We start from the raw sequence: 71,700 nt of genomic DNA, 5'->3' as shown, positions 1-71,700 counted from the left end.
AAAGGTACTGTGCTTGTGGTATAAATGGTAAAGCTGCCAGGTATAACCTCAACATCCATATGAGCATCATTTCATATCCTGGCTGCTCCCCTTCTGATCCTGATCCCTGCTAGTAACTTGGGGAAAGCAGTGGAAGATGTCACAATTGTAAACAATTCTCCTACAGGGAAGACCTGGAAGACACTCCCGGTTCGTGCCTTTGGCCTGGCCAAGCCATGGCTCTTACAGCCATCAGGAGAGTCAATCAGCAGACAGAAGAGCTGTCTCTCTCTCTCTCTCTCTCTCTCCCTCTCTATAACTCTTTCAAATAAATAAATATATATATTTTGGGGGGCCCGGAGAAGCAGCCTAGTGGCTGAAGTCCTTGCCTTATATGCCCTGGGATCCCATAAGGGTGCCTGTCCATATACTGGATCATGCTGCTCCCCTTTCAATCCAGCTCTTTGCTTACAGCATGGAAAAGCAGCAGAGGACAGCCTGAGTCCTTGGGTAACTACCCACATGGGAGACCTGAAGAAACTCCTGGTTTCTGACTTAGGATTGGCTTAGCTTGGCCATTGCAGCCATTTGGGGAGTGAACCAGCAGACAGAAGACTTCTTTCTTTCTCTCTACCCTTTCTCCTCTCTCTGTAAAATCTGACTTTCAAATAAAAATAATTTTTTTTAAACTATTGATGCCGGCATTGTGCTCTGTTAGCACAAGTTCAAGTTCTGGCTGCTCCTCTTCCAAAGCAGCTCCCTGCTAATACGCCTGGGAAAGCAATAAAAGATGGTCCAAGTGCTTAGCTATGCCCCTGATACCTTGTGGGAAATCAGTTAGAGGTGTAGGTTTTGGCTTCAGTCTGGCGCAGTCCCAGCTACAGCAGTCATCTATGGAGGGAACCAACCCATGGAAGAGCGCTCTCTCCGTAGTTCTGCCTCTCAGACAAATAGATACATGTTTAAACTTTTACATAACAGAACCCAGCATGATAGCATGGTGGTTGAAGTTCTCACCTCACACAGCCTGGGATCCCATTTGAGCGCCGGTTCTAATTCTGGCATTCCCATTTCTCATCCAGCTCCCTGCCTGTGGCCTGGGAAAGCAATCAAGGATTGCCCAAAGCTTTGGGACCATGCACCCACATGGGAGACCCAGAAGAAGCTCCTGGCTTCTGGCTTCGGATTGGCTCTAGCTGTTGTGGCTGCTTGGGAAGTGAATCATCAGACAGAAGATCCTCCTCTCTGCCTCTCCTCCTCTCTGTATATCTGCCTTTCCAATACAAATAAATAAATCTTTAAAAAAAATCTTTTACATAACAACTGGATTAAAGTATAAAGATTTCAAGTACAGTAACATGTAACCTAATGCTCATCTTGGAAAGTCAGTTAATTAGGGGGCTGGCACTGTGGTGCAGTGGGTGGTACATCCCATCTGACTGCCAATTCAAGTTCAAGCTGCTCCACTTCCCTGTGGATGAAAGATTTCTTCCTTTCTCTCTCTGTATAATGCTGATTGCAAATAAATAAATCTTATAATAGTTAATAAAGTAAATAAAAGTATATAAATATTGGCATGGTTAATCTAAATAAAATATTTAGTTATGAATTAAATGTTTATAATCAACTATTATTAAACTATTTATAAATGAAATTATATCTCAGCCCTGTTCTTTCTTTTTTTTTTTTTCAAAGGTCTGGCCCTTTGCTTTCATATTTTATCTCTTACCTAAGTTTTTTTGCTTTAGGTTTGTTTATTTTTACTTGAAAGGCAGATTTCACAGAGGAGAGACAGAGAAGGGCTTCCTCTGCTAGTTCACTTCCCACATGGCTGCAAAGCCAGGGCTGACCTGATATAATGCCAGGAGCCAGGAGCTTCTTCCTTGTCTCTCACACCAGTGCAGGGGTCTAAGGACCTGAGCCATCCTCTGCTGCTTTCCCAGGTCAGAGCAGGGAGTTGGATCAGAATGGGAGTAGCTGGGGCATGAACCAGCACCCATGTGGGATGCTGGCGCCACAAAGTGGAAGATTAACTTGCTGCACCCCGGCCGCTGTGTCCCAGGACTGCTGTAGTATCTTAAAGCATTTTTCTGGATCTAGGTACAAGAATATAACAATCTCTGGATCGGTTCCCCACAGTGAGGCTCCTGCCCTCAGGACCCTCCTGCGTCTTGTTTATCTGCTTTATCACTGCACTTGGTATACTGTCTGACACACAGCTGTTTTCAGCAAACAGTAATTGAAAAATCGATTATAAACATACCACAGTAAGACAGAAAAGTCAGTTATAAACATACTACCTGAGGTTCCTTTGCTGGACAGCTACTCCCACTGGAGAGCGTGAGCTGGGATGGGGGCAGACCAGAATAGGCAGGGCTACAACACCTGTGCGCCTCAAGTGGACTAGATCAGGGAAAAGCCAGGCTAGGCTGATTATTCCTACTGGTGCAAACAAAATTAGAGTGGGTGAGGGTTGTTTGGCCTTAGCCACAGCATCAGCTGGCAGAAGCTGGCACTGGGGGCTAGTTCTGTCAAGTCAAACCACAGAACTACCTGGAGAAAGCATAATCCGGGAGTGGGAGAGGCCTGGGAGGGAAATAGTGGGCTCCTCCCTCTTAAGTTACCACTTCCCTGGGAGGGGATGAAAACCAGGACAGTGGCTGGGGTGGAATGGGGTGTGGGACAGACTGGATTACTGCTACACATACTAGCAAACCAGGGTAGGGGGCAGGTCTGGTGGGGGTTATTGTGGGTCGCTCCAACTAGGCTGCAGCTCCCACTTGTTTATGTGAGGGCCAAGTATGTGCTGGGCAGAACCAGGCTGGACTGCAACACCCATTGGCTCCAGTGGAAGTCGGGGCTGAAAACAGAACCAACCCAGCCATCGCAACCACCAGCTGATCAGGGTGATGGACTGAGTCGGGCCCTGTACTTGCTAGTACATACAAGAATCTGGTCTGAGAACACCTCAGACAAAGTTTCTTTGGAGATCTCCCCAATCAAAATGCTGGACTCAGAACCCTAACCAAGAAAAAACAGAGAAGATGGAACAGGTCAATCAGCCATCTCAGCTATATCTTGGCAGCGAAATATGGGGCAAACAGAGACTCTATGATGAACTATGTCTATCAGTGGATTCTGCAAAGACTTCATCATGCTTGGAGTGGCAAGATTGGCAGCGATTCATAACTGTTGAACTATCAAAACCACGTGAGCAAGAACCTCAGAACATACCCTACATCCGGAACCTGGGGAGGGTGGGGAATTGGGTGGGCCTTCTCCCTTAATACCCCCCTTTAAGCATGAAGGAAACACATGGAAATAATAGTCTTACCCAGTTTCCTATAGCCCTTGAACCTTTTTACCCTAATTAACTATGTAAAGATTGTAAAAATATAAAAATAAATAAATAAACATACCACCTGAGATTTATTAGGAGGTGTGCTATTTCCTTTGAAGTTAAAGCAGTCTATATCTTAGAGTTTCTAAATTGTGGAACCACCTGAGTGTTACCATAGAGAAGCAACGAGACACATACTTGCCGAAGCTTCCTGAGCATCCTGTTCTTTGAAATGGGAGGATATCCCTTTAAATCAGGAGACGCTTAGCTCAGGCCATCCTTGCAAACAGGTCCACAGGATCCTACCGAAAAAAGGTGGAAAATGGCTTATTATCCTACATATGATTTATCCATAACAATTTTTACAGTTTATGTCTTACTTTTTGAAAATAAACATAATTGTGGGCCCAGTGCGCCATGGCCTAGCAGCTAAAGTCCTCACATTGCACACACCAGGATTCTATATGGGCAACAGTTTTAATCCCAGCTCCACTTCCCATCCAGTTCTCTGCTTGTAGCCTAGGCAAGTGGTTGAGGACGGCCCAAAGCCTTAGGACCCTGCACTCTATGGGAGACCCAGAAAAGGCTCCTGGCTTCTGGTTTCAGATCGGCTTGGATCCAACTGTTGCTGCCACTTGGGGAGCGAATCAGTGCACAGATCTTGCTCTCTGTCTCTCCTGCTCTCTGTATATCTGACTTTGCAAATATAATAAATAAATCTTTTAAAAATAGATTTTAAAACTGCTAAAAAAGAAAGGAAACAATTTTAAGAGTACTTATTTTCATTTATTTGAAAGAGACAGAAAGACTGATAAAGATCGCACATCTGTGTCTCACTCCTCCAACCCGCACAGCAGCCAGGGCTGAGCCAGGCTGAGCCAGGAGTCCAGGGTTCCACCAAGGTCTCCTGTGTGGGGGACAGCAACCCAACTCCTCCAGACAACACCCATTGCTCCCCGGGGAGACATCAGCAGGGAGTGGACAGGACTTCAGTGCGGGAGGTGGGCAGCCCAAGGAGCAACTTAAGTAAATATATTTATATATTTAATACACTTTTTAAATCATTTTTTTAAAGGCAGTTAGAGAAAGAGCGGGAGCAGGGAGCACGAGAGGTCTTCCATCTGCTGGTTCACTCCCCTTCCCCAAATGGCCATGATAGCAAGCACTGGCTGGCTAGAGCTGGAGCTGGGAGTTTCTTTGAGTCTACCATGTGGGTGCAGGAACCCAAGCATGGGGGCCTTCTTCTACTGCTTTCCCAGGAACATTAACAGGGAGCTGGGTCAGAAGTAGAGCAGCCATATGGAATGCCAGCACAGCCGATGGCAACTATAACTGCTAAGCCACAGTTCTGTCCTCCAAGGACCATTGTAAAGGTTGTACCAGAGCCCTGGTGTGATGGTCCAGTAGCTAAAGCCTTGCCTTTCACGCACCGGGATACTATATGGTGCCAGTTCATATCCCGGTTACTCTACTTCTCTTCCTGCTCCCTGTTTGTACCTAAGGAAGTAGCAGAAGATGGCCCAAACCACCACACTCCTGGACCTGCATAGGAGATCTGCAAAAATCTGTAAGCTCCCGGATTCTGATCAGCTCAGCTCCGGCTGCTATGGCCATCTAGAGAAGTGAACCAGCAGACAGAAGACCCTTCTCTCTGTAAATCTGACTTTTCAATAAAAATAGGATAAATCATAAAACAAAAACAAAAAGCTTAGAATCTGGGGCCAACACAATGGTTCAACTAGTTAATCCTTCACGTCTAAGCGACAGGGTCCCATATGAGTGCCAGTTCATGTACCAGCTGCTCAATCCAGCTCCCTGCTCATGGCCTAGGAAATCAGTGGAAGATAGCCCCAAAGCCTTGGAACCCTGCACCTGCATGGGAGACCTGGAAGAAGCTCCTGGCTCATGGCTTTGGATTGGCTTTTCCAATGAAAATAAATAAATCTTTATTTTATTATTATTTTTAAAGATTTACTTATTTTCATTGGAAAAGTAGACTTACAGAGAGGAGAGACAGAGAGAACTCTTTACCACAGTATTTAATGCATTATAGTGCTCCGGCCGGTGTGACCATTTGGGGAGTGAACCAGCAGCTAGAAGATCTTTCTCTCAACTTTTTTTTTTAAAGATTTATTTTTATTATTTTTGTATTGGAAAGGCGGATATACAGAGAGGAGAGACAGAGAGGAAGATCTTCTGTCTGATGATTCACTCCCCAAGTGAGCGCAACGGCCGATGCTATGCCAATCCGAAGCCAGGAGCTTCTTGCGGGTCTCCCACGCGGGTGCAGGGTCCCAAGGCTTTGTGCAGTCCTCGACTGCTTTCCCAGGCCACAAGCAGGGAACTGGATGGGAAGCGGGCCGCTAGGATTAGAACCGGCGCCCATATGGGATCCCGGGCGTGCAAGGTGAGGACTTAAGAACCACCTGCGCCACCGCGCCGGGCCCTCTCTCAACTTTTAATTGAAGTTTTCATAACATTTATGTACTAATTTTAAATGTTGGAAGAAGGTATGTTCATTTGTATTTGCACACAAACCTATTAGTATTTGTATCCTAATTTATAATGCATTAAATATGGTGGTAAAGATTATTAATGCTGGCAATTCAAGCCAATAATAATTAAAATAACCCAGTGGTACTCTAAGCCTAAACATTAGGTTATGCAACAAGATATCAGTGCTTAATTATTCGGTTTTACTACAATAGTACCTGAAACTACAAAACTACATGAAACATCAATAGTTTGTAATCAAACAATTGAAAACTGTTCTTTGAAAAGTACAGGGCAGCTGTTGTCATGTGGCACATTAAACCAGCGCTTACACACATCCATTTGGGTGCTGTTTCAGCTCCCAGTGGGTCTGCTTTTTGATTCAGCTCCCTGCTAATACTTCTGGAAATGTAGTAGAAGATGGCTAGAGGGCTTGGGCCTCTCTGCACCCCAGGCCGGAGATGGGCCTGAACTCTGGGTTCCTGCTCTGGCCTGGCTCAGCCCAGACACTGAGTGACTCTGCCATTGCAAATACTCTCTCTGTAATTCTCACTTCCAAACAAACAAAATTTTCAAAAAAGAATCATTAGCATCCAAAAATCTTACATTACCCAGTGCAGTTTAACCAGATAATTTAATAAAGTTATAACTGATCCTCTTACTAGAGTAACAGAAAATAGTGCTTTTAAGGAGATACAGTCTATTTGGTGCTTTTCTTGAATCACTGACACTCTGCAAACTATAACGAAGGGATAGCTAGAAAAGCAACTTTCCCAAAATACCACATCTTTTTATTTCTGTCACTGTTCAATACTACTTGATGAAGAGCCCTCTTATGTGAGAAATACCATAAATCTATGAAAATCCATCCATGCTAAGTCGAAGCTGACTGGATACGTTTTCATGAGATGCCAAGGAGCATGTTTTGGGGTCCCCGGGGGAGGAGGTTGTTGTCTCCTCAGCCTGCGCAGGTACAATTTCATTTCCTGCCATCTCCCGTTCAGCTCCTCCTTAGCCATCCATCTACAGGATACGGGCTAGGAGAGAAGACGAGAAACAGCTGCCAAAGAGGAGAGGTTATTTTCCAAAATGAATTATTAATATCTTAGGAAATTGGTAACTTATTCAATCCATTCTGAGATCATCCAGCAAATGCAAGATGTTTCGCAGAGCGAGCGTCTCCCGGGAAGAGCTGCCAAGAGGCAGCAGGCAAATGGGCTCCCAACTTCTGAATGAAAATTCTAGCCACCTGACATTGGTTTAGTTCCTGATGCAGGGATTACTGCATAACATTTCCAATTCAAGGTTTTTTTTTTTTTTTTTAATTCAGAATGAGCGGGCTTTCAAAAAGTAAAGAGTTCATCTCTACAATGTACATTATGTAATAAAACATAAAAGATATTCTTGATGTAGACAGATTTTAAAGACCAAGAGGCTTGGACCAGACTGAGTTCAAATTCCAACACCATCTCTTCACACCTGAGTGGCTCTGAATGAATGATTTAACCTCTCTGTGCCTCACCTACAAATGAGACTAATAATCACATCTCCCTAGTGTGCTTGCTGCGAGGACTGTAACAGATACAAAAACTTTCTGAGTATCTCCTACACCTTGGGAGGAACATAAATGTTAGATATTTCTTATTTTACTAAAGATGCTGACTTCAAGTTACATAACAAAGGAAAGCTGTGTGCTTTAAAGATTAGCTGAGTGTTGACAAACCTGATAACATTCAAGCAATCAACTACATTTTTTAAAAAAATTTTATTTTTACTGGAAAGGCAGATATACAGAGAGGAGGAGAGACAGAGAGGAAGATCTTCTGTCCAATGATTCACTCCCCAAGTGAGCACAACAGCCGATGCTATGCCGATCTGAAGCCAGGATCCAGAAACTTCCTCTAGGTCTCCCACGTGGGTGCAGGGTCTCAAAGTTTTGGGCCGTCCTCCACTGCTTTCCCAAGCCATAAGCAGGGAGCTGGATGGGAAGTGGAGCTGCTGAGATTAGAACCTGCATCTGTATGGGATCCCGGGGTGTTCAAGGTGAGGACTTTAGCCTCATAGGTCGCCGCAACAGACCCAATTTTTTTTCCCCCAAATTTCTTTATTGGAAAGGCATATATATAGAGAGAAGGAGAGACAAAAAAAATCTTCCATCTATTGGTTCATTCCCAAGTGGCTGCAATGCCAGAGCTGAACCCTTCCGAAGCCAGGAGCCAGGAGTTTCTTCTAGGTCTTCCATGTGGGTGCAGGGTCCCAAGGCTTTGGGCCATCCTTGAGTGCTTTCCCAGGCTTTAAGCAGAGTGCTGAATGGAAAGTGGAGCAGCTGAGATATGAACAGGCATCCATATGGAAGCCTGGTGCTTGAAGGAAGATTACTGAGTTGAGCCGTTGCCCTGAGCACATTAACTTCATTTTTTAATTCATATCTTTGAGTATTTTAAATCACATTGGTACAAGTTGACTTTAACAGGAAGACACTAATGAATCATGATTTAATCCCCTCTCCACACCCTTTTCTTTCACCTTAGTTTCAAAATGAATCACTCCCGGATGGTATATTTTAAGAGGTATTTCATAGAACAAATTGCTCTTACAAATAACCTTGTAGCCCTCTTCTCACTCTCCTCCCTCCCAAGCACAGCCTGTGCCCAGTGAGCCGAGACGGCGACAGAGACGACACTGGCAGGAGAGGGGAAACGTCATGAAATACCAGAACTTCCCATGTCCTTCTATTTCTACAAGCACTAGGGAAGACCTTCAGCAACAGAAAACCCGGAGTTGAAATCATATGGGAAACAGGAAAATGACCACAATTTCAGGAGTTTTAATTTTATTGAAAACAAAAAATGCTTATGATACAGTTGCCACCTTAATATTTTTGATGCACAAGCTCTGATGATGAGTTCTTAAAATCTAAATCTAAAAAGTGAAATAAAAATCCTGCATTAAAAAGTATTTATTCGGGCCTGGCATGGTAGCCTAGCAACTAAAGTCCTCACCTTGCACGCACCGGGATCCCACATGGCACTGGTTCATGTCCCAGCAGTCCCGCTTCCCATCCAGCTCCCTGGCTGTGGCCTGGGAAAGCAGTTAAGATGACCCAAAGCCTTGGGACCCTGCACCCATGTGGGAGACTGGGAGGAAGCTCCTGGCTTTGGATTGGTGCAGTTCTGGCCGTTGTGGCCGCTTGGGGAATCAATCAATGGCGGAAGATCTTCCCCTCTGTCTTTCCTCCTCTCTGTATATCTGCCTTTCCAATAAAAATAACTATATTTTTTAAAGTATTTATTCAACTGGTTCCCTGAGTAAATGTCATTCCTAACCTATATAAACTGGTGTTTCACAGATCATTACAATTGTTTAGGCCAAAGATATGCATCTGTCATAGAGCCATATATACATAAACACACATGCATTTTACAACTGGTGATAAATCATTGAATAATGATCACAAAAAATGCCAAGATTAATCTTCTAAAACCCAAACCTGGCAATTATATAAAAGTTTACACATTTAAGAATAAATGTATACAATATTGATTTCTAAAATGTAAACCTAAACATACATCCTGAAAAGCAATCTAAATGCGCAACTTCAGTCATGTAAATTTGTTTACTTATTATTACAAACATTTCAAAGCCACAAAGACACAATAAAATTCATCAGTAGCACTATAGAAACACTAGATCTTGTTCAAGCGCTAAAATCATATTTTTAAAAATATATACAATTACTTTAGAACAGAAAAACTCCAAATCCCTCCCTAAGAATTTCACTATGATATCAGACTAAAAACTAGATTAGGGCCCAGCACGATAGCATAGCAGCTGAAGTCCTGGCCTTGAAAGCATCGAGATCCCCTGTGGGTGTCGGTTCTTATCCCAGCAGCCCCACTTCTCATGCAGCTCCCTGTTAATGGCCTGGGAAAACAGGGGAGGATGGCCCAAAACTTTGGGACCCTACACCCACGTGGGAGACCTGGAATAAGCTTCTGGCTCCTGGCTTTGGATTGGCTCAGCTCCAGTCATCGTGGCCACTTGGGGAGTGAACCATCGGACGGAAGATCTTCCTCTCTGTGTCTCCTCCTCTCTGTATATCTGTCCTTCCAATACAAATAAATAAATCCTTAAGAACAAAGACTCGATTAAATACTGAACGCTCAGCATGGGTAATACTCAAGTAAAGTCTTTTGAGCCCAAATGGACAATGCTACTGCACAGATACAGGTGTCGCTTCCTCAACTGCATCTGTAATGATTTAAATCATCTTAAGAGCACTTAGATATTAAGTCCTAAGTCACAGGCAACTGAGTCTTAAATACCACTTCTGTGCTCAATTCAAAGAAAACATGTAATACATCTCAACATAACCCTTCTACCTTAAAGCAAAAAATAAAAGGAAAAGAGGTTCAGAATGAGCCACCTCCCCCATGCCATTTTAATTAGCAAATTAATTGTAAAACTTTATTCACAGCTATCCAAAAGAAAGAACTGATAAGTCTCCTGAGAGGCTAAGGCACTGCCACAGCCCTGATGAGCCACCCTCCCAATCGGCCAAGTCAGCGCTGAGGCCTGGCCCAGTGGGGGCTGCCGGCCGCAGCCCATCGCCAACCAGCGCCAACCAGCGGGCTGCGCGCCCCTGGGCCTCGCCCAGCCCAATCTGTGACACTGGAGCTATGCGCACTTGGAGGAGACCAAAGAACAGCACACACAGTTCCCGGGGTGCTCTAAGCTGGTGCAAGCTTCAGCTGTATCTGTAAGGCATTGCCAATAACCTCAAGCCCTTTTGAAAACACAACAATGGCCTGGAAAGTCTGAAACGAAATATCACAGCTATTTTCAGTTATCCATCTTATTTTAATTCTTGCTTTCTCATTTTAGTCCCTAGCAAATAACAATCCTAGTAAATAAAACCCATGAAGAGATACTTCTACAAAAAAAGAATCAATGGGTAAATAAAATGTTACCATTTTCACATTAAAGAGACTGAACCCAGACGCATCTTACTTTGTCTAAAATTCGTGTGTGCAGTTCTACAATGCTCACTAAAGGAACGAAAACCTGAAACGCAGCCGTAAGAGCTGCTTCCTCCTCATTCTTGCCTCATTATTCCATCGGCAGCTCCTGGGTTCTCTTGCTTAGACTCAGGAGTCAGAACTGGTACTCTAGCAATTCAAACTCTAAGCCTAGAGCGGTGGCTAGACTCCCGTTGAAACCAGGACTTTGTTTCAGTGCCTCAGCACCAGCATAAAGTCGGGATGACTTACTTGGAAACAAAGGTAATTCCTGCAGCACCACGGAACACAAGTTAAAGCTTTTAGACAAAGACTGGGAACAATGACCCACAGCAACTACCCCAGAGGTGCGTGACAGATGCGTGCACACACACACACACACACACACACACACACACACACACACACAGACGCCACAGTCCCCAGTCCCGCTGCATCCTCTCTAGCCACGAACCGCTGTCTATTTCCCAAGTCTTGGCGTCTTCTCTATCAGTCTTAACTTCAAGGGAACTAGTTGCTTCTTTCTGTGAAGTTACATGGGAAACATAATCACACCACAAATAATCGACTAGCCTTTCTGGACATTTTTCTCTCAAAGATGAGCTCTTTTCATCTTAAAATAATAATAATAAGAAGAAGAATTGAAGTTAATGACAGAAAACAGCTGTGCACGTCTTGTTCTGCCAGGTCTCCCATCTTATCCCATCTCCATCCTCTTCTAACTCCCCTGGCCCCCAAGCCTCCGCAGGGGTTGGACCCGTCCCTAACCCAAAGTGCAGGCACCCCTAGAAAGCTCGGCCCCCTGGGTAGCAGTGGGGAGAGGGGTGTGTGGGGGGGGACACGTTGCTCTTTTCTCACTGCGCCCACTGAGGGAAGGGGTGGCCTATTGGAACAAAGAATTTCAAGTCCCTTTTCTTGGAACTTTGGGGCGAATGCACAGGGACAAGGCTCTTCTTGCCTCCCGTTGGAGGCTCTTCGCACCTCGCAGCCCGAACCCCCTCTTCCTCGCCTTTCATCCCCAAGATTTCCTAGGACCGCCAGCACCCCACCCCAGCGTAGCCCCACCCCGTTCTATTGAAAAGGGTGGGCGCTCTTTCCATTCTCATTAACTTCTTCCCTAAATCCCAGCGCTGCCTGCACATCGTAATACTGTCGTTAAGATCTCAGCCGAATCTTTCTCCCAAGTGGAGGCGCAGCCCATCCCCGAACCGGGTGGGGGGCTGAAGGGCTTGCACCTTCCCCCGGAAGGGTTTCCGGGGTTCCAACCCCAAAGCAACAACTAGAAAAGCTCTTCTACTCTCCGAGAAGCCTAGCCTCGCCGGGTTGCCACACATCCCCAGAGGGCAGCGCCCCTGCGAGGGCCCTCAACCTTGGTGGGGTCCTCCATCCCCGCGTCGCCCCTCGGGGAAAACCTAGCCTTCCCTGCCCGCTCAGCAGCCCCCCAAGGTGCTCACTGCTCGCTCACGCGGGGGGTTCTGATGTCTCCCTCACGACCCCCGCCCGGGGAGCGCGAGGCAGGCGGAGGGTCCCTCGCAGGCCCCGGCCCTCCCCACGGACGCCCCGCGCCGGGTGCGCCCCGCCGCAGCGAGCCGGCTGGGCCCCGGGGTCCCTGCCCTGGGGCCGCCCCGCACCCCCGGCGTCCGCCCCCCACGCGCAGCCCGGGGCGTCCGGGCCCTCCGGTCGCGTCGCTACCTGCAGGCGCCGCCGCGCCTCTCAGCGCCCCGCCGCCGCCGCCATCTTGCATTTCAAACCGAATGCACTTTTCAGGGAGTCAACTCTGACCTGTGAACCCTAAACCCGGAACCATTTGGCAGTGCCCGCACGCACGACCTCAGCAGCTTCGGCTAGCCAGCCGAGCGTGGGGACCCGGGGTTAAGGGGGTGCGAGGAGAGGCGCGCGCCTCGCGGCCGTCCGGGGGCGGAGCGGGGAGGAGAGAGCCAGCCGAGGCGGGGCCCTCCCGCGCGCGCCCTCCGCGCGTCCCCACGCCGCGCCAAGCCACGCCGAGCCACGCCGAGCTCTCCACACCCGGACCCCGCCGCTCCCCCGGGGCTCGACACCCCGCAAGCCACCCCGGGATGGGCGCGCCGCGGGCGCCGGGGAGCCTCCCCGCCTCCTGTCAGCTGAAGCCCCGCCCCGCCGGCGCTGGCCCCGCCCCTTGCCGGCGGCGACTCCACACGCTGGGGCCAGAAGCCTGGTCGTTTCTTAGATCAATCCAGAAGGCAGCCCCGCCTTCTGTCATCTGAAGCCCCGCCCTCGCCGACGATGGCCCCGCCCAGGCTGACGAGGTCCCCGCCCCTTGCCGGCGGTGACTCTGCACGCGGTGGCCAGAAGCCTGGTCGTTTCTCAGATCCAGAAGACAGCCCCGCCTCCTGTCAGAAGTCCCGACCCCGCCTCCCGCCCCGTCCCTCGCCGGTGATGGCTCCGCCCAGTGCGACCAGAAGCTTCGCAGTCTGTCAGGTCAGTCCAGAAGACTGCGCCTCCCGCCTTCTGGGCGCACGTTCGGTCTTCCCGCCGACACCGCCGGAACGGGAGAGGCGCCCCCTTGTCACCGTCAGTTCCATCTCCGGCCCGCTGCCCCTGGCCCCGCCTCCAGGACTCCCCGCCCAGTCCTGGAAGCCCCGCCCCGGGAAGCCAGGCTCCGCCTCCGTCCTGGAAGCCCCGCCCCGGGAAGCCAGGCTCCGCCTCCGTCCTGGAAGCCCCGCCCCGGGAGGCCAGGCTCCGCCCCCCGCCCGCAGTGGTCGCGCCGCTGGTCCCTGCAGCTCCACCTCTCGTGGCCTCCGACTCCAGAAGTTCGGTGCGCCCTGGCTTCGGAGCCGCCGGCTGCGCCTCCCGTCACCTTCCCTCGCGAAGGCCTTTCGAGTCCTCCCCTTCCAAAAATGCAGACAGCTTCCACGGGATGTAGTCCTGCGGCTGCTCAGGGTGGAAAGCTGACGCAGGAAAGCGGCGTAGGCCTGCTTATTATTCGCTGTGTCATCTTGGGGTGCTAGAGCTGGCGAGCGCTCCGGCTCATCGAGTGAGGGACCCTCCATGAGTGGAGGGACCCGAGCCCTGCTCTGCGCGGCGACCCCGGATTTACCACAGAAAATATCAACGCCGTCGCGCTCACCTGAAAGTAAGCCGCCAGTGCAAACTGCCGGTCCGAATTCTAGAAACCGTGTGGTGAGGGACGAAAGGGGAAGAAGGATCGTTGATCACGAGCTACCATACCGTGATCAACACGATGTCGGAAACGATAGGTCTCCCCACAGGGTCCGGTCTCTGTACAAGGACGCTCCCTAGGGGTCACCCCGCGCCCACCGAGAGCCCCTGGGACTTGGTCCCCAGGGAAAACAAATGGTGCAGATGCAGCCGTTCGTTCTTTCTTCCGTACGTCTAAGGGCTACTGTCGGACACTGTGGCAGAGGGAAGCCTGAGGTGGGCAGCAGGCTTGTTTCCCAGGCGTATCCTCCAGTCTAGTGGCCATCAGAGCCCTGACGGCCGCAATGTGTCGAGTGAGGGGGGAGTGGCGACAGATGCAGGAGGGACAGACCCTTCTAGGGATGCTAGTCGTGCACAGAGACTTTCTTCTCTCTTCCTTTCTTTTGGAGAAAAGCAGATAAAGAGTTCTCCCAGGTGCTGACTCACGCTCCCCACGCCCCGGCAGGGTCCCGGCCGAGGTGACGCAAGCACCTGCCGCGCAGCCGTGGGAGCCCAGGCTCCCTTTTCCTCCTGCTCGTGCTCTGCGTCCTCCCCAGCTACGGTGTATGTCCTCTGCTTGTCTCTGAGCTGTCTCGGTGGCTCGGCGCCCCGTTGCCCGCACGGTCACGCGCACGGGGCAGTCCTGCCCGTGGCACGGTGCTGCCAACGGGGTCCCGAGTGTCATCCCCACCACCTGGGGTGGGGGGGAAGGAGAGGGCGGAAAGAAAAAAAAAACAACTGCTGGCTGCCGGCTTAAGTAACGCGAATGTATGTTCGGTACAGCAGATGGTGCCAACCCACATGAATCTGTTTCAAGATCAAGCTCACAGAGTTCCTTGTTTTTATTAAAACAAACTCATTTATTAAAATCGTAAATAGGACTGATCCAACAGCCGTGAGGCTCCAGCAGTGAAGTTTCCACCCAGGGAAGTTTGGAAGAGTCTGGAGATTGTACGCCTAGGTTTTGTGGCTGGTTCCATGCAGGCGGGTACAGCCACCCTGCATGCCTGTCAGGATGAGGGTCCTGCCGCAGGTTTAAAAAAAAAAATGCAGCCCTTTTGTGGTTCAGAGCCTCTCTTCCACCCTTGGAAAATTGGAGGAAAAAGATATTTGCGGGAAGGAAAGAGCTTTCAACAAAAAAGTTTGATAAAAAGCTCAATAAAGTTCCATGAAAAGCTCTTATCTCCGGGGGACAGGCTTCCAATAGCACGTTTCGCAGTTGCTCCCCTCTGTTACTATTCTTCTCTTCCATGTTGTGTGTGTGGGGGGGGGGATTCAAATTCATAATACCATGAAGCAGGCCTGCCAAAAAGCCTTCACAATCCGACACTTTGAACTTTTATCCCTATTTAGGTGAGCTGGCAGCTAGCCGGAGTGAAGGGTTCCCGGGGTTTCCTCAAGTGGCTACTTCAGAGGCGAGCCAAAAAGCTTTCCGCCAAAGCTCCTGCAGCATGAACAGCTTCAAAATACACCGGGCCCTTTTCTCTGTACAATGACAATAGTATGGACAGGGTCCAGCACAGATAGCCTAGTGGCTAAATCCTCACCTTGCAGCGAGCTGGATGGGGAAACTGAGCAGTCGCGACATGAACCAGCATCCTGGCACATGCAAGGTGAGGATTTAGCCACTATGCGATTGCACTGGGCCCAGGGAGGTTGCTGGTTTAAAAAGGTCTGTTTTTGCTTGAAAGTCAGTTACAGAGGAACGGGGGAGACAGGGAGTGCAAGAGGTCTTCCATTCCCTGGCTCATTCCTCAAATGATGCCATGTCCAGAGGTGGGCCAGTCCAAGGCTGGGAGCCAGGAGCTTATTCCAGATTTTCTGTGTGGGTGTAGGTTCCAAAGTTTTGAACCATCCTCCACTGTTTTCCCAAATCACAATTAGGGAGCTGGATGGAAAGTAGAACATCTGGGACATGGGCCAGAACCTATATAAGAAGATGCTGACGCCACAGGAGGAGGATTAGTGTGCTATACCACAGTACTGGCCTGGCCATTTTACAAGTATTAAGAATATCAACTGGTTTTTACTCTTGCTACTTCCATCTTATTGTTATTTAAAGATTTATTTAGGGCCCAGCACAGTAGCCTGGTGGCTAAAGTCCTCACCTTGCACGCACCAGGATTCCCATATGGGCACCAGTTCAAACCCCAGTGACCCTGCTTCCCATCCAGCTCCCTATTTGTGGCCTGGGAAAGCAGTGGAAGATGGCCCAAACCCTTGGGACCCTGCACCCATGTGAGAGACCCAGAAGTAGTTCCTGGCTCCTGGTTTTGGATCAGCTCAGTTCTGGCCATTGTGGTCATCCGGGGAGTGACTCGGCGGACGAAACATCTTCCTCTCTGTCTCTCTTCCTCTCTGTATACCTGACTTTCCAATAAAAATAACTAAATCTTAAAAAAAAAAATTTATTGGAGAAACAGATCTTCAGAGAGAAGGAGAGAGAGCAATATCTTCCGGCCCCTGGTTCACTCCCCAGGCGGCCACAACTGCCACAGCTGAATTGATTCAAAGCCAGGAGACAGGAGTCTCTTCCGTGTCTACCACAGAAGAATCCTGCCTTTAATCACAGCGTGGTAAATCTGAGGCAGTCACACTTCGGAGCTGGCACTCTGGTGCACCAGTTAACCTGCAATGCTGGCATCCTACTGAGTGCCAGCTCAAGTCCTATTTGCTCCATTTCCAATCTAGCTCTCTAACACGCCTGGGACCACAGGCGTTGGCCTAGGACTCGGGCCCCTGCCATCCACATGGTTTCCCTGGAAATTCCTGGCTTCAACCTGGCCCAGCTGGCCATGACAGCCATCCATGTAGGAAGTGAACCAGTAGATGGAAAATCTCTTTCTGTTGTTCCCTGCCTTTTAAAAATTCTGCCTTTAAAATAAATCTTTCAAAAAAAGAATATTATCCTAATCTGAACATATTAATCTTATGATAAATATTCCCTTAGAAATGTGCGGGCAGAGTTAGGCACGAGTGCTTGCCTTTCCTGTAACCTCATCCTCGCTTCAATATGGGAGTTGGCTGCAGGTGCACTTCAAGAGATGGAGCTTGGCTGGTCCTGTGGCCAGCTTTGGCCACTAAAATATGACAGAAATGGTGCATCAGCTCCGAGCCCGAGCTTTAAAGACTTATTCTATTTTGGGTCTGGCACGATGGCTCAGTGGCTAAATCTTTACAGTGTATGCACTGGGGATCCCATATGGGTGCCAGTTTGTGTCTTGGCAGCTCTACTTCTCTTCCAGCTCCCTGCTTGTGACCTGGGAAGACAGTGGAGCAAGGCCCAAAGCCTTGTGATCCTGCACCAACGCTGAAGACCCAGAAGAAACTCTTGGCTTTGAGTCAGCTCAGCTCCAGCTGTTGCAGTCACTTGGGGAGTGAACCAGCGGGTAGAAGGGCTTTCTGTCTATCCTTCTGTTCAAAAATCTGATCTGCTTTTACAATATAGATAAATATTTTCCTTACTTATTTTTATTACAAAGTCAGATATACAGAAAGGAGGAGAGACAGAGAGGAAGATCTTCCGTCTGATGATTCACTCCCTAAGTGAGCGCAGTGGCCGGTGCTGCACCAATCCAAAGCCAGGAGCCAGGAACTTTCTCCAGGTCTCCCACGTGGGTGCAGGGTCCCAAGGCTTTGGGCTGTCCAGGCCACAAGCAGGGAGCTGCATGGGAAGTGTAATAAAAATGAATAAATCTTTAAGAAAAAAATCATTATTGCATGGTTGATCAGGGTGGGTAGGATTGAGGTTTAGGGAAAATTTGGTGTACTCATTGCTTCCAAATTTGCTATTTCTTCTTGTTGTTCTTGGGGGAAGGGAAGAGTTACAAAGGGAGAACCGCCTCACGACTATTCACACGTCCCAGTCCCCAGGGATGAGGAACTGCCATCTCATCAACCCAGAGTCTCAATGTGCACATAGTCCAAGGGTTCTGTCCAAGTGGTTTGGATAGTTCTGAAATGCTGCATTTCCACTGATCCAAGGATGATGTCACCCTCCCAATGTCCATTGGCTTCATTCACCAAGAATTTTGCTGTCATCGTTTGTTAGGGTAGCTGTCCAGCTTGTTCTGTTCTCCTTCTTCTGCTAAAGCACCAAATATGCTGCCATATTCTCCTTTTACAACATGGCCTGTGTCCACTGCTCCACCTTTTTCATTAAGTAGGACATGTACCCAGGTCAGGTGTCCCAAGAATCACTGGATCCCCTCCTGTGGCTCAAGAACCTGGCACTTACCTAGTAGGTGGGCCCTGGGACCCTGGCCAGGCGACCCAGGCCCCGCTGTATCCTCCACCCCTGGGGTTCAGGAAACCGAGACCTACCGAGAAGGCGGGCCCCAGGATCTGGGCCAAGCGACTCAAACCCCACCAGTTCCCCCATCCCCGGGGCTCAGGAACTCAGCCCCTACCACACAGGTGGGCCCCAGGACCTGAGCCATACTTCCTGAGCCCTGTCAGATCCCCAATCCCTGGGACTCACATACCTGGCACCCTCTGGACCCAAGCTGGCATGACTCACCTCATCTCAGCATGTGCAATCTTATTATGCAGCCTGGCCCAGTCTAATCTGTCCCCTGTTCCAGCTCCTGCTGGTGAGTGCTGCAGCCTGTCCCAGCCCAGTCTGATAGCTGTCCCCGTCCTAATGTGAACTGGCTGGTGTTGCAGCCCAATCTGGCTCTTCTTGTCCCCTGCCTTGGTTCTCAGACCTGCCAGTGGGTATTATGTGCTGGCCCAGATTGGTCTGTCCCCAGAACTGACCCACATCTATGCCGGCGGGTACTGTAACCTGGCATGGTCTGGGCTGCTCCTTGCCTTGAGTCTTGTGCTCACCTGCAAGGACATTCCTGTTTTTAAAGAGATTTAAAAAAAAGTTTCTATTGGGGCCAGCATGGTGGTGCAGCAGGCTACTTCTCCACCCTGTGGCCCTGGCATCCCATAATGGTGCTGGTTCCTGTCTTGACTGTTGTACTTTTCTTTCAGCTTCCTTTTATAAACTTGGAGGTCTGGCGGCATGGCCTAGCAGCTAAAGTCCTCGCCTTGGGCATGCCAGGATCCCATATGGGGCTCCGGTTCTAATCCCGGCAGCTCCATTTCCCATCCAGCTCCCTGCTTGTGGCCTGGGAAAGCAGTCGAGGACAGCCCAAGGCCTTGGGACCCTGGATCCTGTGTGGGATACCCGGAGGGAGTTCCTGGCTCCTGGCTTCAGATCAGCATAGCATCGGCCATTGTGCTCACTTGGGGAGTGAATCATTGGATGAAAGATCTTCCTCTCTGTCTCTCCTCCTCTCTGTATATCTGACTTTCCAACAAATGGATAAATATTTAAAAAAATAAATAAACTTGGGAAGCAATGGAGGATGATCCAAGTCATTGGGCCCCTGCACCCATGTGGAAGACCCAGAGAAAACTCCTGGCTTTGTATCAGCTCAGCTTTGGCCATTGCAGCCATTTTGGGAGTGATCTTGTGAGTGAAAAGCCTCTCGACCGAGCATGATAGCCTAGTGACTGAAGTCCTCATCTTGAATGTTCCAGAATCCCATAGGGGTGTGGATTCATGTTCCAGCTGCTCCACTTCCCATCCAGCTCCCTGCTTGAGGCCTGGGAAAGCAGCAGAGGATGGTTCCAAGCCTTGGGACCCTGCACCCAAATGGGAAACTGGAAGCAGCTCTGGGCTTTCGGCTTCAAACTGGCTCAGCTCTCGCCATTGTGGCCACACGGGGAGTAACCTAGCAGGTAGATCTGTCTTTCCTGTTTGTAAATCTGATAAAAAATAAACCTTAAAAAAAAAAGGAAAATTTTCTCTACACTTCCTCTTTGTGAAATTTGCCATTCAAATAAAAATAAAATTTAAAAACGTTTTTAGTACTAAAGGAGTGTATGGTCACCACAAAACTTAACAAAATACAGAATCCATCCTTTTTTTTTTCCCCTTCCTGTCTCAACATTTTAGTGTAGTTCCAGGTTGGCTATTTTTAGTTGAAAGAAAATGTGTAGTTATATGCATTCTTTCTCCTGAAAAGCTATTTGGCCTCAGAATATTTGAAAACCGCCTTGTTAGATGTAGACATGTTCATTTAGTTAGCATTTTTGTGATTACATTTTGTGCAACAGCTGTGAGGTGAAGGCTCCAAAGACAGCAAGGAATTTGAGTGGTGGTGGAAATTTCCGTTTTCTCTGCAGTCGGATGGAGAAAGAGACTTAGGAGAAATCTAAGGAAGAGCAGCAAAGAGGCACAGGCCGTGGTCGCAGACCCAAGATCTGTAAACTGCATGGGAAAAAATGTACAGAAGTTAAGATTGCGGATAGTTTAGTCTTCATAAGTAAAACGAAGCTTGTTTTTTTAAATCCTAATTTTCCTAAAATATTCACTACAGTAAATTGCTACCATTAGGATTCATCACACGTAATCAGTTTCCAAATGATTTCATGAATACATTACCTATTGAAATGAGCACTCCCCCACCCCCACCCCCCCGCCACTCCCCCGAGTCAATCTTCAAGCCAATTGAAGTTTCACAATGGTTCTTTACGCTGAGACTAGTAAATGTGTCCGCATGCCTGGGGTCCCCACGGCCAGCTCTCGGTCTTGGTCCCATATCTTTCAGCCATTCAGATCGTTTTGGTTTGGCATGTGTTCTGAAGGTAGCAGTATTCCAGGAGCCTCTTGCTGCATGCTACGTGCTGTAGCTCTGACTCCTCGCCAGAGCTAGGATGCTGGCAGCAGCGCTGATGCCTCACATGTAGTCATTTCATTTCCAACTCTTGCACATAAAATTACACAGCCAAAACACAAAGCTTCCAGATTTTCTTTTTCAAAAACAGGATAAAAACAGAGCATTGCTCCGAAACAAAACAATCTTTAAAACAGGAAACAGTTGAGAAATAAAATTGCTATGCTGTCAAATTGTTGGACCATCTCATAATTTTCATGGATCTTACAAAGGCAGAGTGTCTTAGGTTAGGCTTCCCTTAAAGCAGACCCCGAGCACAGGATACGTGAGTGGCTGGTTTGTAAGTAGTGTGTGGGAGGCAAAGGGGAAGGAAGCTCAATGCATAGTTGCAAGCAGGTTACTACTCTGGGATCGAGGCAACCTTGGTCCCAAGGCTTTGGGCCATCCTCTACTGCTTTCCCAGGCCATAAGCAAGGAGCTGGATGGGAAGTGAGCAACTGGGACACAAACTGGTACCACACGGTATCCCTGTTATTTGCAGGAATTTTGTCCACTCTAGCGCCAGTAAGTTGTCCAAGTTGCTCCAGGAACATAAAGCATAACTAGGTACCTGTGACAAGGCTGGGCATGAGTCGCTGCAGCTGTGCTAAGAGCTGCGATTTACTGACTGTCATTTATTACTCAGACTGCCCCCTGGAAGTTGCAAGCCTTCCATACATCCCAGAATTTCAACAGTACTGACAAGAGAATCACCAACACGTTTTTCCTCTAGGTGGATAAATTCCTGGTGCTTTCTATTCCATCATCTTCCCAGAGACCTTGCTATCTATGAGGACTCTTGAGAAGATTCTTGGGAAAACGGAATGCAGTTTGCATCTCCTTTTTTTAAAAAGGGGACAAAAAAAAATCCTCATAAATCTAAAACATCATGTCATTTTTCCTACAATTTCTCAAGAGCTTTCTGAGGACCTGTATACATGTTAAAATTTTGCATCACTTAATTCTATTTTCCACACTTTTGGAAATATCTTCATTATGTCTTGGCCATCTCTTCGCGCACCCCAAATGCAATCAGAGTGGTATGCAATTATGTACTTTCTCCCCACTCTATTTACTGACTCCTGGGTTGAACTTTGCCACTCCTGAGACCTTGAGGTAGAAACATTAGAATTCAAGCGCTACAGCTTTTCTCGAGAACATGGTCATGGCTCCAATCATTTGGTCTGTTAAGTACTCCTTTCCGGTAGAGTTGTTCACTGGAAAATTGCAGTGATCATTAGGAATTCAGAACTGTACATCTGGGTTATTCCCCTTGCAAGGGAGATGGTAAAGTGGGCTGCTCTGATTACCAGCCTTATGACTAGACAGAAATACACCAGCTTCTTTAATTTTTAATTATTTATTTTCGATAAGACAGGGACAGGGGCAGGGAGAGGTAAAAAGAGTAAGCTAGCTCCCATTTACTTCCCAATGAATCAACTGGAGCTGTGAGCCCAATCCACGTCTCCCTGATGACGGCAGATACTGAGCCACCTTGTGCTATCACCTGTTGCTTCATGGCGTATACATCAGTGGCAAGACAGGTCTTGAAAACCAGCACCGTCAGGCCAAAACAAGCTAGGTTCAGGAGCAAAGCAGGCAGTTCAACAGGGGCTGTAGCTGTCCCAACTTCTTGGCCACTGTCCTCTTCAGGAGCTAGGATTCAAAGAACTTTTCTTCTTTCTTCCTGCAGTATGTCCTCATCCCTACCCCACTATCTTCAAGGAATACTGGCTGACATTTTAGGTTTCAGGTGGGAATTGGAGTAAAATGAAAATCTCAAAATGATCCATATTCCCACGTACCTGGAAATGTGCCTGATGTTAGCAGACGTTTTTCCACCTGGGCCAACAGTAGAGGAACACAAGCGGACTGTAGCAGATAGATTACAGCAAGGGGCCCTCAAGTTCTGGCTGTGCTCGATTTGGTCTAATTACACACTCCAGCCAGAGCCCAAGACTAGAGTGAAAGCAGCATTTATTCTGTTCCCTTCAAACCAGGCTGCCTGCGGCCAATCAGCTCCCTGTTTTGCTCAAAATGCCAGACTATACAAGCTTGCTTTCATTCTGGTAACTGCTCTAACTTCTCCCTCATTCTTTGGGGCCTAGCACCACATCATTGTCACCTTGCTCTTTCTTAATATGCAGAAGTCTTACACAATAAGCACAAAGGATTCAGGGTGCAAGATTTTTTTTTTTTTTTTTTTTTTTAAGATTCACTTTTTAAGTTGGAAAGGCAGTTACAGAGAGGAGGGACAAAGATCCTATCTGCTGATTCATTCCTCAAGTGGCTGCAACAACCAGAGCTGAGCCAATCTGAAGCTGGAAGCCGGGAGCTGGGAGCATCTTCTGGGTCTTCTGTGTGGGTGCAGGATCCCGGGTCTCTACTGCTTTTGTGGGTCTCAAGAAGGGAGCTGGCTGGGAAGTAGAGCAGCTGGATATGTACTGGCACCTGCATGTGGTCCTGGCACTTGCAAGGTGAGGATTTAGCTATTGAACCATTATACCAGGCCAAAGAATGTTAATAGAACTGAGAAACTAAATGCTCATCAACACTAAGGTGGATTAATAAACTATGGTTTACTTACAAAACAGAATTTATGGTAATGAATGAACTATAATAGTAAGCAATACCATGAAAACATTTTAGCAAACTAACATTAAGAGGGACAAAATTATTCCTATAGAATACCTTTTCATTAAGTAAACACCCGACAGCAAAATGTTAACCTGTAAGAACATAGATGTAATAGTCCCACAAATTGGAAATCAAGTCACATAAAATGTAAAGCAACGAAGACTTGGGTTTATATTATCATGTGCGTGTGGCAGGTGAGCCTATCTGGTTAGATGTTAACTATCATGGTTTTGATTTTCCTCTTGAGAAGTAAGCTTTATAGATGCTAGTTACTTGCAGTTCAGTTTTTCAGAGGAAGTGGATTTATACAGGCAGCTATGGGAATCAACAGAAGGTCCCAATTTAGCCAGGAAGAACCTCCTGGAATAATAGGTATTGAGGATGGCAGGCAATTACTGCTGGCCGAGGACACAACCTGGCAGGAGGGAGGAAAGGTATTGTTTTTTTAAAGATTTATTTATTTTATTGGAAAGTCAGATATACAGAGAGGAGAGATAGGAAGATCTCCCGTCCGATGATTCACTCCCCAAGTGAGCCGATCCGAAGCCAGGATCCAGGAACTTTTTTCACGTCTCCCATGTGGGTGCAGGGTCCCAAAGCTTTGGACTGCCCTCCACTGCTTTCACAGGCCACAAGCAGGGAGCTGGATGGGAAGTGGAGCTGCCGGGATTAGAACCAGCACTCATATGGGATCCCGGCGCATTCAAGGTGAGGACTTTAGCCACTAGGCCATGCCGCCGGGCCCCAGGAAAGGTATTGTTACTGTTGGTATAAAAATGATCACACACTCAGTGGCTTTAAAGAACAGATTGTTTTTCCATGGTCCTGGAGTCAGAAGTCCAAAATCAGGATCACTAATCCTCAGTCCGTCCAGACCCTGGCAGGGCCGCCTTCCTCGGCAGGATCTGAGGTGTCTTTCCAGCCTCTCGAGGCTGGCTGCTGGCACTTCCTGGAATGTGGCCACATCACTGACTCCAAGGCTGCGTGATCTCCTTTCTGCAGGAAGGTCCTGACCCCCTTTAACAAAGATGTACATGATGTGTTCAAGGCCCAGTCATGGAGGGCAACACCCACTGCACCCCAAGGTCCTTCATCAGGACTGAAAGGCATCCTTTCCTTTTCATGTTCTGCCACATCATGTAATTGACTATTTCCAGACTGGTGGTGAGTGAGTCGCTATCATGTTTTCAGCCTATCACCAAGGTTTCATGCAAAATATGAAGTAGAGGCGACTGCATTCTCTTCTGCCTCTGCACAGTATCTGAGAACACAGATGCTTCTGAACGCATCCAACTCATCCCTGAATGTGGCGAGTTCCACTACTGTAAACACCCACACAAAAGCCCTCAGGAAAACACCCTCACAACTCTGGAGTTACCTTTAATATGCACAGAGGGGGATGTTTTCTCAAACACCTACACTACTCCAAAACCCACTATATTTCCTGTTATTAAGACCTTCAGGATAGCTGGGTTTTTTTTAATTTTGAAGAAGTTCAATTTATCAGAATACTTATTTTTAGTTTTGTTAGCTTTTTTTTTTTTCTGGCTACCCTATCCACTATCTAAGCACTAACCATCACCAAATCCAGGTTTGATTATAAAAACTTGCTTTTTGCAGTACAATTCCATCTCAATTTTAGCCCTGATCTTCCCATTTAAAAAAAAAATCACAAAAAGCAAACAAAAAAACCCAAACCATGTCACTGGGATTTTGATCAGGATATAATCTAAAAAATGATTAGGTTTCTGCAATCTTACCAACACTGGATCTTCCAAACCATAAAAAGGTTATGTTTCTGTTTATATAGGTATTATTTCTTTTAGCAAGATTTTGCCATTGTGTGTGTAAATTGTTCGCCTCTTCAATTTTTTCTTTCCAGACTGTTCAATGCTAATCTACAGAATTACAACAGATGTATAGAGCAGGTCTTTAGCCCAGTGGGTAAGACATCCCCACCACACAGCAAGAGAACTCCTTAAGTAAGTACAAATCAACTTTTGAATGCTGGTTTTCTATCCTGTGATACTGCTGAACTTGTATATCTAAGTTATTTTTGTTTGTTTTGCACTAAATTATCTTTAGTATGTTTCAATATACTGAAAATGACAAATCTGGTAAGTTTTCACCTTTAAAATTTATTATACAGCTGTACATACAAAATGAAATACTAGTTACAAAAGCTGTGTTTGCAAAAATAAGTTAAATTTAAAAGAGCATATGTATGCGCCTCCAGCATACACACACTGCAATCTCGTCAGCGACTGGCACTGCTTGGTGCATTACAGAGCGCGGTGATCTACCTACTAAAACACCCAAATCACTGCATTTGACAAGCCTTGAAATAGAATATTCAGATAAAACAACAGGAAGCAGGTCAGAATCTCTCACTTCAGATTATCACTCACTATTCCACTCAAACAAGGATTCCAGTTTCACAATTTCTTAGAATGCCTTCCCCACAAGGAAATGAATGATCATAGCATTAAGACTGCATTTTTGATATTAACACAGAATTCATATTTGCATTTATATGTATATATAAGATATATATAGCCTACACAATTTAAGATAGTTTTTAAATATAAAAATTTTGCTATTAAAGATGCTTAACAAGGTAGTTAATAGATTTGTTGTGAATGTAATTACAGAAGCAAACAAAAATGTTTTAAATCTTTATTGACACAAACAAGATTATAAAAATATATCTAAAAACATTAATTCTAATATTTAAATGAAGAATTGTATGGTGTAGTCAAAAACTGTTCAAGGACTGGTGTAAATGGTAACCTCCAACAGTGGCTTTGAAGTGGTCACGCAATGGATGCTTGAAGGCAGCTGGGAAAACAGCATTAAGGAAAACCAAAACGACAAAAACAATGGCAATGATACAACGGGTAAGTAGGTTTCTGCTTTGATAGGATAAACTGCTCTGATACAATAAACTGTTTTTAGGCAGGATAGAATTAAAAGTGCGCAATACAAAAAATTTCAATGTTGATAATTACTCTAAAGTGCCATAAACTCTTAGCTATCAAAATAACTTCTAACAGTTGGCGAAATTTTAACTACTATTATTACAGTGCTGTGTTCAAGCATCCAATGTTCATCAGTTCTTACACATGTAAATATGTCTTACGATTGTAATATTTTCCCTTATGAGGCAGGACTTCATCTCCCATCAGTTACATGGATAAGTAAAGTGATTCATATAGGAATGGAGTATGAAGAATATGAGACAGTATCATGATCTTGAACAACTGAAGTCTTCTACCTCTTGCTCCATTTTCTAGATAGGATAGGAAAGAAAAACAGTATGTTAACATAAATTACACATTGGTAGTGAAAATAAAAATTGAACTTTACAGATAACTCTGCATATAACTTGATTTTAGTGATGCAAACTATTATTTAAATAACTTTGAGGAAAGTCTAAGATACATCTATGCTATATTTAATTCCAACAGGCAAAATTAACATAATGGTGTAATTTGACATAGTATTACACTTGGTAGGTCACAGTGTGATGCCAACCTATGTAGGTATCATAATATGGGTTGGTAGGTACAGTAAATGCTACACTTAATATATGTACTTAGAATATTTAGGTATATGCATATTACCTACTAGTAGGTAGGTAGCAAGTACAATTTCATACTTTGTAAGCACTGATATTCTGTGTACCATGGAATAACAATTTATTGAAATCAGCATTTCAGTACCAGTAATAAAGCAAAATTATATTTAGATAAGTAGTTCTAATAAAAAGAAGCTACAGCTTCATTAATACAAAGAGTTTTCATAGTTTACTGATACTATAGTTCTATTGCTTGATGAAGATACAAATTAATGAAATTCTACATTTAAGAAATTAGGATGGTCTTTAAATTCTTAGACTCAAGCCAGTTAGGGGGAGAGAATTTAGGGAGGGAATAAGAGAAATCCCAGAGCCTATGGAATTGTATTATAAAATTAAAATAGAAGGCGAAAAAATTCTTACAGTGAGCTAAGTTTTTATTTATCTAGATTAAGTAAAACTTTAGCAATCTTGTGATACATGACAATGGAGGAATAAAACATTTTTCAACAACAGTTTACCTGTATAAGAGTGGTTTTGTCGTAGTCCCTGCGATGCTGATAAATACATTGGCTGATGACTGCATACAAATTTTCCAGCTGCAATATATTGTATTCTTGACTTTTTTTCACAACAGTCTTCAAAAGATTCTTTAAAAAAAAAAAAAAAACAAAAACATGGTGATGAGAGCTGTAAAGATCACACTCCCTGAAACACAATATTTAGCTTTAAAGATTTGGGGAGCTGTTATATAAATCAGAGAACAGACCATGCCATTACATAAAAGATGGTAGTCAGTGCCTGTCATTTCGCTGTAGTTAACTTCAGCATCATTTGGTGATCTTGGCTCTAGCCTTGAATAACTTCCAGGGTAAAAATTATAGCTGCCTACCTCTGCCTAACATCTCCACCCCTACAATGGCTCAATGGCTCAATTCTCCCACTGCAAGTGCTGTGATTCCACTGGGGCACTGGTCCATGTTCCACTTCCTATCAACTCCCTGTCTGTTACTAGTCCAATGTGTGGACATTACTAACCTAAAACACTAAGATTTCAATATATGTACCTTTTAAAAAAGATCTATTTATTTTATTGGAAAGGCAAATTTACAGACAAAAGGAGATACAGAGAGAAAGCTCTCATGTCCACTGGTTCACTCCCCATTCAGCCTCAATGGCTGGAATTGAACCAAAGACAGGAGTCAGGAGCTTCCTCCAGGTCTCCCACACGGGTGCAGGGTTCCAAGGCTTTGGGCCATCCTCCACTGCTTGCCCAGGCCACAAGCAGGGAGTAGGACGGGAAGTGGAGCAGCCAGGATAAGAACTGGTGCCCATATGGGATCCTGGTGCATGCAAGGCGAGGATTTAGCCATTAGGCTATCATGTCAGGGCCCTAAATATACATACTTTTAATCGCTCATGGTCCACAACAAGTGAGGGTGTAGGCTGAGAAAGAATCTCCAAAGCCTTTTCAACACTGATGAGTTGCTGTTGCTCAACCTGGGAACGTCTGGCTCGAGTCATTCGCAGAACAGACATTTCTGGAATGAAAAGTTAACTATTATTTAGACAGACACTGTAATGCTTAAAATGACTACTAGGCACATTCAATAATACAGCATGTTTACTAAACACATAAGCACCAGAGCATTCTGGCTTATTCTTTCTAAGATCACAACAATGGAACTTATTTAAAAACTTAGACAATTTAAGAAATGGATTTCTTTTATTTTAGGGGAATTATCAACTAGTTAGTCTTCCACTTGAGCTTAACACTCACATCCATTTTACACCTAGCATCAATGCAATGTCCCCAGCAGGGTTGAGTAGTTCTGGGTGGAGACCAGCCCAAAATTTTTAATTAACCTGGCCTAATAACAATAGCAATAAAAGAAAAACAAACAAAAACCCAGGCTGACACAGTAAGCTAATCCTCTGCCCAGTGGCACTGGCATCCAGTATGGGCACTGGTTCATATTCCTGCTACTCCACTTCTAATCCGGCTCTCTGTGGAAGAAGGCGCAAGGCCTTCGGTCCATTCAGCCACATGGAAGACCAGGGCTGAAGTCAATGCTCCAGCCAGCTTTCTCACATGGGTGGCAGGAGCCCAAACACTGGGCCATCATCTGCTATTTTCAGGTCATTACTAGGGTGCTAGATGGAATGTGGCAGAGCCAGGATATGGAGCAGTACCAACAGGGGATGCTGCTGTTGCAGGTGGCAGCTTTACCTGTTACTCCATAATGCCAGCCCCTCTTTATGACTAAATAATATCAGGGACTTGCGAAATCCACATAAATCTATTGTTAAACATTGAGAAGACTCACATGGAGACAATTCTATAGGGAAAATTTGGAGAGCAAAATCATTGAATAATAATAAAAATTGTTCTACATCATTCAGCAAGAGTAACAGAAAATGCTTATCTTGTTTAAATGCAAAGGATATTCTGTCAGCTTTATAAAAGCAGAGAGCTAGGGTCTGGGCTCCATGATTTAGATGGATTACTCTATTCATTCTCAAAATACCTCTTAAGCCTGAACATTTCCCCTCCTTTTACAGATGAGTAAGCAGGACAGCCAGCTAAGCATCCTCATGAGGGTCCCGGGTACTATGTGGTGGACTAGAGGACCAAGTTCATGTCAGCTCGTTGTCAAGTACACTGCTAGCTAGACAGTGACCAACTTACTACTAGTTCAACAGCAAGTCATGACGATGCTATTTTCCCCAAAGTAATGATACTTACATTAAGAAAAAAAAAAGACCATAAATTGAGAAGTACTAAGATGCTTAGGGATTTTGAGTGGAACTTTTAAAAATTCGTAAGCTGCTCTTTAATCAAGAAAAACTTACCTTTTGCTTCATTTTCATCAGAAGCACCTACTATCTGAGAGCTAGAAGCATCTCCATTGCAAACAATCTTTTCTTTTCTGAATTCCATACAAGCCGCAGTCTTTCTGGATTCTTCGAGCTCATTCTCGGTATTACTAGTACTTGAATGATTTTCCACTTCCACCTTGTCCTCAGAGGCATGGTGCAGCTTCTCACTGTCTTCCAGTGAAGACTCCCCTGTGTTGCCTGTCTCAGGGTCTACACTCGTCTCCTGCATCTCCTCCAGATCACTCTCGATTTTGTCGACAGCACTTTGGCTATCTTCCTTTGCTTGTGAAATCTTTCTTCGCTTTGTTATGGTGCCCAAGTACCACCTTGACTTTTTCCGAATTTTTCTCTTCAACTGAGCTTCAAAGAATTAAAAATGATAAAAAAATTTTTTTAAATTTTCTAAATTCTAAGTATGACAGAAAATATGAAACATTTGAGAAACCACAGTAATTTCATATGGCTGCAGTATAGAAACAAAACAGGGGGCACAGTGAACAGAAGAAGGCCCAGATCAAAAAACTTGTCATTCCAAGGAACCTGAATTTTATCTTCACTAATTTCAGAAATCCTGAATAACCTAAAGGGCAATGACATTTTAAGAAAAATGTACATTTTTAAGAAAATCACTTTGGCAGCAACATGATAAACTAAAAGAAAGGCAAACCTTAAAATAGCCTACAAGTATAAACTGCTTACATTTATTTAGGAACTTGTTTAGCTTATCTATACTGACTCATCACTCACTAGACTTATGATATCATCTCCATTTGACAGAGGTACCTGTGTTCGAAACCCAGTTCTGGCACCTGACCCTTGGAAACGGGTAATAACTTAAGTAGATGAAACCCAAAATGGAAGAACGGAATGAGTTCTTGGTTCCTGGCTTTGATCAGGCCATTCATTCCCTGTTTACTTTGGGCTTTGAGGAGCAAATCAGCAGAGGAAAATCTGTCTTTCAAACAAATGAGGATTAAAAATAGCAACAAAACAGAATATCTGGAAGGGTGTTTGGTCTAAAGTTTCAGAAACCAGTTAGGATGCTGGCGCCCACTCCCCCCCCCCCCCCCGTGGAGTTCTGACCTTTGACCTCTGGCTCTGGCTTCCAGCTCCCTGACAATCAGGACCCTGGGAATCCCAGTTCTTGCCACTCAGCAGGGAGACCTGGATAATATTCCTGGCCCCTGGTTGTTGTTCGCATTTTGGGAGTGAACTGACACATAAGAACATTGCTTCCATCTTTCAAAATAAATAACACCTAATAACACTTAAAGAACCTGATTTCTAAAACCACAGATTAGTTCTGCCCTTTATAAACAAAAACTTCAATCATATTATCATGTGTGTGTATAATATAAACATGTCCTATTCTTACACACTGCTTTATGTAGAGGTTTAATCATTTCTACTGCTGTGCCATATCCTATGTTTCCATTCTGTTGAGGGAAATTTACACTGTTCCCAGTGTTGCTTTTATGAAGATTTTTCTGGATTTTTAAAAAGGGATTACAGTATATGCAATTCAGCCAGGTATGTAACCAGGAACCTTAATCTCCACATATAAGCTTGCCCAGAGTTAATTTAACCAAGGGCTTTCAGGTTAGGGAAAGCTTCTTGCTGACACTCCTTGTCATCCCCTCTCTTTCTTGTTAATAAGGGTTTACCCCTTAAACTCAAATCAAGTTGTGCATGAACAAATCTGTGAGGGAACAGTGAATCCTAACTTGAGCAAAGCACACACACACACACACACACACACACACACACACACACACGATTTAATGTAGTAGGGAAGTACTGGGATGCCAAAAGCAGAGTCTGCCACTCAAGGATTCTAAGAGAATAAACTGGAATGAAGACATGCCTGGGGACGTAGCCTCAGCAAACCGAACAGTCTTTGGCTTGCTACCCTGTGGTGTTTTACCACAAGGGGCAATAGGCAACAGGTCAGGAGTCACAGGAAATATGATCATTCATAATTAGATGGTGAATTGGGTTTGCAATCAATATAAAACAAACTTAGATTTAAAAATGTAAAATTGGGGCCTGGCGCGGTGGCGCAGTGGTTAAGGTCCTCGCCTTGCACGCCCAGGATCCCATATGGGTGCCGGTTCTATCCCAGCAGCCCCACTTCCCTTCCAGCTCCCTGCCTGTGGCCCAGGAAAGCAGCTGAGGACAGCCCAAAGCTTTGGGACCCTGCACCCGCGTGGGAGACCCAGAAGAGGCTCCTGGCTTCAGATCGGCATAGCATCGGCCATTGCGCTCACTTGGGGAGTGAATCATCAGATGGAAGATCTTCCTCTCTGTCTCTCTTCCTCTCTGTATATCTGCCTTTCCAATAAAGAAAAAAATAATAAAAATAAATCTTAAAAAAAATTAAAAAAATGTAAAATTGCATTAATATTAGCAAAAATTAAGGTGATTCATTGCATTACCAGAAATAAAGTGAGGGAGAGAGTAAATGGCATTCACATATATAGAGAAGAGCAAAGACAGAGAGCAAGATTTTCCATCCACTGATTCCCTCCCCCATGTGGCTGTAATGGCCAGAACTGTACCAATCCAAAGCCAGCAGCCAGGAGCCTCTTGCAGGTCTCCCACATGGGTGCAGGGTCCCATGGCTTTGAGCTGTCCTTGACTGCTTGGAGTGGGGCTGCAAGGATAAGAACTAACACCCATATGGAATCCCAGTGCATGATGACGTTAGCCACTAGGCTACCGTGCCTGGCCCTAAATGGCATTCCTGAAGAGAACAGACACGCCAATTTCATGGATGAACTACCCCAGAGTGCTTACCAGGTGTGCTGCAAGCCACGGGAGGACTGGCCACCTTCAGCCTCTCACTATGCTCTTGCTCAGATCTTTTATCTCCAGCAAGAATGGAATTTTGTTTTGGCATCACATGGTAGTAAGAAGGGGCATACTTGGAGGAGATACAACCTAAAAAGAGACATGTGGGGTGTCTAAAAGATCTCCAGATTTCAAAATTCTGTAAATAATTAAAAGGACTCAGTTACTACAACTGAAAATGCTCCCAGTAATAACTTTGTTACCTCTTTTCTTTCTAGATTCCTGAATTTCTTCACAAAGCTGCTCAAAGTCTTCATCAAGTTCCTCCTTAATTATCGCATAGGCAGTGTCTCTTAAAGCACAGGCTCTATGCCTAATAAGACGATCTGAAAAACAAACAAAAATGTAACTATTAACTTTTATTTTACCTCTTTAATAAACTACATATATTGAGCTAAATATTACAACACACATTTTTAGTAAAGCTGTTGGGAGTACTATCGTTCTCTGGTACTGATCTAATGTTCTAGATACGTGAAGTTATCGCTGCTTCCTCGTTCTGATCCTTCCTTTTAAATAAAATGAACAATCAACCAATGGCAACAACGAACAAAGCAATTAATAAAGGAATAGACCAAACATGGGGGTGGGGGTGGGGATTAAGTGTCATTAAATGTATCAGGGAAATCAGGGATGCGAAAGAATTTTGGAAGAGGTATAAAGGATGTTATTACACAGAAACTAGACCAAATGAAACAGCAATTCTACACAGGAAACACTAGAAAAACCCTTTGGAGCAAAGGGGCATATAATTAGTGAAAGCAGACCAAAGCCCATCACAGAAAATACTGCCATAGTAACTCCGCAGCTACCGCTCAGGGATCAGCTATGTCGTCATCAGGGTGCTACAGGGGATTTCCAGAGTGACACGTGGTTCACAAGAAAAGCAGGGCAGTCTAAGCAGTGGCATCCAGAGTGTGGGTCCCAGACCCACCCATATTTCAGAAACACAACTTCTCAGGTCTCCACACCTCCCATCTAAAGGACAAGAAACTTGATACTGGTGTCCACATATCTGTATTTCAACATTTCTATGCAATTCTGATCTCCACTGATGTCTCACGACAGGAAGTCCAGAAGCAGCAATTTGACTACTAAACAAACAAAAAAAATCTGCTTCCTTTTTCATATGCTTCAGACATGTTCCCAGTTTCCTAACTGTTTCGTTAATTTCTAGAACTCTGAGTTACAGAAAAGCCTGGGAAAGAGGGGGCAGAAGACTAGGAGGGGAAGAACAGTGGCTTTTCAGTCCAATTTATAAGCACCACTTAACTTTGAGGCTATAAGTTGTGTCCTCCAACAGCACTGCTTCCAGCCCAGTTGCTCCACTTTGATCTAGCTCCTTTCCTTGCTAATGGCATGGGAAAACAGCAGAAAATGCCAAAGTGCCTGGGGCCCGGGGCCACCCACATGGGAGTCCAAGATTAAGCTCCATGCTTCTAGCGCCCATCTGCCCAGCCCTGGTCTGTGTGGCTACTGGTGAGCGCATCAGCAGAAGGAAGCCCCACCATTTGTGCCCCAGTGCATCCCTCCACTCACCTCCAGGGTCCCTATCTGGGTTATATTCTAATGCGTTGCTACAGATCAGGTCAATATCTCTCAGATAGTCTTTCACAGTAAGATACTTGTGCAGATCAATTTTGCTTATTACAGATGAAAGGTCCATTGGTTGTTTTATTACAGTGACATAATCAGGAACCTAGAATTCAAGCAGACGTCCAAATCACTACATTAACTCTAAATAAAACATCTGAGTCAGGATGCTTTACCAGGCAAAATAGAGGAGAGAGTAAGTGCATATAAAGTTACTTGCTTTTCTGAAATAGCTGTATTCCATAAATTCCCATATCCACTTCCTCATCTAATTGCCCCCCCCACCCATCGTTCAATGTCAACTTAAGATTTGGCTCTCCAGTTCTGTTCCAATTTTGTAAATCACAATATTATATGGCTATAATAAATTCACAAACTGCTTCTAGAATGTTCTAGGCTAGAAGTTATTCTCCACAGCAAAAGAAAGAATATATATGACATTATTCATGTTGAGCACACTTAACTCGGAACATGCACCTACAGGGCAACACACCATGGGTCCAGTGCTGTGGCACAGTGACTTCGGCTGCTGTCGATCATGAAGAGCTATTTGGGTCCCGGCCACCCTGTGTCCTATCCAGTTTCCTGATACTGAACCTGGGAAAGCAGATCACTCAAGTGCTTGCCCCTGCCATCCATGTGGGTGACCCGGATCAAGTTGTAGCCATTTAGGGGGATTGAAATCAGTGGCTGCAGCATCTTTCCATCTTTTCCTCTCTCTTTTGCTATTGTTCTTTCAAAATAAATTAATACATTTTGTAGAATAAATTCTTGTTTTTGCGATTCATTTATTTTTTTGGAAGGTTAAGACCAGATTTATGGAGGAGAGACAAAGATCTTTGAACCACTCGTTCACTCCCCTAATGGCCACAATGGTCTGAACCGAATGGAGGCAAAAGTCAGGAGTCAAGAGCTTCTTCTGGGTCTCCCGTGTGGGTATAAGGTCCCAAGGCTTTGGGCCATCCTCTACTGCTTTCCCAGCACAGACAGGGAGCAGGACAGGAAGTAGAGCAGCTGGGACACTAACATATCCCCATAGGGGATCCAGGTGCTTTGTAAGGATTTAGCCATTCAGCCACTGCGCCACTAATGTATCTTAAAATTGAAAAAGATCAAAATGAATTGCTTCTCGGCCTTTTGGCTAAGATCAAGTGCAAAAAGATCAATATGTAGGTAGGGAAATTTCTGATTTTGAAGCATTTTGACAAAGAACACAAAGATTAAATTAATACCTCATCGGGGTCGACGGGCTTAGTAAATATTCTAAATCGCTTATCAATGGCAAGTCTATGTGTAACATTTCTTAAGAAAATCCTCAGTTCTCTGAATGTATCTTCCTCTTGTTCTTCAAGTCTCTTCATTTCTTCTGCTGTCAGTGGTTCTGGCTCAGGTGGTGGTGCAACTGGGAGTACCTCCAAGGCCTGCAAAACTTTAAAAGTGAAAAAGTTCAGTTACTATTCCTTTGTAAAACAGAAATTACTCAGCAAAAATAAGTTTTGAGGGGCTCATCTTCCTGACATTTATCAGGAATAACAAGAACTTGAAACATAAAAGTGCTATCATAATCTTTACCCTTACACCCACCTTAAAAATAACTGGTAACTTATAATTTTGGATTGCTAATTTGTAATCTCTGTTCAATTTCAAGATAATTTTAAAGAGGCTATTAAAACTAAAAATGCATTATCTCCAAGACAGGAATATATAAGTCTTGTGTATTCATTTATTAACTAATGAGAAATTATAAATTCAAATACGAAAGAAGAAGTTTAATATTGTTTAAATACATACACAATGAGTACATGGGATAAGAGTCCTATGTCCAAGAAATTGGCAATCTATTAAGGGGGTAAGAGACAATGATGTCACTGTGATGTCATAGTAGTAGTATGAAAAAATAAAGTCATGAAGGTAGAAAAAATAAGTTTTGACCAAGTAAGTTGTGTAATACTTCCTAAGTAAACAAAACAAAAAACCAGTTAAACAAGTGCATCTTTCGGCACAAATGGGGAAAACAGACAGAAGTAATACTGAAAGAGGGGTCATGAATGAAATCAGAAAATTCAGAAATATGTTGCATAGGGCTTAAAATGAGCTGGAAAGATCAGAACAATCTATGAATGGCCTATGTGTTGCAAAACTTCAGGACATTTTACCAGTAAGCACAGATGTTTAGATGGTTGTCAGCACCATTAACTAACATTTTATTCTGTTTCTCCAAATGACCTATTAGCTTTCATAGAGCAACTAACCTGCTTTCTTCTTTGAAACAGGAGGCTTAGCAGCTTGCTTTAGAATTAAATCTTCAAAAAATTTAGTTCGTTCTTCTTTACCTGGTAACTGTACAGTAAAAATCTCTCCGTAATCTTGGATAAACAACTCCTGCACCTTAAAAATACAGAATAAATATGAGGGTACCTCAAAAATGTCACGGAAAGAGTTCAAAAGGTAAGATAATTTTGGTTCCAAACTTCTGAAATCCACATCTTTTCAAACCACAGCTTGTAGGAACATTTGGAGGACCCCTGGGATAAGATCTCCATGGACTGAGGAGGGAGAAGGAACAGGTGACAGCTCCTGACTGGGAGGAAGTGGACAGTGCTGTCATTGCCCAACACTATATCACATGCTGAATGACAGTTAAGATGGCAAGTTGCTAATGTGTATCTTACCACACACTAACCAAAATACACGAAACATAAAATTGACTGAAAAAATAAGTCTCAAAACAAATCTCCACATTTTCCAGTATCATGCTGACCAGAGGCTCATTTTATAACCAGTGTGTGGTGTACTTCGGTTCAGACATCTTTGATACACAGAAGTTTACATGTATGGCTTTGGCGTGTTCCATCCTGCAAGGTCTTCCATGCTCCTCGATTACTGCCAGGACATGGGATCTATATGGTCCCTCCAAAACTCCTGGTTGACACTTAGCCCTGATGCCTCAAAATGAGGAGCTCCAGGGAAGGAGCTGGGCCACTTCCTCTGTGTGTAGACAGGGTTTACCAGCCCTGCCAAGAGCACTCTCCTGGAAGTGGACAACAGCTCTCCAAACACAGCCGCTACGGCCTTCATAACGCATTGCCAACCACCAGAGCTACAAAGCTAAATCTCTGTTGTTGAAAAAGACATTGCTCTAAGCAATGGTTCACTCCCCAGATAGCCCACAATGGCTAGAGTCAAGCCAATCTGAAGCCATGATCCAGAAGTTTCTAAATCTCCACATGGAAGACAATGGCTCAGGGAATCCAGACCTCCTCCACTGCTTTCCCAAGTTATAAGAAGGGACTGGAAGTGGTGCAGCTATACTCGAACCAGAGCCCATGGGACACCAGTGCAGGATTAGGCTGCTATGTACCATACCACCCCCCAGCGATCATTAACAGACTTAAGTTTCACTTTTATGTCTGACATTAGCCAGTCTCCACCTAGTACAGGAACATGCCTTTCATTTCACGTCCTTACTGTGCTCAATCCTATTATTTCAAGCTTAAATCAACTTAGATTTAATGTTCCTTGGAAGTTTTTGCCTTATGCCTTACTATTTTATTTGATCATTAACTTTCAAAATAAAAAATCTGAAAAACACGGTTACAGTGAGAGAAACCGGTCTTTTAGCAATATTTGGTAACTTTCCCTTATCATTTGGCAGTACTTGAATTTTTACAATAAGCTATACCGATTCTCTTGGTAAAGTATGACCGTCCTCACCCCTCACTTACCTCTTCTGGCAGAGCTGAATGGGGTTTGTCAGAGGTTGCAAGTAATAAAACTGGGGCAAATGAAGGAATATTTTGTAATAACGTGGTAAACGTGGCTTTGAGCGTTGGTCCAACTATTTCCCACCACAAATGGATATGTGGAATATATACTATACTTGGTGCTGTTTTCTTAGCTTCACGAATCACCTAGTAAGTAAAGGGGGAAAAATACTCATTTTGTCAGTCAGTACTTGAATTTACTATTGCTTGTTCTATTAGTCTGAAACATGGTATAACTCCACAGACTGCCTCAGGGTCAGCTAGGAGGCATAGCAGATGAAGCATCTGCTGGCATTCCCCACTGCTCCACCTCATCCAGCTTCCCTGCTGTGGCCAGGGAAAGCAGCAGAGGATGGCCCAGGTTCTTAGGCCAGGCACTTTGCATTGTGGTAACTACCCTTAAATAAAAACAATTTCAAGCAATTCACAGAAACTGAATAAAAAGAGAATATTTTGGTGCAAGTCGCAAATACATGCATAGGGCCTGGCGTGATAGCCTAGCAGCAAAAGTCCTTACCTTGCGTGCACCAGGATCCCATACGAGCACCGGGTTCTAATCACAGGAGCCCCACTTTCCATCCAGCTCCCTGCTTGTGCCTGGGAAAGCAGTCAAGGACAGCTCAAAGCCTTGGGACCCTGTACCCATTTGAGAGACCCGGAAGAGGTTCTCGGCTCCTAACTTTGGATCAGCACAGCTCTGGTTACTGCAGCCACTTGGGGAGTGAATCAGTGGATGAAGATCTTCTTCCCCTCTCTATATATCTGACTTTGCAATAAAAATAAATGAAACTTTAAAAAAAAAAAAAAGGCAAGTTGTTTTGGAGATAGGCATCCATAGTAGATCCTTGGCTTAGAGTTGTGGCTTTGCTCCAGTCCAGCAGTAACACCTATCCTGGGAGGCAGCCGATGACGGCTTAAATACTGAGGTCCTGAGGAACCACATGGGGAGCCCGGAATGCGTTCCAGACTCCCAGCTTCTGTCTGGACAGCTATGGCTGTGCTTGTTACCAGCAGCTGAGTGGGTAAACCGACGAACAAGAGATCTGGGACTTAAATCTGTGATTTTATATTTCTCTTTACTTATTCAAGAGGCAGGGAGACAGAAAGAGAGAGCCCGCATCTGCTGCTTCACTCTCCAAATGCCTGCAATGGCCAGGCCTGTCCAGACCACAGCCAAGAGCTGGGAACTGTATCGTTTCTCAATGTAGTAGCAAAGACCCGACCCCTGGAACCATTACTTGCCGACCCCCACGTTCACTGGCAGGACCAGTGCCAGGAAGTGAACCTGGGTGCTGATATATAGAATGCAGTCATCTTAATTGAGAGGTCAGATGCCCACCCCAAAACCTACATTCTAATTTAATCTATCAATAATTTTTACAGGTCTATTCCATAATCCTGAAAATGAGAACCATAAAAAATACAATCCAAAAAAGATGACTCACCTTGAGATTTTTCTCTCTGAAAAAAATTTTTTAAAAGATTTATTTATTTATTTGGAAAGGCAGATATAAAGAGAGGAGGAGAGACAGGAAAATCTTCCGTCCAGTGATTCACTCCCCAAGTGAGCGCAATGGCCCGATGCTGCGCTGATCCGAAGCCAGGAGCCAGGAACCTCTTCCAGATATCCCACATGGGTGCAGGGTCCCAAAGCTTTGGACCGTCCTCCACTGCTTTCCCAGGCCAGAAGCAGGGAGCTGGATGGGAAGTGGAGCTGCCGGGATTAGAACCGGTGCCCATATGGGATCCCGGCATGTTCAAGGCGAGGACTTTAGCCTCATAGACCACGCCGCCGGGCCCCAGAACATTTCTTAACAACAAATAATTACCTGGGCACACGTTTCTTCAGGAGATGTAGCACTAACTCCAAAGAGAACAGCAATGTCTAATGTATACACGGCAAATTTTTCCAAAGCATGGATGACAGCAGGTGCCAAGTGTGAACCCTGACCAAACCCTGGCTCTCCCACGATCAACATTCTTGGTCGAAAAGACATAGGCTGGTAACAAGCATTTCTGAAAGAAATGATTAAAATGCTGTTTTAGAAACATTAGTTCATGTTTCTCCTAAAATACTCTCTGGAGGTCAAAAGCCTTGCCTATATGATCCACGAATCATGACATGGGGATTATGTAATATATGACTCTCAGAGATGTTTATGTAGCAATACTTTCATATACTTTAATTTTATCACAATTACATCTGTGACAACAAAAAATAGGTTCTGATATTAACAATTTACATAGCAAGAAGACTGCACTATAAGGAAAATATACCTATTCAGATGAAGAAAACACTGCTTTGCCTTATTCTCAGACTTCTGAGAAGGCCCGTTTTCATACATGGATGAAGCCTCATCGTCACTGTAGGCCAGGTCACTTTCTAACAGCGGACAAGAAATGTCTGTAAAGCAGAAAAACCACAAATAGCAAATGAAAATTCATTTCAAATTTAAGTTGAGTTTGGGTTAATACATTAAGCAAAGTTCTTTTAGTAAAGCAAAATAACATTATTCAGGAGGTCTTTCACAAAGAAAACATACTTAAAATGGAAACAGTCAGCTATATTAAGAACACTAATTTACCACCTACTCCATAGAATACTGTTCAGTCATTAAAAAGAATGAAATTCAACCAATTGCAAGTAAATTGTACCAGCTAGACACCGTTATGCTTAGTGAAACAAACCAATCCCAAAAGGGCAAATATATGCTCTCTTCAGTACAAGGCAACCTTCATGCAAAATACAAGATCAACAGATATATAGGTAATCATGCACATATACATCGCTATCTAAAGGAACTGTATAATAGAGACTATCATACTGAGATGTGATGATACAATGTAATACGCATCTCTACTTCTAAATCAAAGATGGACTCCCAATGAAACTGTTACATATATCTTGACAATAGGATGCTGGACTCTGCCATTGCCCATACCTACAATATTCAGATACACTTAAGTAGAATGATGGACTTATGACTGTTTATGAAGAGCTATACTATTGGAATAATATAGGGGAAATTAGTGGGGAAAGGGACTTGAGGCGGTGGGGATGGGGGGAACCCAACAGTCTGTGAAACTGTATCATAAAATACACACAAGTTTACAGTGGCCAGTCTGGGGTGAGCACCTGCCCTGACAGTTATCTCATTATCTCACATGAAATTCCTGTGTCTGGTGCCTGGCCCTGACTCCTACAAACACAGGACCGGAAAGTGGAGGTGATGGCTGAAGCAATGAGCTCTGTCTCTTCAATATGGAAAGCCTGAACCGGACTCCTATTCAGGCTTTCATTCCACCCTATCCAGCCCAGCTCTCCTAGGCCCCAACCACTGTGGGCAGGTGAGATGACCAGGAAGCTCTTCATCTACATCTCAAATAACAACAGGAAGAGAAATGACCAATCAAGTTTGATACCTGAATCTACGGCTTTGTTTGCTCCGACTTGCACGTGGGGGAACACTCTCTGCAGGGCTCCCAGGATCTTGTGCAGAGTGCACTGCAGCAGCGGCTTCACAATGGCAGACAAGGCCTGCCCGGGCGACGACACAGCTCTTTGCGAGGCCGGTATCATCTTTTGCATAGCTACCTCAAAATCCTTAGCTGAGATATTAATTGATGAAAGATCCAACTGCAGTTTCTCACTAGTGGTGTAGATCTGTGGATAGCGCCGACGGAGAGCACACAAAGCAGCTTCAGCACATATTGACTTAATATCTGCACCACAATATCCTATCCAAAGCAACCAGGAAAACACAAAACCACCAGAACCCTGTTAGCATCAATCAATCAACCACTTAAAGGAGACAATGCTATTCACTATACACAGGTCTGATGTGAGCTACTTAAACTGTCAAACACCTCTATTAATATTCAGGATGACTCAGAAGAAAAAAAATGCCAAAAAAATAGACAAGAAACAAATATGTTTGTTTTTCTTTAAATATGATCTTATAGGACTACTTGCTTCATTTTCAAAATTAATTTAGCATTTAAATGCTTAAAACAGTTTTTACCAACACAATTTTCAGCCAGCTCATCTAGAAATGTGTCCAGGGGTTTAGGATGCCAATCTCTTGTGTGAATCTTCAAAATCTCTTTTCGAGCCTATGAATTAAAAAAAATTATTTTTACAATGTTAATAATAAAGTGCTATTCCAATTAGAATTTCAATTAAAAATTTTTTTTCTGGCTAAAATTTTTAAGCAATCAGTACTTGAATTTAAAAAAAAAAATCCAAAGCAAACATGAGGAAAAAACAGAGTTCAAAAATGTTGGATTCATGGTTAAATAGGTCTATTTTCTAGAATTCAAGTTATACCCATCATAAATATAAATAACAGAAACTGAGTAATTACTGAAGAACATATATTCTAGTGCAAATTAAGAATTGTTTTTAAGAGTACTGATAGCTCTATGCTTCTTTTCTTAGTTTTCATAAAATAACTAGGTAGAATTATATGATACAGTCCATGAAACAGTCAATGCTGAACTGGCTAAGTCACAAGTTCTAAAACAGGCATAGCAAATTTTGTCTTCTAAGGTACATTTGAATATTTATAACATCATTTGCATGCACACAAAATGTTCAACTTAAACATTATCCTCCTGCAAACTGACTGTATTTCAAGTTCAAGCTGTGGCCGTTACGTGGCCTGTGGGCTGGATGTTGACCAACTCTCTTCCATAGCAAAACTCAACATACCAAGGCTGTGCACAGGGCTGGCGTGATAGCGCAACTGACTACTCCTTCCCTGGCAAGGGCTAGGAACCCACTGGGTGCCAATTTGCATCCCAGCTATTCCACTTCCCATCCAGCTCCCTGTTCATGGCTCGGCAAGCAGTCTAGGATGTCCCAAAGCCCTGGGCTCTTGTACCTGTGGAGGAGCCTGGGAAGGAGCTCCTGGCTTTGGATCAGGCCAGCTCTTGCTATTGTAGCTATTTGGAGAATGAACTAGTAGATAGAAGACCTCTCTGTCTCTCCTCTCTGTAAATCTGTCTTTCAAATACAAGTATCTTTAGGAGTCATTAGTATATTTAGTAAATAACAATAGCTTTATTTAAATTCTTCTGAACTACTATTTGGTAACATTATCATATTAGACTCTTCAAGTAATCTGTTTTGTGAGACTTCTTAATGACAAAAAGGACATTTTGTGAAAATCCGAAGTGATGTCACATGCTTACATCTTTATCAGGTAGAGTGAAAAGGAATTCTCTGTCAAATCGACCAGGTCTTCGCAAAGCAGGATCTATAGAATCTAGTCTATTGGTAGCCCCAATGACCACAATTTCTCCTCTACTGTCCAGTCCATCCATGAGAGCTAGCAGAGTGGAAACAATAGAGCTAAATGGAAAAAAAAAAAAAAAGAGAGAGAGAGAATCAGATTAATAAATGATAGAGAAAAAAATCTGGTGGGGATAAATATGCAAACACATTATTTCACACCTTATTATCTTCAATGGATAATAGAAATCTATATTAATAACGTATGAAATAGCACATAAAGACCCAAATCAGTGGAACACAAAGATAGTCCTCAGAGTGCCTCAAGGGATCCTAAAGCCAATTCATAACACATAATCCCAATCAGATCTTCTAAGTTCCCAGCAGAGTGGCTCAGCACACTGGTCCTCCGCCTGTGGTGCAGGCATACCATATAGGGGCTAGTTTGAGTCCCAGTTACTCCATTTTAGTTTCAGCTCCCTGCCAATGGACGAGAAAGCAGTGGAGGATGGCCCAAATCCTTGGAACCCAACACCCATGTGGAAAACAAGATGGAAGGCCTCTCTGTAATATATACTAAAAAAAAATACTAGTAGTGCACCACACCTTAAGAACCAGCACTCAGGCCTGGCAACATGGCCTAGTGGCTAAGTTCCTTGCTTGAATGCATCAGGATCCCATATGGTTGCCGGTTCTAATCTCAGTGCTCCACTTCCTTCCTATCTCTCCTCCTCTCTGTATATCTGACTTTGTAATAAAAATAAATCTTGTGGCCTGGGAAAGCAGTTGAGGATGGCCCAAAGGTCCAAAGCCTTGGGACCCTGCACCCACGTGGGAGACCTGGAAGAGCTCCTGGCTCCTGATCTGTGCAGCACTGGCCGTTGCAGTCACTTGGGAAGTGAATCATCGGATAGAAGATATTTCTGTCTCTCCTTCTATTTATACATGTGACTTTGCAATAAAAATAGATCTTAAAAAAAAAGGTAGAACAGCAAAAGTAAATTTTACCTGTGAATCTGATCTTGCCTGCTTGATCGTACTGGAGCTAGGCCATCAATTTCATCAAAGAAAATAATCGATGGGCGCATCTGATAGGCCTACAAAGAAGGGTGTCGTGTTATTTAAAAATAGATCTACTTTCAATCAAAGTCCTTACCAGAAAAACTTCTCAATCTGAATATACACTGGAACCCATTTTCATTCAAAGTTGCTTATCAGATTCTATTTACAACTTATAAATTCGAATGTAAATCCCAAGAACAGCTTAAATTTCTTATGTCTTCACCTGGAAATACTTAAAGCTGGATTTCCCTAACTACAGTCACTGGGACATAGAAAGCCCCAGCTAAGGGTAATGGGAGGGGCTCCTAGTTCTTCGCTGAAAGCTGGCCTGGCACACCAGGCTGTCAGGTGTACTGTCTTCATTTCTGCTAGCATGCTTACTGCTAAAACAGCATACAAACAAACAAACCCCATAAACGGAACAGGAAAACAGTAGATGACAGTGACAATCTCTGTCCATAACAGGAAGCGAAAATTGCTATTTAGCAGGATCTCATAGCATCTTTCTATTTCCATAAGCAAAGATCTTCAGAGTTGCAAAAAGATGTCAAAGTATCTAGCAATGTGCTTCAGCGGAACAGAATGTACCACATCACACTGTGCGGCCATCAACTTCAGATGTGACATGGCAAGCCACCCAGGGCAAAACGAGGCTCCCATTCCCAAACAGAGGCACAAGGCAATCAATCATGTCTCTTTCCCTACGAGACCACCCTTCTCTCAGCATGTAACACACCTTTTTTTGTCTTACTAAACAACTGTCCTTTGTAGGCCCAGGTTACTTTCTAAGAGAAAGTAATCCAGAAAGCTTATATATTTGTTTGATCTTCTAATTTCTTTCTGTGTAAAGTTTTCAGATCCAAGATTTACCTGAAGTTTGTACACTTCTACCTGCATACCTCACAGAGCCATCTGTGCAGGTGAGCTTAACATACCTGATCAAACAGCAGGCGCAGCTGTCGCTCAGACTCCCCGACCCATTTGCTCAGACAGTCAGCCCCTTTTCTCATGAAGAACGCTACTCTCTTATCACCCTGACTACATTCATTGGCAAGCGCTCGAGCCACCAGAGTTTTTCCAGTTCCAGGTGGACCATAAAACAAGCAACCTCTGCAAACAAAACAAAGCATTTTGGTACAGTTACCAAAAAGATAATGACTTAAACAAGAATTCATCTCAGTACTGAATAAAAACTGCAAGACAACTAAAACAAACATTCCACAAAAGTAACTTAAAACATGTGAGAAAACAATACTATAAAATTAGCATTGGAATTGGGCCCAGCACGATAGCCTAGCAGCTAAAAGTCCTCGCCTTGAACCCACGAGGATACCATATGAGCGCTGGCTCTAATCCCAGCGGCCCCACTTCCCATCCAGCTCTCTGCTGGTGGCCTGGGAAGGCAGTTGAGGACAGTCCAAAGCTTTGGGACCCTGCACCCACGTGGGAGACCTGGAGGAGGTTCCTGGCTCCTGGCTTTGGATCGGCATAGCATCGGCCGTTGTGCTCACTTGGGGAGTGAATCATCCGAACGGAAGATCTTCCTCTCTGTCTGTCCTCCTCTCTGTATATCTGACTTTGTGATAAAAATAAGTTAAAAACAACAATAAAATAAAAATTTAAAAAACAACATTTACCTATGTTTAACTGTTTATAATGGAGAAGTAAAAAGTTCATGAATATTAAAAAGTTCACATAGAGGTCTAGCATAGTAGCCCAGTGGCTAAAGTCCTCGCCTTACACGCGCCTGGATCCCATATGGGCGCTGGTTCTAATCCCAGAGGTCCCGCATCCAGCCCTCTGCTGTGGCCTGGGAAAGCAGTTGAGGACAGCCCAAAGCCTTGGGACCCTCCATCCGGGAGATCCAGAAAAAGCTTCTGGCTCAAGATCGGCACAGCTCCAGCTGTTGTGTTGAGTAAATCAGCAGACAGAAGATCTTCCTCTCTGTCTCTCCTCCTCTCTGCATATCTGATTTGCCAATAAAAAAAAAAAAGTTCCCATGGACCCAGTATAATAGCCTAGTGGCTAAAGTCTTCATTTTGCATGTGCCAGGATCCCATATGGATGCAGGTTCATATCCCAGCTGTTCCACTTCCCTTCCAGCTCCCTGTTTGTGGCCTAAGAAAGCAGCACAGGATGGTTCAAAGCTTGGGCACTCTGTGCAACCACATGGGAGACCAAGAAGAAGCTTCTGGCCTAGCTATAGCCATCGCAGCTACTCATAGAGTGAACCGCTGGATGGAAGATATTCTTGCCTCTCCTCTCTGTAAATTGGCCTTTCTGAATAATCTTGGGGATAAAAGTTCACAAGTCCTTCTTTCCCCATGGGGTGATTCAAAAAGAAAAGCTCAATGAGGAGTAAGAACAGAGAAGTGGAACAGAAACAGACGGAGGAGCAGCAGCCAGGACGGAGAGCAGTCATTGCTTGGCATCACCAGGTCCCAGCCCTCGCTCTCCTTAATGGACACCCTCAGAGGCACTCTGGCGTCTGCTGACCTCCTGGGGATCTAGATGCCAGACCTGAGTGGCCTGGCCAAGTCTCACTGCCGTGGGCACCTGAGGAGTAATCGGTGTCAATCGGCTTTCAAATAAAATTGAAAATAAGTCAGTTAGTGATAAAAGTTAAAAATAGTTTCATAAACGGAAGAGTTAGGGAAAGCATAGCACAGATTATAAATTACCTTGGGGGTTGAATTTTGAATTTTTCAAAAACTTCTGGATAGAGTAATGGAAACACCACCATCTCTTTTAGAGCTGCAATATGATTAGATAAGCCACCAACACTATCAAATCGAACCTGGGAATGGAAAATGAATAGTATTAACATGCGGAATCAAAATGTAAATGCCACCTCACTTCTAAATGATATGTAAATCATACATAGTCGGGCCTGGCGCTGTGGCCTAGCGACTAAAGTCCTTGTCTTGAACACGCCGGGATCCCATATGGGCACTGGTTCTAATCCCAGCAGCTCCACTTCCCATCCAGCTCCCTGCTTCTGGCCTGGGAAAGCAGGGGAGGATGGCCCATAGCCTTGGGACCCTGCACCCACTTGGGTGACCTAGAAGAAGTTCCTGGCTCCTGGCTTCAGATCGGCGCAGTACCAGCCATTGACGGAAGATCTTCCTCTCTGTCTCTCCTTCTCTCTGTATATCTGACTTTTGTAATAAAAATAAATAAATCTTAAAAAAAAAAAATCTTATTCAAGTGAGTAATAAAGTTTGAAAAAACATATGCAAAAGTTTGAGGTTCTTGAATTTATGAGCAGCCGCAGGTTGCAGGGACTGTGTCTGGCCAGGTCCTATGAGTGTCCAAGTTTCTTCCCCAGCTCCTGCTCCCAATTTCAGCCTGTTGTCAAGAAGACCCTCGGAGCAATGGGTGCTGGCAAGTGCCTGGCATCGGACAGATGCGGCCTAATTTCTTGGCTTTAGTCTAGCCTAATCCTGGCTTTGTGGACATTTCAGGAAAGAACCAGCAGCTGGAAGCTCAGTTTTTACAAATTAAAACAAAAAACTATAGATCTTTTTAAACTTTAAAACTAAGAACAAATACATCAGAATAGAATACTCACTGAAGAATCGAGTTGCATTGGATCAACATCAGCAAGGCTAGCTCCAATTTTCATTCGATCTTTATAGATTCCTTTTAATTCATCTTTTCGAAAATTTAGTGGGAGGCACCTATTCAAGAAGACAGGCATGTATCAACTCACCTTTAAGTTTCATGTTAAAATATAGACATCTTAAAAATTAAAAAAAAAAAAAATCCAAACAATGCGTTCATGGGGTTATATCAAATTCCACATTTCCTTCACAGACCAAGAACTGAAGGTTTACTACTATATATACACGCACACACAAGTTAAGGCCCAGCGCAGCAGCCTAATGGCACACATGGGGATCATGCATGCTAACTGGTTCATGGCCCGGCTGTTCTGCTTCCCATCCAGCTCCCTGCCTGTGTCCTGGGAGCAGTGGAAGACAGCCCAAGGCCTGGAGGAGGCTCCTGGCTCCTGGCTTCAGACTGGCTTAACTCTAGCCTTTGCAGCCACTTGGGGAGTGAACCAGCTGACAGAAGAGCTTTTTGTCTCTCCTTCTCTCCATAAATCCTACTTTCCAATAAAATAAATCTTAAAAATAAATAAATAAAATCAAGTTATCTAGACGCCACAAGAACCATTTAAAAATCCATGGTAAATAGGGTGGTGTAGCAAGCTAAAGCTAATCGTCTGCCAGGATCCCCTCTGAGCGCTGGTTCACATACCAGCTGCTTCACTTGCAATCCAGCTCCCTGCTTGTGGCCTGGGAAAGCAGCATGGGATAGCTTATGTGTTTGGAACCCTGCACCCATGTGGGGATGTGGAAGAAGCTCCTGACTCAGGGTCATCTCTTATAGCTACAATGGCCATTTGAGGGGTGAATCAGCAGGCAGATGGAACATCTCTTTCTCCTCCCCCTTCTGTAAAAACTACTTTTCAATTAAAAATAATAAATCTGTAAAGAAAATTCATGGACAATTAGAATACATTGAAATTGCACATTATAATCTACCAGATATACTCTCAATTTTCACTGCTTTACATTTATTACATCATTCAACCCCCACAATAGTCTTATGATGCAAGTATTATTTTAACCCACTTTAACAGAAAGCCAAGGACTTGGAGTTGCAGACAGCAGTTAAAACGCTGCTTCTGATACAACCAAAGACTACTGCAATGTTTGGTTTAAGCACGAGTCCCTCCTTTTCTGATCCAACCAACTGGCAATATGCACCAGCTGATGGCTCAGGCACTGGGGTCCCTGTCACCCACTTGAAAGAGCCAGGTGATTTTCATGTTCTTGGTGTTGGCCTGGCTCTGCCCCAGCTGTTGCTGGTATTCAGGGAGGGAACCAGTGGATAGCAGATGTCCCTGTCTTTCAAATAAAGGGAAAATGAAAAATAAGACTAAGCATGCCAACATTAACCGGAATTAGTTAGCTCCTGCCAATGCCCATCCATGCAGCCAACTGAGGCACTGCACTGGTCCCAACTGTAGACGTTTCAAGCAAGACAGTATTTCGCGCAGCATTCATCAGCCAAGCTTTGTCCATTTCTACAATAACGATAGCTGAGTTTTTTTTTTTTAATTAAAATCCTAGGTTCTTAAAAGATTTATTGTTTTTATTATTTTTTATTGGAAAGGCGGATATACAGAGAGGAGAGACAGAGAGGAAGATCTTCTGTCCAGTGATTCACTCCCTAAGTGAGCGCAACTGCCAATACCATGCCGATCCGAAGTCAGGAGCCTCCTCCGGGTCTCCCACGCGGGTGCAGGGTCCCAAAGCTTTGGGTTGTCCTTGACTGCTTTCCTGGGCCACAGGCAGGGAGCTGGAAGGGAAGCGGGGCTGCCGGGATTAGAACTGGCCCATATGGGACCCCGGGCGTGAAAGGCGAGAACCCCAACCACTGCGCCACCGTGCTGGGCCCGATAGCTGAGGTTTTAAGAAGTGACAGCACTCACCTATTGATGGCTCTGTTACGACTTCTTTTTCGTCGCCTCTCAAACTGTTGTTCATCTTCAGAAGATGAAGAAGTTGAGTCACTACTGTGGATTGCATGCCTTCTCCTGAAACAGAGGAAATAAAACATAATGACAAGGAAAGGCATGGGAAAACAGAGAGTAACAATGTTTTAACTTTTTGGATCACGGTTTAAAATGATTTGAAAATTTATTTTCGGACCCAGCTTGATAGTCTAGCAGCTAAAGTCCTCGTCTTGAATGCACCGGGCTCCCATATGAGCACTGGTTCTAATCCTGGCAGCTCCGCTTCCCATCCAGCTCCCTGCTTGTGGCCTGGGAAAGCAGTAAAGGATGGCCCAAAGCCTTGGGACCCTGCACCCACGTGGGAGACCTGTAAGAGGCTCTGGGCTCCTGGCTTTGGATTGGCTCAGCTCCAGCCATTATGGCCACTTGCGGAGTGAAGTATCAGACTCTGTATATCTGCCTTTTCAATAAAAAGAAATGAAATTTTAAAAAAATTCCCAAGTTTAGAATATTATCAAAGCCTAGCAACCATTAGCAAGAGATTTACAATAGCAATCCTGGAATTCTCCCTTCCTTCCTATTTCTGTCAAAAGACCCTTGGAAGATCCACAGTTTGGCTACAAAGTTTCTTGATCATTTGCCATAGGTAACTAAGAGCAGTATTTGAATGATTCTCTTCATATATACATTCATTGTTGCCATGCCTTACTAGCTAAAGCAGTACATGAGGTATAAACAGAAGCTGGTCTCCATAAAAAAAAAAAAAAAAAAAACAAGGTTAGAATTCATCAAGTGGATGATACTCTCCAAACCTTGGCAAGAAATACTAAAAAAGTACATCACTACCCTGAGAAGGTCATGTAATAACAAGGGTTGGCATGAATGTGGAGAAACTGAAACTCCGTTGAGCTATGTGGGACTGTACAATGGAATAACCACTTTGTGCACAGAGTTAGCACCTGGCCCACCAATTCTACTGCTAAGTGTAAATATTCATGAGAAATGAACATATACCAGGGCACTTGAAAATGTTCATAGAAAAATGATATGTTTAATTTAATCCATAAAAGTTTTAAAATTCATGCTTACTCTCACCATAATCTGCCATTTCCATGAACACCCTGAAGACATATCAGCTTTTCGTTACTATCACCCAAATACCTAAAGCTTTCCAGACCTGGTGGCCCTGCCAGCCTGTCATCAAATAAAGAGTGGTGGACAGTGAGATACACACAGGATCCCAGCAAGAGCCAGGAAGCAGGAATTCCTTCTCCTCTGCGCAACCCTGCTTTTACTAGAGGCCCACACTAATCCAATTCAATTCAATCTTTTTCTAAACTTTAAAATAAAGCCACACAGATTTTCACCTGCCGATTAATCCCCAACTGCTAGCAACAGACAAGACTGCACCAGACCAAAACCAGAGCTAGAGCTCAATCAGGTTCCCTGTGCAACAGAGGGCCAAGCACTAACGCCATCGCCAGCTTTCTCCCAGGGTGTGCACTGGCAGGACGCTGCCAGCAGAAGGAGCAGGGACTCGAACGCAGGCATACTGAGATGGGATAAGCACCCCAAGTGACTGCCTGAACTGCTGAAACACAAATACACTGGTACAAAATGAACGAACTCTGGAAATGTTGCATTCAGTGAAAGAAATCACTCAAAGAGTCAACTTAAATGAAATACCCACAAGAAGGAACACTGTACCTTTTCTTTTCTGAAGATCACCACATCTCACTACCAAATACAAGCCTCTAATAACATTCCAGGAGTCAGAGAACACGGACAAAGCTGCCTTTCCAACATGATGGATTCTGGCCATCACAGACGTGTGCAGTTCACCTTCCTGACCTTGCATCCTTCCATGCTAGTCATGATACGGTACAATGGAATAGGAAATCTAGAACGTACACTTGTCATTTTCGCAATAAAGTAAAAGATCAAAGGACAAAGTAGTATTAATTTTTCTAAAAGAGATCCATCTTTAGCATTTTGAAAGTATTGTCTTCCAAGACCAAACCATCATCAGATAATGTGTTTCTTCGAAGAAATTGACAGGAACAGCTCAAAAAATAATTGAAACTTCATAGGATTTTAGTCTTCTGAGAAATGAACCCCAACATCTTTATTCTTCTCTTGTTCACAAGCTACCGTTAATGCTATGTTCCTGATTAGTCCAACATACCAGAAAATCCTGCATTACTCAAGAAAATTTTGACAGACCAAAACAACTGCTGGGAAGTAGAAAGAAACTCACAAATAATTTAAGCAGTAATAGAAAATGAATGTTTCTTAAAAGGAAGAGAAATAAATCTAAAATAGATACAGAACAGGAATAGTCACCCTAGAAAGCATGCAACTAAGGATATTTGACAAGGCAGGTGAACATGTCCAGGATAGTAGGACAAGACTGAGCCTGTGCTCTAATGGGAGAATTAAATCAAACCATCCACATAAGGTACCTGACACTGAGCCAGGAAGGCAATCAATAGCGAAAGCTGCTGGTCGCCGAGTCACTGAAGAAGGTCGTTACAAACACTCGGAGTAAGCCATGCAGCTCAGGGACAGCAGTTAACGGCACGCGTTTCATGTATTCCATCCTAACATCATCTTAACCCATCGAATCCAGAGACTCTAGAATCCTGCCCAACATAGCTACAATTATGTTCTCATAAATAAACACTATCTTAGAGCCAAACCTGTTCATTCGTTTACAGTAAGGACTTCTTGGTCCCGCAGAAGATAATCGGTATCTTTGTCTTGCAGGAGAAGTTGGGCCACTATAAAATATATTGGGTTTCCTCTGGTGACGAGGTTCTAAGAAAGGAAATACAAATGATAGAAATATGAATAAAGAGAATTCTGCTCATTTTAAATATTTACAAAAGAATATTCACTAGAAAAACAAAGTACTAGCATACATTTACTACAGAATTTTTTACTATTCATGCTTTTACATGCACTCCAGGTTGCTGTTGAAAACATACACAGTACAGACCCCAACCAACCAAAATCCATACTGGCCTCACACACAAAAAACCCACTGTGATTATACACACGCCTACTGGGGGATTGCCAGCCCTGTGCAAAATGTTTATAAGTATTAAAAAGTAAGTTTATAAGTCTTAAGCTTTAATGTTATCATAAATCAAAATCCTATACACACTCACTGGCTAAATAAACAGAAAGCTGTGCAAAAAAAAAAATCTAAATTAAGACAAAGAATTTCAAAATAGCCCAACTATTTGCTTTGGTAAAAACATGAGATTCTCTTTGGAGGAAATCACTTCTTACACTATAGAATCAGCTAATAGTACTCAACAAAAGTAAGGCATGAAATTATCAAAAGCAAAAGAGGGTGAACGATAAAGCTAATACATCTGTCCTGGAAATGCATACACAGTGCACTCACTTTCCAAGGGAGCCTGGTAATACACAGTAGCCTTCCTCTGTCGGAGATAATACCGCTGCTGGTTATCCTCTTCTCCATCTTCTTCATCTTCCTCCTCATCATCATCGTCGTCATCATCATCCTCACCATCATCTTCATCTTCTTGGTCATCACCCTCTTCAGATGACTCTACAATTAAGTAACATTTATAAAAAAAGCAGCTCATAAAATGGTAACAATATTTTTGTAAAGCAGCTGTGGAAGAGTCTTTTTAATATCTACCAACTTTTACAATTCTTCACAGAAAAAAGCCTGCCACACTTTTGAACATGAAACAAGGATTTTTCAAAATGCAAAAGATGTAGAATTAAAAATAACTTATAGCAGTCCACCTACGTTCTGGCTCCGGTTCCCGTTTTAGCTCCCTGCCACTGTGTACAGGGAAGCAATGATGCTAACTCAAGTCACGGAGTTCATGCCACCCACCTGGAGACCTAAATTATTCCACGCTCCCAGTTTCAGCCTTAGACACAAACACGCCCATATGGGATGCTGTGCCTGTAGTTGGAGGATTAGCCTGTTGGGCCACAGTGCTAGTCCCATAACTTTAATCACTTTTAAACAGATATGTGGTGCTGGCACACTGCACAGGTTAGCCAGTGGATGTGCTGCAGACAGTACTGTTTCCCCAGGCAAATGATGATTCTTAGGCTCTCTTGCCCCTATTCTTTTAAACCATGACCACTGCTCTGACCTCAAGCATCCCATGTCATAGCCTCTGAATGAATAATGCTATTTCCTACTAAACAAACATCAAACACTGAAGACAAAAAAACTAACCCACACTGCCTTCTTGATTATCAGTTGTTTCTTCATCAGCTCTTTGAATACGTTTCTGCTTTCCTCTTGCATACACGTTAAGATTACCCTAAAACATTTAAATAAAATCCATTAGCATTTAGTATCAATTTATAAAATAATTCAGCATGATTCTCCAATCTTGCCTAAAAGACATTTTCAGCTATGAACTCTTATAATAACTAGTAACTAATCAAATACTGAACAAAATGATTAACAATTTAGCAAAAGTTGACAATAGTATAATATGCTAAATTAAATTAGTACTATGGAAAAAAGAATGAACGGGAGATCATGAAATCTTTCCTCTAATGGGAAAATGTATTTACTTCAGCTGCTTCATCAAACACAGTCAAGTCTCCAAGTCCTCTCATCCGCTGTCTTCTCATCTTCTTCATGTCATCCATTTTTTGCAGTACAGCTTCAGCAGTGCTTAAAAAAAATTGACAGTAAAAATGGAAAAGATTTTGAAAATCGAAATCCACCAATTTTTTTTTTTAAAGATTTATTTTTATTATTTTTTTTATTGGAAAGGCGGATATACAGAGAGGAGAGACAGAGAGGAAGATCTTCCATCCGATGATTCACTCCCCAAGTGAGCGCAATGGCCGATACTATACCGGTCCAAAGTCAGGAGACTCTTATAGGTCTCCCACGCGGGTGCAGGGTCCCAAGGCTTTGGGCCGTCCTCGACTGCTTTCCCAGGCCACAGGCAGGGAGCTGGACGGGAAATGGAGCTGCCGGGATAGAACCGGCGCCCATATGGGATCCCGGGCGTGCAAGGCGAGGACCTTAACCACTGCGCCACCACGCCAGGCCCGAAATCCATCCATTTTTATAAGCAATTTTTAAAGACTTATTTATTTTTATTGCGAAGTCAGATATACACAAAGGAGGAAAGATAGAGAAGGTTTTCTATCTGATGATTCACTCCCTAAGTGACCACAACGGCCAGTGCTGCATCAGTCTGAAACCAGGAGCCAGGAACCTCTTCCAGGTCTCACACGTGGGTGCAGGGTCCCAAAACTTTGGGCCTTTGGGCCATTCTTTACTGCTTTCCCAGGCCACAAGCAGGGAGCTGGATGGGAATGGAGCTGCCAGGATTAGAACCAGTGGCCATATGGGATCCCGGTGGGTTCAAGGTGAAGACTTTAGCCGCTAGGTCATGGCACCAGGCGCCAGGTCCTAGCCAAGTTTTTTTTTAAATTCTGCTCTTATCTCTTGGTGCTAAAATTGTACAAGAAACATTGATTGGGTCTGGTGTGGTAGCCTAGTGACTAAAGTGCTCGCCTTGCATGCACCGGGACCCCATATGGGTGCTGGTTCATCCTGGCTGGCTGCTCCACTTCCCATCCAACTTCCTGCTGGTGGCCTGGGAAAGCAGTCGTGGATGGCCCAAAGCCTTGCGATCCTTTACGCATGTGGGATACCTGGAAGAAGCTCTTGGCTCCTGGCTTCACAAAAGCTCAGCTTTGGCCATTGTGGCCACTTGGGGAGTGAACCAGCAGATGGAAGATCTTTCTCTTTATATCTCCTTTGTAAATCTCACTTTCAGTTAAAAATAAATAAATAAATAAAATCTTTAAAAGTGTCAAAATTTCAGGAATCTAGACATATAAAACTACTACAAAGATGTAAAAGAAAATGAAAAAGTTATAGTAATTGTTTTACTTTATACTTTGAACAAAATGAATACATTAAATACTCAAGCTGGTCTAAATTTTTGATCTAACAAGCATTTTGGAAGATAAATCATATTTATCAAAGAAATTTTTACTCACTTTGTTATAAGTTTGTCAAACAGCACAGACTGGTTCACAGTACCATAACGACTTCTAATCCTACAACTGCGACGAACTTCCACGTCCCCATTTTCTTCCGGCAAGTGTTCTGTGGTTTGAACAATGTTTCTAGTCCTCAAAGATCTTGTAACTGGAATCACCTTGTCTTCACAGACATGTACACAAAGAGAGTCAAATTACGTAACTACACTTTCACGCAAGGAAATTACAGTATGTTTTTTGAAAACAAAACACACACCTATCAGGTAATCAGCCTTCCTACTCAAAAGAAAAATAAGTAGGGTGGGGAAACAAGCCTCTTGCACAAACAGTCAAAGCAATTTTGTGACAGCACCAAACTGGAAGAGCCCAAGTCGATCAAGATCATGAGCTACTAAGTGACGGAATACTGCTCAGCAATTAAATGAAACCAAAAAATCCCCAATAGGAATGATATACAAATTACAAATTATGTACAGCAAGTCAGACCATTATACAATCGTAGCTAATGCAAACTAACTAGCAACATAAAGCAGACTGTTGGTCAGGCAGAAACTGCTATGTGTCTGAGTGCTGGTGAGCAGAGCACCTGGAAGGGCCCGGAAGGAGGGTCAGGAACCCTGAGGCCAGAGTAGAGAAGCTGGGGAGCCTCACAACCTTACTGTGGAGATTTCCTATGCAGATCAAAACCATCACGCCATACATATGACACACATAAAACTTACTGTATAATCAACAAAACCATTAACTGCACACTGAAGCAATACAATGACTTTTAACATTACTTACCTTCTTTGCACTCCTCTTTTTTTTTATCAGCCTGTTGTCTGGCCAGCTGCCTATAAGAAAAACATATAAAATAAATAATTAATACAATTTTAAATTATGTTCCATAATGCCACAAATGAAGAAATTATGAAAAGCAAACATTCACATCTAAAAACTTACACTGAGAATACAGCTTGAGAACATTTGTACTTATGAGTTCCAGCTAAAGAAAAAGACCTGATTCAACATTCAACAATAGTATCATTAAAAATGCTAAACAGACTTAATAAAATCAGAGTATCACCCTTGAAACAAACAAAATCAATAGCCTAAAAGCTGAACAAAAACAAAACAACATGCATTATGCCAAAGGATATAGAATACCCCAAATCCTGGGGTAATTTTAACCAGAACACTCATTGGCCACAATCTTTGTGCTTCAGATAGTCCATCTGCAAAATAGCAGACAGAATTTACTCAATTGGAAAGAATATGTTTAAGTTAAACAAAAAGTTTCCATCTCTACGATTTTAACACCCGTCTCCCCTGCACTGAACTGAAGTGCTGATTCAAGTACCAGCTGCTCAGCTCCCAATCCAGATCACTGCAAATGTGCCTGTGAAAGTGGCAGAAAATGGTCCAAGTATTTGGGCCTCTGCCGTTAACCTGGGAGACAAGGATGGAGCTCCTAGCTCCAGCTTCAGCCGGAGAAGGCCACATGAGGAATGAACTAGTGGATGATTAAAGATTACTGTCCCTCTTTCAAAATGAATCTCAAATGAACAAACAAAAAAACACCCACTGGGCAAACAAAATTCATCTTTAATGACACAATTATGCATAACTGGCCAAGTTTTCTTTGTTGATCTGTTTTAAGCTATCTGTATATAGGCTGATTTCTACATATGGAACCCCAAATATTTATTTCAGGTAATTAAAATCAGTTACTACTTGATGTCAATTCAAATGCAAACAAAAATGTAGAATTAGAGGCCTTATGGTAATTTTCTAGAAAGCATTAATTTAGGTGATGTGGAATTTTTTTCTTTTGCAATCTTAAAAAACTTATTTTTTAATTCTCACGGAGAATTTGTAGACCATTTTGCTCACCTCCACAAGTACAAACCCAAACAAAATGCTTTCCCTCCTCATTTTGACATCTCTGGAACTGGAATGTCATACAATTAATGAGATGCCATAATGTTATTTTCTTTCATGTTTAGTGTCTCATAAAATAAGGCTGATCATGGATTCTGTGAAATGTACTCGAAGCACATCACAAATAGAGACAAAATCATGTTCAAAACAATTATTTTATCAACAATCTTGACTCTAATTGGGGTTCTCCCCAAATTTTTCTGCATTTCCCCAGTAGTAGAAAAAGTGAAGGGTATAAACTTATAAACTAAGATTCCAAACTGCCCTGAACCAAAGAACTTTAGCTCTATGAACTTAGCCAAACCCCTGAGATGAAACTTTCCAGTATGAAAATGAGATTCATGCCTCCTCCCGCAGATAAAAATGTACATGTGTATAAAGCATTCATCTCCATTAGATTAATTTAAAAAAGAAACCCGATGTTCTGCCACCTCTGAAGGTTTCAGCTCATAAATGACTCAGAAGTGATGACAAACCTGAGAGCAGCAACGAGAAACAGCAGTTATTTGAACAAAGGCCTTGTAAAGACGACGAAGAAAAACCACGTTACCAGCACATTAGTCACAAAGCCTTTAGATGCTCAAATCCTTTAAAGATTTGATCTTGCATCAACCAACCTTGCCAACTGCAATTATCACTTCTGAACAAAATAAACCTGGTTATAAAATAAGAATTTTTAACTAAACAATATCCATTTGTGACGTTTAATCACTTCTCAGCCTTTTGGGTAAGATCAAGTGCGACAACTTCATTTCAAGAAAGTTACATTTTACAAGTCTGCAATCTTGGCAACTTATTAAAAATAGTTAAAATTCCAAGTCATTAAACTATTATTTTAGAACTAGCGCTCAATCATCTTGTATTACCTTGTAAAATGCCTTCCATTAGTACGTTTCTCAGTTATTTCCATATTCTTGTCAAAACTAGAATCTGAGGAATCCTGTGCAGTTTTTCTCAAAGACCTCAGAGCACGTGTCTGGTGATAGGTTTCAACTTCCTTAACTGAAGACCCATCCTTTAAGAAAAAAAAAAAAAATCAAAATAGAAAAAGCCATCTAAGATCTTTTTAAGTCAAAATTTCCAGTTTAAATTCATTCAGTTTTCTCTGATTAGAGATGACAACTGCTTTCTGTGGATAATCGTTTTATATCTCCCCAGAAACTATGATAGTTAAAATCTAAAATAATCATGTTATAAGAAACAAACACAAGGATTATTTATGAAATAGCTAGTTGGATTGATGGACGGTTACAGTCATCCCAGAGAACAAAGTTTTCTGCCATAACACAAAAATGAGCCATTTTAGGGCAGGCGTCTGCTACTGGAATGCCTGCATGCCAAACCAGAGTGCAAGGCGCAGCATCCTGCGAGGGAGAGCTGACTGAGTGCACAGCTCCTGGGATCAGCCCGTGGCAGCCTACAGCTACTACAAATGGCACATCTAGTTCAAACGATTAAACAAATAAAAATATGTTAGTTTCTGCACTTGCCTCAACCTAAGACAACTTTATCTAACCACAGGATTTGTGTAAAAATGAAAAAAGAAACCTTACAAAATGTTAAAAGGAGCTATATCATGTATATGATTTCTCACTACTTTGTCTGTGTACTCATACTGAAGATGTCTGAAAAATTACCTACACATTAATAGATGCATTATTTCTTAACACAAACACCTCCTATCTTAGACCAGTGTAGTATAATAGAAAACTTTCCAAGAAATATCTGCATATACACTTATCAGCAGAGTTGAAGGCTGTGCCTGGGGAAACCTGGAGATGCTCCAGGCTCTGCACTTGCGACCAGCCCCGCTTCAGCCACTGTGTCATTTGGCCAGTGAACCAGCATCAGTATCAAACGCAAGATCTGTCTCCCCCTTTCTCTGCAAACCTGCCTTTCAAATAAAAGTACACCCAAAAACCAGAAAAAACACAATTTGCCTGAGAAGGCACAAGACATTCCATTCATTTGCTTTCTTTCATTCAATAAAAATGATTTGGCCCAGCACAGTAGCATAGTCACTAAATCCTCACCTTGCAACTGCCCATATGGGCGCCAGTTTGTGTCCCAGCAGCTCCACTTCCCTTCCAGCTCCCTGCTTGTGGCCTGGGAAAGCAGTCGAGGATGGCCCAAAGCCTTGGGACCCTGCACCCACGTGGGAGACCAGGAAGAGGCTCCTGGCTCGTGATCGGCTCAGTTCTGACTGTTGCAGCCACTTGAGGAGTGAGCCAGTGGATGGAAGATCTTCCTGTCTCTCCTCTCTATAAATCTGCTTTTCCAATAAAAACTCTTAAAAAAAATCATCTCATTCATTCCAAATATTATTATAGACTGCCCAAGGCAAACCAAACAAAAAGCCTCCCAAAAGCCAATGAAAATATTGATGCAGGAACTGGTATTGTGGCACAACGGGTTAGACCTGTTAGTGCCAGCAGCCCACACAGGATGCTCCACTTCAGATCTGGCGCCCTGCTAACGTACCTAGGAAAGCAGTGAAAATTTGCCCACGTGCAAGATGAGACACAGCTCCTGGCTTCAGCCTGGCCCAGTCCTGCTGCAGTCATTGGGAAGTAAGCCAGTGGACCCAACCTCTCTCTATATATAACTTTTTCAATTACATATATCTTCAAAATGGATCTAAATAAAATGACTAAGCCAGACAACGAGAATCATTCCTTTTGCTAGGTGATTTATAAATGCTTTTGCTTCCAATAAAACTGAAACGAGGCCTAATAAAGCTAAAAGGCAATTTAAAACCATTATTGGCAAGTAACTTTGTGCAAGATAGTTAAATAGTTTATGATGTCAAAAAATGGAAATCCTTGCATGTACAGTCTTCAAACATTCATGGGAAATCTACCATGACAAAACTGAATTAATTTTGGAATTTGTAGGCACCAAAATAAGCACATCCTTTAATTCAAAGGATAGGGAACCAATCTTTTGGCCAAGGAGTATCTGAACATTTATTAAATGAGTCACAGATCATACAAAATTAACCTAAAAATTAGCCTGCGGGCCTGGCAAGTAGCATAGTGGTTAAAGCCCTTGCCTGGCGTGCAAAGGGAACCTATATGGGCACTGGTTCCTGTCCCAGATGGCTGTCCCACTTCCCTCCCAGCTTCCTGCTTGTGGCCTGGTAAAGCAGCAGGAGACGGCCCAAAGCCTTAGGACCCTGCACCTGTGTGGGAGGCCCAGAAGGAGCTCCTGGCTTCCCATCAGCTCAGATTTGGCCATAACAGACACTTGGGGAGCAAACTAGCTGATGGCACTTCTCTCTCTCTCTCTCTCTCTCCTTCTCTCTGTAAATGTCTTTCTAGTAAAAATAAACAAATCTTTTTTTAAAAAAAATTAGCCTGCTATGTGTATAGATTTCCTGAATTTTAGGTTTTGCCTGCAGTTGCCTTGGCAAGACCAGACTAAATGACTTCATGAGACATACACTACCCTTCGGCCACAAGTTCCCCACCCCTGCTTTAATTCCATTGACCTTTTGAGGTTTCTGCACATAAACTAGAAAAATGTAAATGGAATTGCCAAACAAAACTATTCCTGGGGCTGGTGTCATGGCACAGCAAATGAAGCCACAGCCTGCGACCCAGGCATCCCGTTATCAGAGCACTGTTTCACTCCACCCCCTGGCTGTTCTATGACAAGGTGCCTGGGAGCAGCAGAGGAGGGCCCAGTACTGGGGTTCTGGCTTCACCCTGACTGTTGCAGCCATGTGGGGACTGGACCAGCAGACGAAGCTGCTTCTCTGTCCCTGCCTGTTTCTATAGAATTCTGCTTTTCAACTAAATTTTAATAACACATTTCCAAATTTAAAAAAAAGAGAGAAACTACTTTCATTATCAACTACTCATTTATATAAGACTGTTTCAGGAATGGTCTACCCTCTGGTGCCCTGATCCCAGCGTCTGCCCCTCCGACGCTGGCCTGCGGAAGCGGAGGAGGCCGGATCAAGTTCTAGGGCCCCTGCACACACGTGGCAGACCCAGAGTTGCTCCTGGATCAGCTCAGCTCTGGGCGCTGCTACCATCTGGGAAATGAACCAGTGGAGGGAAGAACTCTTCTGTAAAATGCGCCTTTCATAAATTAAAAAAGAAAAAAAAAAAAGTACAGAGGTGACAGAGGTGTGACTCAAACCTGGCATTCCTGCGGTACACTGTGCCAAACATCTGCCTTCTGCTCCTGTTTTTTTTAAATTGAAATACTATTTTCTGTAATTTTTTTCTATTAATGTATCTTGTCATTTCTTAGCACACTAATGTATTTAATAAATTGTATAACGTACCACATTGAGGCTATCTGCATCATTTAATGTTATAAATACTTCTAGATGAACTCTTATCTCTATTTGATTTCCTCAGGAAAACTATTATTAAATTATTGCATTTTTAAATAATATTTATTTTTTTTAATTGGAAAAGCAGATATACAAAAACAAGGAGAGACAGACAGGAAGATCTGCCACCTGATGATTCACTCCCCAAGTGGCCACAACAACCAGAGCTGCACCAATCCAAAGCCAGGAACCAGGAGCTTCTTCGGGGTCTCCCACGTGGGTGCAGGATCCCAAGGCTTTGGGCTGTTCTCAACTGCTTTCCCAGGCCACAAGCAGGGAGCTGGATGGGAAGCAGGGCCGCCAGATTACAACTGGCACCCATATGGGATCCTGGTGTGAGCAAGGAGAGGACTTTAGCTATTAGGCCACCACGCAGGGCCCAGTGGCGCGTTAATGCACTAACAAACTAATTCCCAAGAGATAAACTAAGCACCAATTGTTAACAGTAAATAACAGTGGAAAACAGAGGTGGGACTTTCACTTTCTGTTTTTTACATTTTCACATACAATACCACAAAAATAATTTTCCTAAGCAGAAAGGTGACATAACCTTGATATGAGCACTGCAGCTGGAGACACACAGTTCCCTCATCGGTCTGGGGGTTGAGCTGTCCTCACAGAGCACTGACAGCCTGTTCGGTCTGAGTTATTACAAGGGCAGAGACAGAGTGAGCTCTGTCAGTGGACTGATTTACTCCCCTATGCCCATCAGGGAGTCCGGGCGGGACAGCCCAGGCTGCAGCCAGCAGCATCTGGTGTCAGGTCTCCCACACAGGTGTCACAGGTGCGAACCAGAGGGTGGGAGCTCACCAACTCTTGGATAAAATGCTCTTTGCTTTTACTCTTAATTTATCTGAAAGATAGAGGTACAGAGAGAGGACAGAGAGGTCTCCCATCCGCTGGTTCCCTCCCTAATGCTCACAATGGTAGGAGCAGGCCAGTCCCAAGCCAGAAGGCTGGAAGCAACTCTGGGGCCCCCACATAGCAGGGTCTAAGGATATGGGCCATCCTCCGCTGCTTTCCCAAACTATCAGTAGGATGAGGGGGGCCTGGACTAGAAGTGGAGCTGTTAGAGTTCAACCTGCTGCCTCTATGGGATGCTGGCACTGCAGGTGGAAAAGCCTGCTTCACCACAGTACTAACCCCCAAAGGTTTCAAAATAAAACACAGCCAGGCGTTGGAACTGTGGCATGTGACGTAAAAGTGTTACACCCTTTTAACTGGCCTTCCAAGCTCCAGGTTTACGGCCTACAATCCAACACACTATCTCACCAGATCCAACTGTAGCTCCTCAGCATTTGCGGGATAGTTTCTAACTCCCATGGCTAACAAGCAAGGGCCTGGGCTGGCGCTGGGGTGGACACAGCCACTGCAGCCGGCTGAGCAGTGAACCAAAACACAAGATAGGAGCCCTCTCTTTGTAACTGTCTTTAAAAAACAAAAAACAAACGAAACGCCTCTTTCTGCATCGACCTGCAACCCCAGGAAGCACTGATCACTGCTGTTGGATTCTCCTAACCAACCATCAGCAAGCCTTCGTTTAACTGTGTATTTTTCTAGTTTCTGTGTTGTTATGCTTCAAGCTTTGCACACACAAACATCACAAAACAAAAACCTACTAAACATCCTCAGATGACACTTCAGCATGAGAATATATTGGTATGAGGAAATCGAGGAAGAAAGTAGAATAGAAAATGGGTAGTCTTGATTCTGAATAAAGAAAACTACAAAAAAAGATAACCATATTCATATGCTTGTTGGGGGAAAAAAGAACCTTGGGGGATGGCATTATGGCAGAGTTAAGCCTGCACCCCACGTGAGTACAGGCTGAGTCCTACCTACCCCCATTTCAATCTGCTCTCTGCTAACGGGCCTGGGGAAGCAGCAGAGAAGGGCCTGAATGCTTGGACTGCTGCAGCAATAAAGGGATCCTAAATAGAGTTCCTGGCTCCTGATATTGCCTGGCCTGGTGTGCATATGCATTTGGGGAGCAATCCAGCAGATTAAAGAGCTCGCTCTCTATGTAACTCTGCTCTTTAAACACAAGGAATAAGATTTTTAAAGGGCCCGGCACGATGGCGCAGTGGTTAAGGTCCTCGCCTTGCACGCCTGGGATCCCATAGGGCGCCGGTTCTAATCCCGGCAGCCCCGCCTCCCTTCCAGCTCCCTGCTGGTGGCCTGGGAAAGCAGTCAAGGACTGCCCAAGGCTTGCGACCCTGCACCCCACCCGTGTGGGAGACCCGGAAGAGGTTCCTGACTTCGGATCGGCATAGCATCGGCCGTTGCACTCACTTGGGGAGTGAATCATCAGACAGAAGATCTTCCTCTCGGTCTCTCCTCTCTGTATATCCGCCTTTCCAATTTTAAGGAAAAAAAAAAAGATTTTTAAAAAATATTAATTTAGGGCCCGGCGCAATAGCATAATGGTTAAAGTCCTGCCTTGAACGCACCTGGATCCCATATGGCCACTGGTTCTAATCCCGGCTGGTCCATTTCCCATCCAGTTCCCTGCTTGTGCCCTGGGAAAGTAGCCAAGGATGGCCCAAAGCCTTGGGATGCTGCACCCACATGGGAGACCCAGAAAGAAGTTCCTGGTTCCTGGCTTCAGATTGGCACAGCTCCAGCCATTATGGCCACTTGGGGAGTGAACCATCAGATGCAAGAGCTTTCTGTATATCCTCCTCTCTGTACATCTGCCTTTCCAATAAAATAAATAAATCTTTTAAAAATATATATTAATTTAAAATGTAAAGGAAAGGGCCGTGTGCGGTGGCCTAGTAACTAAAGTCCTCGCCTTGAATGTACCGGGATCCACATGGGCGCCAGTTCTAACCCGGCAGCTCCGGGCTTCCCATCCAGCTCCCTGCTTGTGGCCTGGGAAAGCAGTTGAGGATGGCCTAAAGCCTTGGAACCCTGTACCCATGTGGGAGACCAAGAAGAAGTTCTTGGATCCTGACTTCAGATTGGCGCAGCACCAGCTGTTGTGGACAGAAGATCTTCCTCTCTGTCTCTCCTACTCTCTGACTTTGTGATAAAAATAAATCTTTTTAAAAATCGTAAAGGAAAAAAAAAAATCACCATTACATACACAGGGAATCTGTACAAATCGGGAAAAAACCAAAGCACAAATCCTTAAGCAAAAGTGAAATGATACTCAAAATCTAAGAGTAGAATTTAACTAATAGGTGATTACAACTTCCAAGATAAAAAAAGAGCGGTAATTAAGCTCTAAAATGGAGGCTAGTACTGTGGCATAGTGGGTTAAAGCTACTGCCTGAAGTACTAGCTTGTGGCCTGGGGAAGCAGCAGAGGTTGGCCCCAGCCTTGGACAAGAAGCTCCTGGCTCCGGATTGGCTCCCTGCAGCCACTGAGGTTATCTGGGGCATGAACTAGTACATGGATGATCTTTCTGTCCCTCCTCTCTGTAGATCTACCATTCCAATAAAACTAACTCTAAAAAACCTGAATGGCAGAGTGAGAAATTTCCCCACCCACTGGTTCACTCCCCAAATGCCTGCCCAAGAACCAGGACCTCCATCTGTGTCTCCCTCATGGGTGAACCATCACCCTCTGTGACCTCCAGTGGGCCCGGGAGCAGAGGCACAACTCAACCTGGGCACACCTGCATTAGACACCTGCGTTCCAACGGGTTAGCTTAATCTATTGCAGAAGAGCTGTCCCTGGAGGGAAAGCTGTCAAGGAATTCTGTGCCATTACAGATGAGAAGATGGTTAGGGAACACAGGGAAAATTTGTAACTTTTACTCTGAGATACAAAATTACTACAGAGTGGGCCCCTGATGTGTGGTGACCTCATGGCTGAAGTCCTTGACTTGGTTGTGCCAGGATCCATATGGGTGCCAGTTTGTATCCCAGCCACCCCACTTTCCGATCCAGCTCCCTGGTGGTGGCCTGGGAAAGCAGTAGAGGAAGGCCCAAAGCTTTGGGACTCTGCCTCCACGTGGGAGACCCGGAAGAAGCTCCAGGCTCTGGATTGGCTCAGCTCTAGCCGCCATTACTACTACTAGGGAAGTAAACCAGTGGATGGAAAATCTTCCTTTCTGCATTTCCTCCTCTCAGTAAAATCTAACATTCCAATCAAAATAAATAAATCTTAAAAAAAATTACTACACAGTGTTTGAGCAGAGAAGTGAGCAACTATTTTGTTGTTTGACAAGTTTAAGCACATGACATAGCAGTGAAGGTACCGTTCCTGACACCCACACCCACATCCTATCCTGGGGTCCTGATCATGTGTACCCTGGGAAGCAGCAGTGAGAGCCAAGCGGCAGGGTCCTTGCCACCCAAGGGTGACCTAGCGACCTACACCCTGCTTGGGTCAGGTCCCCTGAGCTCTTGCAGGCTTGTGGAACATCAGTCAATGGATAACAGCGCTCTCAAATTCCTTCATTTTAAAAAATGACAAAAACTGATGAAAATAAGTTCTAACAATAATAATAAAAATAAAAAGCACGGTATTAACTGTCTGCTGGAGGGAGGAAAAGAGAATCTATTTTAACAATCCAAGTAAAAGGCAACAATATAAGCAGTGGTTGGACTCCCCAGATACTTTGTAAATAAAAGTTGCTAACCTACTGGGTTTTGCCCTGAGAATCTCCAGAGCTGGAGGACCAAGCTAAAATCACCCAGGGTCTTACAGACACAAGCATCCTCGCCACCCACGTGGTAGCATTCTTAGTAACAAGTATCAAAACTTGCTCAGCAGAGCCTGCATTGTGCCAGCACCCCACACAAGTGCTGGGACCGCAACACCCCACCCGGGAGACGTGGACGGCAACCCGGATGGAAATCCCACTGTCTCCTCTCTCTAACTTTCCCTTTCAGTCACACAAACCTAAGAGACCTGCTGATCGCCCTGCTATGCTTAGATTCAAAGCAGCTGTCTTCAAGAGCACTGGCTTGTCACCAGTTTAACACATCCTTGAAGTCACCAGAAACAGCATCCTTCTGAAGCTACTTATTCAATAACGATTGAAACAACCAGCTTTTCTGAGCACTGGTTAGGAACTCGTGTGACCTCAGTTCGGTCCTAAACAGGCCTGGCATTACCAAAGCTCTGCCAATTCCCCCATGTGATGGAGAAACAAATTCGGAAAGCCAAGAAATCAGCTTTTTCCGTTCAGAACAACTTCATAGCTTGAAAGGAACTTTAATTCTCCCTTGTAGGAGCAGCAACGTTATGGGGGCACTCACAAAAAAGACCACTCCAATCGAAAGCGTCAAACCTTAGGGGGAGACGTCATTGCCATCGCGCACGCCGCTGCCGCCTTCCTGTGCCAGCCCGCGTGCCCAAGCTTCTCTCCCAGCTGTCTTCCCACTGCCCATGGCTCCCTGCAGTCCAGCTAGCGTGTACTACCTGCTGCCTCGACTTCACTAGTGTGACTTCCTCATCTTCTCCAATCTTTTGTGAATGCCATCCCCTCCACCTGTAGCTGGGGTGGATGGGACAGGGCGTCAGTTTTCTGTCTGAATTTTGCCCATCCACAGATCCTCTCTGCACTTTAGGCACGCGGTTACCTCGGCGCCAACTTCCCCCACAGACACTGTTTAGAACTGCAGAAAGACATGACAGGGAGATCTCTGGGCGGCTCGGAAGCGGAGTTCCAATTTTAGCTCTGCCCGTGCCCGGTTTGCAGTCCGCTTCATCTGCCAAGCACACATCACAGCTAACTACGCATTCGGGACTTGAACGGAAAATCCTGCTTTCCTCCCTCCGCGTTATGCAAGCCGAGTTTTGGCCGCTGCCTTTCTTAAGTTTACCCCAACCCCTTCTAGGTCGGAAATGGAGGAGGATCAAGGAGCAGCCCAGGGATCATCTCGATTCATCACGCATGCAGGCAGCGGGTCACCGAGTGCGGCACTGCGGGCCCAGCATGGACAGCAGTCAGGAAGGTGGAGGCGGGGAGGGCGGCCCCCAACGAGCCCGGCTCGGGCCCCGCACTATTGCACTTCCAGCTCCGACGGGATCCGCTCTTCTTGCGTAAAAGAAGAGAGGTGAACCAACCGCTCAGCCCTCTCCTTGGGGTCGGTCCCAACTGTTCGCCCCGACCCATGCCGGGGCGGCTCCGACCACGGGAAAGCCTTCCATTCCACACCCATCACCGCCGCCCCCTCGCCAGTCCTCCTCCACAACTGCCCTCCCCCCACCAACCGTCACCCGGACCCGGGCAGCCCCGCAAGCCAGGCGCCGGGCCGCGCGCGCCGTGTCCGCCCGGGGTCCCCCCGGTACTCACGTCCGCGCCGGCCGCGGGGACGGCAGATTTGGCCTCCGCGCGGGCAGAACGGAGCCGCCTCCGTCCCAGCTGCTCCAGGTTGACGAACTCGTTGGACAGGTCCAGGGAGTCGGTGGCCGAGGCGGCGGAGTGGCCGTGCAGCTCCAGGCTGCTGCGCAGGACCACCATCTTGCGGCTGCGGCGGAGCGGGCGCCCGCGCGGCCGGGGAGCTCCGGACAAGGCCGACGGAGAGGAGGCGAGCTCGGGGCGGCGGCCGCTCCGGCTTCCGCGCTCTGAATTCTGGCGCCACAAGCTCCGCGCCGGCCGGCCGCCGCGCGCGCGCCCGGGATCCCTCCGCCGCCCGGCCCGCCCCCCGCCTCCACGCTCCTCAAACGCTGCACTTCCTGGGCCCGGCAGACCCCGACGCCGGGGAGGCGAGCGCGCGGGGACGGCGCGCGGGGTCCGAGCGGCTCGCGCACACGGCGGACGCCGACGCTCGCTCCCTGCCGCGATCCCGGCTCGCGGGACTCTGGCGGACGGACACCGAGGCGGCGCGGCGCCGGGTCCCGTTTGGAATTTTGGCGCGTGGAGCGGGAGGGGGCGGGGCGGCCTCCGCGCGCTCCGATTGGCTGGCGGCGCTGGGTCTCCGCCCCGCCCCTCCCGACTCCTGCCCGCGGCTTCCCGCCTTGGAGGATTCAAATGCAAAATGGGCTGGCCCCTGACGGGTGGGAACTGGAGCACTTGGCCTTTGACTGTGTTTGACTTGGAGTCTGAAGAGCATTTTTCCTTCAGGCGTACCCAAAACAAACCAGCAAAAGGAAGAAAGACTGAAGGAACCTAGAATGCGATAGACACAGCACTGTACCCAGCCCTGCCGGGCCCAAGTGGGTGATCCTAAACAAAGTACTCTCTCTGGGGCCTCATTTTCTCTGCCGAGAAAATTGCTGTAATACTAACACCAGCACCTCAGAGTCCTTACAGTCCTGTGTGTCTGGGACGGCCTTGTGCCTTTGCTTCCTAACCAGCTCACTGCTATTGTGACTCGCACGGGAGCAGCCGATATTTTAAGTACCAGGGCCCTTGGTACCCCTGTGGCAGGCTAGGAGTTCCTGCCTGCTGGCTCCAGCCTGGCCCAGTACTGGCTATCGCCACCATCTAGGGAGTGGATCAGCAGGCACAAGAACTCTTTCTCTCCCGTCACTGTGCCTTTCAAATAAATGAATTTTTAAAAAAGTGTATGCCTACATCAAATGTTACCCCCAGAGAACTAGAGGCAAGGACTTGGGAAGATGACAACAGATCCTTGAGCACTGTGGGATACAAGACAGTGTACAGAATGACCATGCGTGAAAGGAGCCCGAATAGACCAAGCCAGAATGTATTTATTCACTTGCATGATTACAGTTTATTAATTCAACACGTGTTAAATATTTATTAAGCATGTATTACAGGCCAGGCATTAAACATGGGGAATGTAGCAGTAAGCAGAAAGAACAAAAGTGCTCTCATCAATCTGAAGTTTTAGAGGAAAGGGAGAGACAGTAGCCTTGAGGGTGCTGCTGGGAGTGGCCCTTGGATTTGTTGGAATGGGCGTTTGGAGGTGAAGAGGCCCTTTCCCACGTTGGCGGGGCCGCACTGGGCTCCTGGTTCCATCTCCCAACCTGAGCATCCTGCTCACACCTGGGCGGCAGCAGGTGGTGGGATGTTTGAGCCACCAGCTCCCAGCTTCTGGCCAGCCCAACCTGGCCGCTGCAGGCATGTGTGCAGAGTGATGGGGCAGAGGTACTTACTCTCTCTTTGTCTCTTTCAGTCTTGTGCTTTTCAAATAAATGATAGATGAGTGCAAAAAATGATTTCTGGATCTATGCAGGCCATTTTATAATACTCATCGTCTATGAACTCAGAATGGTTCCTATGTGTCTTAAATAGAGAGTGACTGTAAGTAGGGCAAGGGAAGGGAAAGTGTAATTCTTACTATTTTTCTTTATTTTTATTCAAGAGACAGAGAAACGGAACTCCCACCTGTTGATTTACTCCCCAAGCATGCACCCAGACTGCGTTGGAGCCGAAACCGGAGCCGCTGGGCCTTACTCAAGTCCCCCACGAGGCTGGCAAGGACCCCACGGCTCGAGCTATCACCTGCTGCCTGCCAGGGTATGCATTAGCAGGAAGCTGGACTCTTGGGAGAGAGCCATTGCAGGAACCCTGGCCTTGACGTGCAAGATGCTGGCATCCCAAACAGCATCTTAGCTGCTAGACCCAACATCCACCCCCACGCGTGTCATCTTAAACAGGGAGTTGGGGGCAGTCTTGCTGAGAACATTGAACAAAAGCCTGGCAGAAGTTAGAAGTATCTGTGAAAAATGATGCAGGCAGAGAGGGGAGGAGAACACCAAAGCCAGTGGGGAAACGAAACAAAACAAAACAGAACAAAACAGAATCCAGCCTCAGGGAGCTTGCATTCCAAAGTGGGGCCAGTCACTACCCAAGAGATCATTCCAGCAAATGCTAGCAAGAGAATGAACAGTGTCATGTGATAGGCAGGGGCTGGGTGAGGACAGGGGAGGGCAGGAAAAAGCATTGGACACTTGCAAGGTCTCTTCCAAGAGGTGACAATTTAGGTGACACATGAAGTGTAGGGAGGACACAACCATTCAGATAAACAAACACACGAAAAAAATGGCAGCATTTCCCAGGCAAGAGTAGAGTAGGAAGGGCCCTGACTGGGAAGGCCAGAATAGCTTACAATAGTTCCAAATTCAGCTACTACCAATTCCCCCTGGGAGGTTATTCAATACACTGCACACCACTTCAGGTACCTCTCCACAGGGCCCAGCAACTTGGAAGTTGTTTAACTTATTCCTTTTTTGTTTATCTCCACAATTTTTACCCATGGGGTAGTTTATTTGCCTTGTGGACTGACAGCTGTGATTTAGAACAGCAGGCCTGGGCCGAGGGTGTAGTTAGACCCTTGAGGAGCATGATGGGGAACTTGGCTTCAACGCTGCAGCCATGGGCACATGGGGGAAGGTGGCAACGCAGAACCACTCTATGACCTGACTGGTTGACGCAGATGATTGGGAGGTGGCAAGAACAGAAGTAGGGTGACAAAGAGGTGGCTGCACTGTGCTTACAGGACAAGATGGCAGCCTGGACTCAGTCAGTGACCAGGAGCACAGCAGGTACCTGGGGGATCAAATCTGCTTTGGATCCTGAAGGTGAGTGCCCCTTCTTCCAAAGCAGGGTGATCTCCTCTATACTTTCTTTTCACATAAACTGACAGGCAGCAGCAGCAGCAGGAATCGGCTGTGAAGGGAAAGGTAGGGG

General features: G+C 44.8%; 2 protein-coding genes across 8 annotated transcripts in view; both read right to left on the bottom strand.

The window, feature by feature from the left end:
- ZHX1 (zinc fingers and homeoboxes 1) overlaps positions 1-12,738 on the bottom strand; it is a 27,616-nt gene extending 14,878 nt beyond the window's left edge. The window contains exons 1-2 of one of the 2 annotated variants that reach the window (XM_040979348.1): positions 12,523-12,738; positions 3,518-3,621 (exon numbers count right to left, since the gene is read on the bottom strand). The gene's annotated coding sequence lies outside the window, so the exon portion shown is untranslated. Of the gene's footprint in view, positions 1-3,517; positions 3,712-12,522 lie in introns of those variants that run through there. The other variant, XM_040979347.1, reaches the window with a different exon arrangement.
- A 13,277-nt stretch (positions 12,739-26,015) lies between these two features.
- ATAD2 (ATPase family AAA domain containing 2) lies at positions 26,016-68,645 on the bottom strand. 6 transcript variants are annotated; one of them, XM_040979340.1, is made up of 29 exons: positions 68,395-68,645; positions 58,663-58,811; positions 57,708-57,806; positions 56,660-56,709; positions 55,871-56,036; positions 54,419-54,521; positions 54,072-54,159; positions 53,253-53,420; positions 52,540-52,657; positions 49,817-49,921; positions 47,885-47,993; positions 46,995-47,110; positions 45,249-45,423; positions 44,260-44,348; positions 43,212-43,371; positions 42,041-42,131; positions 41,442-41,756; positions 40,296-40,422; positions 39,848-40,034; positions 37,980-38,165; positions 36,507-36,642; positions 35,487-35,683; positions 34,201-34,360; positions 32,865-32,987; positions 32,608-32,751; positions 29,785-30,171; positions 28,339-28,472; positions 27,453-27,581; positions 26,016-26,643 (listed from the first exon to the last, which is right to left on the bottom strand). In XM_040979340.1, exons 1-29 carry the CDS (start codon positions 68,560-68,562, stop codon positions 26,599-26,601), a joined length of 4,224 nt encoding a protein of 1,407 aa, XP_040835274.1. In that variant the 5' UTR covers positions 68,563-68,645; the 3' UTR covers positions 26,016-26,598. The 6 variants fall into 6 exon arrangements, with proteins under 6 accessions (XP_040835274.1, XP_040835277.1, XP_040835275.1 ...); XM_040979343.1 differs by lacking the exon at positions 68,395-68,645 and adding an exon at positions 65,167-65,171; XM_040979341.1 differs by lacking the exon at positions 57,708-57,806 and having other exon boundaries at positions 68,395-68,644.
- Between the last annotated feature and the right edge of the window lie 3,055 nt (positions 68,646-71,700).

The sequence above is a fragment of the Ochotona curzoniae genome, unplaced genomic scaffold, assembly GCF_017591425.1.
Source record: "Ochotona curzoniae isolate NIBS_2020 unplaced genomic scaffold, NIBS_Ocur_1.0 contig_3190, whole genome shotgun sequence".
Taxonomy (NCBI): domain Eukaryota; kingdom Metazoa; phylum Chordata; class Mammalia; order Lagomorpha; family Ochotonidae; genus Ochotona; species Ochotona curzoniae.
This window is presented reverse-complemented; position numbering and strand designations above follow the sequence as displayed.

What these genes read in the sequence shown, in the direction of transcription:
- ATAD2 (XM_040979340.1), bottom strand. Translation starts at nt 68,562, where the DNA reads ATGGTGGTCCTGCGCAGCAGCCTGGAGCTGCACGGCCACTCCGCCGCC. An exon ending in TACTGTAAACGAATGAACAG is followed by an intron (nt 49,922 to 52,539) that starts GTTTGGCTCTAA and finishes CCTCTGTTTCAG; the next exon opens with GAGAAGGCATGCAATCCACA. An exon ending in GCTGGCTGAAAATTGTGTTG is followed by an intron (nt 41,757 to 42,040) that starts GTAAAAACTGTT and finishes TGCTTTGGATAG; the next exon opens with GATATTGTGGTGCAGATATT.